Genomic DNA, 71,581 nt, shown 5'->3' with positions numbered 1-71,581 from the left:
TACATCACTGTCAGCATCATGTATTACAGGATGAGGAAGTTCAGAGATAACCTTTGGTCTGTGATGTCATGTATACAATCATATCCTCAGTAAGACTATGGTTACTATCGGTCAGTACTGGCGGTGACATTAGGATTGAATGAAGTGATTCTTTGCATATCATAGTCGAATCATATCTCTCCCTAATGGAGTTATGGAGAAAATAGTGGATGTGACTGCCCTTTAGTGGTGAAAGATGTGGATTGCAGAGGCCTCCTCGCCTGCACTGCAGAGGCCTCCTCTCCTTCAGCCCAGACACTTCAGCTGTCACCCCTGTCATATAAACATCTAACCCACTTCGACCAAACAAGCTTCTAAAACAAAATGACTCTGTGGAATATTTATGGTTGGCTTCCAAGTCATTTGAAATATAGTTCAAGCCCTAACAAAAGAAAAACTCTCAATGTTTTGAAACGCTTGCCTTTTGACATGCTGTCTTGCGTAAAATAGAATCTCATAAATGTATCATCTGGTTTCCATGTTAAAATTAACCTGATTCCATTGTTAGTAGTATAACACAATAACAGTCTGGTCAAGCTTGACCGATAGTGTATAAACACCCATATGTAACCATAGGAAACGCCTCCTGGAAAGTACACAATATGAAGTTGTCTCCTAAAGTAGAACAAGCACCTATCAGTTTAACAAACCAGGGCACACGTAGCAAAATGTTGTGCAACAGAAAACTAAAACAAGCGTTTCTTATTGGACAAGTTCATATAGTACCTCCCTGTTTTGGCCTGTTTTCTTCCATTTTGTGCCTAGTGAATACGACCCAGGTTCTAATGAGCAGAGTGGACACACAGGATAAGAGGCCCTGTTCTTGTGGGTCGTCTCCGTGTGGACAGAGGCCTATTGTCCAGCATGTCAGTGCTTGTAGGTGCCTTTCAACACGAAGCCCCAATGGAATCCAGTTTCACAGCGAAACCTGAGATTAATGGGACAAGGCGACTTCAACACCTCTGGCCCCAGTTTGAGAACAGACAGAGACACAAAGCCACGTCTTCAAGGTGATGGATCCACTTTATTAGCGATTCTCAGGGCTTCAGTGACCATCAGGAGGCATTAAAATACAGTACAGTTTCAGTACAATACAATATATAGTGCAATTTCACTTATAAACACCAGTGCTCATCATACAGTTGGATCATACCCAGGGCCATTTGTGGTGAAGTAGCGGCAGCAAACACGCTACCTACATCAGGTCAAAGTTATCCTGGTCCCAGATCAGTTTGTGCTATCCAGCCAACTCCTATGGTCATTGTAAATAACTATTGGCAAGACAACACAAACTGATTTAGGACCAGGCTAGGTGAAAGTGTCAATAGAACAATATTTATCAAATATCACAGTGTTCAGTTCTCAAAACAGGTACCAAAAGCCAGAACATCAACAACCTGTCAATCATGTTTGACCAAAAGGAGAAAAACATTACAGTACAATATTACTGTTACACCATGCCTTTAAAAACACTAGGCCTATTGGTTAGTTTTAAAATGCAGGAAGGAGAGTTAATCAGTGTAAGGTTATAAGGTTATCGCTAAGGAAACTGCCAAAAACAAAGCAGTTCATAGGTGAAAGGTCATAAATGCTGGAGAGAAAAGTGCAAATCGTAAGAAAGTGGGTGTGTTTGTAGGGATTGATGCTGCTGCACCAAGGTAACCTCTTGCAGGATATGTCAACGGGGCACAAATAGATGATTCACAATGCATTTCTATGCTATCCCAATCCTACTATCGTAGCACTATGCTGCCGTCTTGTGCTTCGCTAGGTTGCCTCTTCCACATGCCTTTCTACACTGTGACCTGGCACATCATAAGTCAATGTTTTTTTTATCACTGTTTATTTGGCCTTTAAAAAATAAAAAAAATGTAGGGGGTAGATCAGCTTAATATTGCAGATAGATTGTAACTTCCATCAATGTAATTGTCTGCACCACTTCCAATCCCCCATGTGTGTGTATATATATATATATATATATATATATATATATATATATATATATATATATATATATATATATATATATGTGTGTGTGTATATGTATATGTATATATATATATGTATATGTATATATATATATATATATATATATATCCTTTTTTAAAAATATATTCCCCTTTATTACTTTCCAACCCCACCACCCTTTCCCTAATTGGAGTAAACTAGTGAACAACAATGCTTAGGCCTCTACTTCCATCTTATACTTACTTACAAATGATCTAATGATTCTGTCTCTTCGCAGCAAAATCTGCAGAGCTGGGAAGATTGTATCCCCCATATGAATAACATTCTATTGGTAGCAGATTCTAAGTTTTGAATCCGGTGTCGTTTTCCGTATCAGTTCACTATGCCATGGGATCGGTACGTCAAAAATCTCTTTCAAACTATTTTGCAATCTATATGGGACGGCTGTCAATCCTTTGGTCCTTAAATGAAACTGGTATACTTTTATTTATCACAGTTTTCTTTAACCAATTATGTTCTTTAATGCAAGGCCGACAGACAAGTTCCTTACTTTCTCCCCCTTCCACTTTCCTCTTCAATTTTTGCGGTAAGGCTGCAATTATTTGGTTGTAATTTTGGGTAGAGCAGATATTTCCAGTCCTACCGATGATATCATTTACAAAGATTATACTTTTTGTATTTTTAAATTTGTCAAAACAAATAGTTTTTTTTGTCAATTAGTATATTTGAGTTTAACCACAATATTTGTTGCATTATTTGTTCTGTCGTTTCTGGAGGATTAAATTGAAATTGCAACTAACTTTCTATGGCTTGTTTTAGAAATAGTGATATTTGGGTGATGATTTCCTTATCAAATAACTGAAAGTGAGAGGTTGTAATCTGCATAAAGGTAAAAAAGGCCATTCTTGAACATTGGGTGAGACAATCTTACTAATTTGCTAGAGAACCAGTTCGGATTTAAGTATAACTTTTGTATTACTGAAGCTTTTAGTGATAAGTCTAATGTTTTAATATTTAATCATTTCTGTCCTCCGAATTCATATTCATACAGTGGGGAGAACAAGTATTTGATACACTGCCGATTTTGCAGGTTTTCCTACTTACAAAGCATGTAGAGGTCTGTAATTTTTATCATAGGTACACTTCAACTGTGAGAGACGGAATCTAAAACAAAAATCCAGAAAATCACATTGTATGATTTTTAAGTAATTAATTTGCATTTTATTGCATGACATAAGTATTTGATACATCAGAAAAGCAGAACTTAATATTTGGTACAGAAACCTTTGTTTGCAATTACAGAGATCATACGTTTCCTGTAAGTCTTGACCAGGTTTGCACACACTGCAGCAGGGATTTTGGCCCACTCCTCCATACAGACCTTCTCCAGATCCTTCAGGTTTCGGGGCTGTCGCTGGGCAATATGGACATTCAGCTCCCTCCAAAGATTTTCTATTGGGTTCAGGTCTGCAGACTGGCTAGGCCACTCCAGGACCTTGAGATGCTTCTTACGGAGCCACTCCTTAGTTGCCCTGGCTGTGTGTTTCAGGTCGTTGTCATGCTGGAAGACCCAGCCACAACCCATCTTCAATGCTCTTACTGAGGGAAGGAGGTTGTTAGCCAAGATCTCGCGATACATGGCCCCATCCATCCTCCCCTCAATACGGTGCAGTCGTCCTGTCCGCTTTGCAGAAAAGCATCACCAAAGAATGATGTTTCCACCTCCATGCTTCACGGTTGGGATGGTGTTCTTGGGGTTGTATTCATCCTTCTTCTTCCTCCAAACACGGCGAGTGGAGTTTAGACCAAAAACCTATATTTTTGTCTCATCAGACCACATTACCTTCTCCCATTCGTTCCTCTGGATCATCCAGATGGTCATTGGCAAACTTCAGACGGGCCTGGACATGCGCTGGCTTGTGCAGGGGGTCCTTGCGTGCGCTGCAGGATTTTAATCCATGACGGCGTAGTGTGTTACTAATGGTTTTCTTTGAGACTGTGGTCCCAGCTCTCTTCAGGTCATTGACCAGGTCCTGTCGTGTAGTTCTGGGCTGATCCCTCACCTTCCTCATGATCATTGATGCCCCACGAGGTGAGATCTTGCATGGAGCCCCAGACCGAGGGTGATTGACCGTCATCTTGAACTTCTTCCATTTTCTAATAATTGCGCCAACAGTTGTTGCCTTCTCACCAAGCTGCTTGCCTATTGTCCTGTAGCCCATCCCAGCCTTGTGCAGGTCTACAATTGTATCCCTGATGTCCTTACACAGCTCTCTGGTCTTGGCCATTGTGGAGAGATTGGAGTCTGTTTGATTGAGTGTGTGGACAGGTGTATTTTATACAGGTAACGAGTTCAAACAGGTGCAGTTAATACAGGTAATGAATGGAGAACAGGAGGGCTTCTTAAAGAAAAACTAACAGGTCTGTGAGAGCCGGAATTCTTACTGGTTGGTAGGTGATCAAATACTTGCAAATTAATTACTTAAAAATCATACAATGTGATTTTCTGGATTTTTGTTTTAGATTCCATCTCTCACAGTTGAAGTGTACCTATGAAAAAAATTACAGACCTCTCCATGCTTTGTAAGTAGCAAAAACTGCAAAATCGGCAGTGTATCAAATAATTGTTCTCCCCACTGTATATAAATAGGCCCGTTTAATTTTGTCTGGCTTGCCGTTCCAAATAAATGGATTTTTTCTTCTTCATATAATTTAAAAAACGGTTTGCTAGGCGTAGGCAAGACCATAAGAAAATAGGTAAACTGGGATAATACTAAAGAGTTAATCAGGGTGATTCTTCCACAACTTGACAGGTATTTACCTTTCCATGGTAGCAAGATCTTATCTATTTTTGCTAACTTTCTATTAAAATGTATTGGAGTGAGATCATTTATTTCCTTTGGGATATGTATTCCAAGTATATCCACATCACCATCAGACCATTTTATTGGTAAACTACATGGTAATGTAAATTCTTTATTTTTTAGTGATCGAATACGTAATATAGTACATTTGTCATAATATGGTTGTAATCCAGAGAGGTTAGAAAATGTATCTAGATCCTCTATGAGGCTGTGGAGGGATTTTAGTTGTGGATTTAAAAGAAAACATGAATCATCAGCGTACAATGACACCTTTGTTTTTAAGCCCTGGATTTCTAATCCCTTGATATTATTGTTGGATCTGATTTTAATAGCTAACATCTCGATGGCCATAATAAATAGATATGCCGATAGTGGACAACCTTGTTTCACCCCTCTTGACAGTTTTATGTGCTTTTATGATACCATTGCCATCTCTCTCCTCTATGTCTCTCACCTCAGCCCGATCCTTACAAACACACACACACTCTCTGGTTCATGGGTAATTCCCTGAACATCAACTATAACAACAGCAACCAACCAGTACGGTAAAAATCTGTTCAGAAACATTAGTATAGGAACCCATTAGTCTTTGGAACAGGAGATTGAAAATAGAAGTACACTTGGCTTTGGAGTGCAAGAGAGAGAGGGCCAGAGAAACCCTACATACACTACAGTACGCTGCACAAGTCATGTCATGTCACACAGCTACCATATGTGGTGGAAAACCAGTTTACAACCAGGAAATTACATCATCATTTTGCCTGCTGGGGATGGTAGTGATGGTGAGAGATGCAGGAATGTCACTGTGGATGATGTTACTGACTTTAATTAGGTTTCGGTAGCTCAGTAGGTCGGTGGAGCTAAGGCGTGCAGGAGGGTCAGGGGTCACCTCTTTCTGAGCATGCTCAGTTGAGGAGCGTATCGTCACTTCTCATGGGGTACCGGGCCAGAAGGACCCGCACATTCACTTACTCCAACACATACCTCATAACAACCTTATAACAACCTCTATGCCTTTGTTATATACATCACGTTTCAATCCCAAATGGATCTTGGTCAGGTTGCTGTTAACCTATACAAGCTACACTACAGTTCAAAAGTTTGGGGTCACTTAGAAATGTCCTTGTTTTTGAAAGAAAAGCAATTTTGTTGTCCATTAAAATAACATCAAATTGATCAGAAATACAGTGTAGACATTGTTAATGTTGTAAATGGCTATATTAGCTGGAAATGGCTGATCTTTAATGGAAAATCTACATAGGTGTACAGAGGCCCATTATCAGCAACCATCAGTCCTGTGTTCCAATGGCACGTTGTGTTTGCTAATCCAAGTTTATCATTTTAAAAGGCTAATTGATCATTAGAAAACGATTTTGCAATTATGTTAGCACAACTGAAAACTGTTGCGCTGATTAAAGAAGCAATAAAACTGGCCTTCTTGAGACTAGTTGAGTATCTGGAGCATCAAAATCTGGACCCCTACAAATCAGCTGGGCTAGACAATCTGGAACCTTTCTTTCTAAAATTAGCCGCCGAAATTGTAGCAACCCCTGTTACTAGCCTGTTCAACCTCTCTTTCGTATCATCTGAGATCCCCAGAGATTGGAAAGCTGCCGCGGTCATCCCCCTCTTCAAAGGGGGTGACACTCTAGATCCAAACTGTTACAGACCTATATCCATCCTGCCCTGCCTTTCGAAAGTATTTGAAAGCCAAGTTAACAAACAGATCACCGACCATTTCCAATCCCACCGTACCTTCTCCGCTATGCAATCTGGTTTCCGAGCTGGTCATGGGTGCACCTCAGCCACGCTCAAGGTCCTAAACGATATTATAACCGCAATCGATAAAAGACAGGACTGTGCAGCCGTCTTCATCGACCTGGCCAAGGCTTTCGACTCTGTCAATCACAGCATTCTTATTGGCAGACTAAATAGCCTTGGTTTTTCAAATGACTGCCTCGCCTGGTTTTTTTATTTTTTTATTTCACCTTTATTTAACCAGGTAAACCAGTTGAGAACAAGTTCTCATTTACAACTGCGACCTGGCCAAGATAAAGCAAAGCAGTGCGATAAAAACAACAACACAGAGTTACATATGGGGTAAAACAAAACAAAGTCAAAAATACAACATAAATACAATTAATATACAGTGTGCAAATTTAGCAAGTTATGGAGGTAAGGCAATAAAATAGGCTATAGTGCAAAATAATTACAATTTAGTATTAACACTGGAATGATGTGCAAGAGATGATGTGCAAATAGAGATACTGGGGTACAAATGAGCAAAATAAATAACAATATAGGGATGAGGTAGTTGGGCGGGCTAATTTCAGATGGGCTGTGTACAGGTGCAGTGATCGGTAAGGTGCTCTGACAACTGATGCTTAAAGTTAGTGAGGGAGATAAGTGTCTCCAGCTTCAGAGATTTTTGCAATTTGTTCCAGTCATTGGCAGCAGAGAACTGGAAGGAATTGCGGCCAAAGGAGGTGTTGGCTTTGGGGATGACCAGTGAGATATACCCGCTGGAGCGCAGACTACGGGTGGGTGTTGCTATGGTGACCAATGAGCTAAGATAAGGCGGGGATTTGCCTAGCAGTGATTTATAGATGGCCTGGAGCCAGTGGGTTTGGCGACGAATATGTAGTGAGGACCAGCCAACAAGAGCGTACAGGTCACAGTGGTGGGTATTATATGGGGCTTTGGAGACAAAACGGATGGCACTGTGATAGACAACATCCAATTTGCTGAGTAGAGTGTTGGAGGCTATTTTGTAAATGACATCGCCGAAGTCAAGGATCGGTAGGATAGTCAGTTTTACGAGGGCATGTTTGGCAGCATGAGTGAAGGAGGCTTTGTTGCTGTCACGATCGTCTGAAGGAGGAGACCAATGCGCAGCGTTGCGAGTGAACATGATGACTTTATTAACTTAAAGCAACCACGAAGAAAACAACAAATGACGATACGTGAAGTTCTAAACTGAAATACAACTAACAGCAACAAAGAAACAATAACCCACAAAACAAAGGAGAAAACACACAGAATATATATGGCTCCCAATCAGAGATAACGAGCCGACAGCTGACACTCGTTACCTCCGATTGGGAGTCATAGACCAATCACCACAACACAAACAAAATGAAACTCACCCATCCCCAACACCACCAAATGAAATACACCCAAACACATGAAAATGAACAACCCTGGCTCAATATTCAAAGTCCATAGAGCCAGAGTGTCACAGTTGCGAAATAGGAAACCGATTCTAGATTTAACTTTGGATTGGAGATTCTTAATGTGAGTCTGGAAGGAGAGTTTACAGTCTAACCAGACACCTAGATATTTGTAGTTGTCCACATACTCTAGGTCAGACCCGTCTAGAGTAGTGATTCTAGTCGGGTGGGCGGGTGCAAGCAGCGTTCGGTTGAAGAGCATGCATTTAGTTTTACTAGTGTTTAAGAGCAGTTGGAGGCTACTGAAGGAGTGTTGTATGGAATTGAAGCTCGTTTGGAGGTTTGTTAACACAGTGTCCAATGAAGGGCCAGATGTATACAAAATGGTGTCGTCTGCGTAGAGGTGGATCTGAGAGTCACCAGCAGCAAGAGCGACGTCATTGATATACACAGAGAAAAGAGTTGGCCCAAGAATTGAACCCTGTGGCACCCCCATAGAGACTGCCATAGGTCCAGACAACAGGCCCTCCGATTTGACACATTGAACTCTATCTGAGAAGTAGTTGGTGAACCAGGCGAGGCAGTCATTTGAGAAACCAAGGCTATTTAGTCTGCCAATAAGAATGCGGTGGTTGACAGAGTCGAAAGCCTTGGCCAGGTCAATGAAAACGGCTGCACAGTACTGTCTATTATCGATCGCGGTTATAATATCATTTAGGACCTTGAGCGTGGCTGAAGTGCACCCATGACCAGCTCGGAAACCGGATTGCATAGCGGAGAAGGTACGGTGGGATTCGAAATGGTCGGTGATCTGTTTGTTGACTTGGCTTTCAAAAACTTTTGAAAGGCAGGGCAGGATGGATATGGGTCTGTAACAGTTTGGATCTAGAGTGTCACCCCCTTTGAAGAGGGGGATGACCGCGGCAGCTTTCCAATCTCTGGGGATCTCAGACGTTACGAAAGAGAGGTTGAACAGGCTAGTAATAGGGGTTGCGACAATTTCGGCGGCTAGTTTTAGAAAGAAAGGGTCCAGATTGTCTAGCCCAGATGATTTGTAAGGGTCCAGATTTTGCAGCTCTTTTAGAACATCAGCTGTCTGGATTTGTGTGAAGGAGAAGCGGGGGGGCATGGGCAAGTTGCAGCGGAGGGTGCAGAGCTGGTGGCCGGGGTAGTGGTAGCCAGGTGGAAAGCATGGCCAGCCGTAGCAAAATGCTTGTTGAAATTCTCGATTATTGTAGATTTATCGGTGGTGATAGTGTTTCCTAGCCTCAGTGCAGTGGGCAGCTGGGAGGAAGTGCTCTTATTTTCCATGGACTTTACAGTGTCCCAAAACTTTTTGGAGTTAGTGCTACAGGATGCAAATTTCTGTTTGAAAAAGTTAGCCTTTGCTTTCCTAACTGCTTGTGTATATTGGTTCCTAACTTCCCTGAAAAGTTGCATATCACGGGGGCTATTTGATGCTAATGCAGTACGCCACAGGATGTTTTTGTGCTGGTCAAGGGCAGTCAAGTCTGAGGAGAACCAGGGGCTATATCTGTTCTTAGTTCTGTATTTTTTGAATGGGGCATGTCTATTTAAGATTGAGAGGAAATTACTGGTTCACCAACTACTTCTCAGATAGAGTTCAATGTGTCAAATCGGAGGGCCTGTTGTCTGGACCTCTGGCAGTCTCTATGGGGGTGCCACAGGGTTCAATTCTCGGGCCGACTCTATTCTCTGTGTATATCAATGATGTCGCTCTTGCTGCTGGTGACTCTCAGATCCACCTCTACGCAGACGACACCATTAGTATACATCTGGCCCTTCATTGGACACTGTGTTAACAAACCTCCAAACGCGCTTCAATGCCATACAACACTCCTTCCGTAGCCTCCAACTGCTCTTAAATGCTAGTAAAACTAAATGCATGCTCTTCAATCGAACGCTGCTTGCACCCGCCCGCCCGACTAGAATCACTACTCTCAGCGGGTCTGACTTAGAGTATGTGGACAACTACAAATACCTAGGTGCCTGGTTAGACCGTAAACTCTCCTTCCAGACTCACATTAAGCATCTCCAATCCAAAGTTAAATCTAGAATCGGCTTCCTATTTCGCAACAAAGCCTCCTTCACTCATGCTGCTAAACATGCCCTCGTAAAACTGACTATCCTACCGATCCTTGACTTCGGCGATGTCATTTACAAAATAGCTTCCAACTCTCTACTCAGCAAATTGGATGTAGTCTATCACAGTGCCATCCGTTTTGTCACCAAAGCCCATATACTACCCACCATTGTGACCTGTACGCTCTCGTTGGCTGGCCCTCACTACATATTCGTCGCCAATCCCACTAGCTCCAGGTCATCTATAAATCTCTGCTAGGCAAATCCCAGCCTTATCTTAGCTCATTGGTCACCATAGCAACACCCACCCGTAGTAATAATATAATAATAATAATATGCCATTTAGCAGACGCTTTTATCCAAAGCGACTTACAGTCATGTGTGCATACATTTTTGTGTATGGGTGGTCCCGGGGATCGAACCCACTACCCTGGCGTTACAAGCGCCGTGGTCTACCAGCTGAGCTACAGCAGGTATATCTCACTGGTCATCCCCAAAGCCAACACCTCCTTTGGCCGCCATTCCTTCCAGTTCTCTGCTGCTAATGACTGGAACGAACTGCAAAAATCTCTGAAGCTGGAGACTCTTATCTCCCTCACTAACTTTAAGCATCAGTTGTCAGAGCAGCTTACCGATCACTGTACCTGTACACAGCCCATCTGTAATTAGCCCACCCAACTACCTCATCCCCATATTGTTATTTATTTTGCTCATTTGCACCCCAGTATCTCTATTTGCACATAATCTTCTGCACATCTATCACTCCAGTGTTAATACTAAATTGTAATTATTTTGCACTATGGCCTATTTATTGGCTTACCTCCATAACTTACTATATTTGCACACACTGTATATAGATTTTCTATTGTGTTTTTGACTGTACGTTTTGTTTATCCCATGTGTAACTCTGTGTTGTTGTTGTTTTTATCGCACTGCTTTGCTTCATCTTGGCCAGGTCGCAGTTGTAAATGAGAACTTGTTCTCAACTGGCCTACCTGGTTAAATAAAGGTGAAAAAATTATAAAATAATCTGCAGTTGTGGGTTCGATTACAGGCTCAAAATGGCCAGAAACATATAACTTTCTTCTGAAACTTGTCAGTCTATTCTTGTTCTGAGAAATGAAGGCTATTCCATGCGAGACTCTGGGATGCTGACCTTCTAGACAGAGTTGCAAAGAAAAAGCCATATCTCAGACTGCCCATCTTAATCTTTTATTTTTATTGGCCAGTCTGAGATATTGCTTTTTCTTTGCAACTCTGCCTAGAAGGTCAGCATCCCGGAGTCGCCTCTTCACTGTTGACGTTGAGACTGGTGTTTTGTGGGTACTATTTAATGAAGCTGCCAGTTGAGGACCTGTGAGGCGTCTGTTTCTCAAACTAGACACTCTAATGTAGTTGTCCTCTTGCTCAGTTGTGCACCGGGGCCTCCCTCTCCTCTTTCTATTCTGGTTAGAGCCAGTTTGCGCTGTTCTGTGAAGGGAGTAGTACACAGCGTTGTACGAGATCTTCAGTTTCTTGGCAATTTCTCGCATGGAATAGCCTTCATTTCTCAGAACAAGAATAGACTGACGAGATTCAGAAGAAAGTTCTTTGTTTCTGGCCATTTTGAGCCTGTAATCGAACCCACAATTGCTGATGCTCCAGATACTCAACTAGTCTCAAGAAGGCCAGTTTTATTGTTTCTTTAATCAGCACAACAGTTTTCAGCTGTGCTAACATAATTGCAAAAGGGTTTTCTAATGATCAATTAGCCTTTTTAAAATGATAAACTTGGATTAGCAAACACAACGTGCCATTGGAACACAGGACTGATGGTTGCTGATAATGGGCCTCTGTACGCCTATGTAGATATTCCATTAAAAATCAGCTGTTTCCAGCTACAATAGCCATTTACAACATTAACAATGTCTACACTGTATTTCTGATCAATTTGATGTTATTTTAATTCGAAAACAAGGACATTTCTAAGTGACCCCAAACTTTTGAACGGTAGTGTATGTGTTGGAGTAACTGAGTGTGCAGGCCCTCTACTCCTCCATGTCTCAGATGAGCACCCTGAGCTCCTCGTCAGTCAGCTGGTTGACCTCCATGATCTTCTCCAGCTGTTCAGCGTAGCACGCCGTGTCCTGAAGGAAGTGAGGTATCCTCACGTGCTCCATCAGTGCCAGGCTTTTCAGCCGATCCAAGTCCTCATACGACACCTGGGCAGGCAGAGACCGGAACAATCAAGATTGAAATCATGCAAATGTATTTTAGAACAAGCAAACAAAAACTTCAGACAGACGGAAACAATCAAGATTGAATTTGTGTTAATGTAATAAAAGCAGGTTTCTATTCAGTTAGGAGTGGCCAACCCTCCTCCTGGCAGGCTTTTGTTCTAGCCTTACTCTAACACACCTGGAACTGCCCTGATGAGCAGCTCATTGATGTGTTCGAGCAGGGAAGGAACAAAACACTGCATACCAAGCAGCTCTCTAGGAGGGTTGGCCACCTGTGCTATACAGATAAGCCTAGGAGGACAGACCGCAGTAACACTAAGCCCATCTGTGTGAAACACATTGTGAGTCATGTGTTCCCTCTCTATGCCTGAAGTATTCTTCTTCTCAGGCAGAATAACATGCTCTGCTCTCGCATACAGCTGTAGTTACATAAGCTTATTCAGCCTGGCATCTCATTCAATTTCATGTGCAAATAAGCATTGTCGTTATGGTGAAGGAGAGAGGAAGAGAGGAGAGTAATACAAAAGCTGTGCAGTCAAACACATCAAACATATTGCCTTTGTGTCTCCTGTCTGCAGTGTAATGCAAACACTTTGAAAAATAATCATTCTGCACAAAAAGGCATAGGATGCAGACCATAGAATAAGAATTGGTTACCTTGTTAGGCAGCCTCCTGATAAACCTACTCTTGCTATGTCTACGGGTCCTAGTCTGACACATTAAACGACCCCATGTTACCGACCTTCCCCAGGGACATGAGCAGCTGGAAGTCAATCCTCTCTCTGTGTCTTAGGATCTTCAGGATGCCATCCAGGTACACCTGGTCCTTACTGAAACAACCTGAAATATACAACAAGCCCATCGAGATGACATCAGTACGTACTGAAATAGCCCAAGTTCATTACATCATAACTTAAAAACTGGTAGAAAATGCTGACACCAGTAGGAGAAAAGGCTAAAGTAAGAGATAGGTGTGTGCCTGCATGCAGGAATGCCTATGTATGGGCGTGTGAACAAACGTGTGTGTCTGTGTTAGTTACCTGGCTGTGCGGTGTCGGTCTGCCCCCTCTTGGCTCGTACACAGTAGTCCCAGCGTGTGTTGGGGTCCTGGACGAAGCGTCCCAGGCTGTGGAACAGCTGAGAGAAGGACATGCGGCTGGCCTGGTACACTGTGTAGTAGAGCAAGGCAGCCCTCCACAGGGTAGGGTCCTTACGGAACAGGACAGAGTGGATGCTGGCCAGCCCCTCCTCAGTAGGGTTGAAAGGTCGGAGGTTGTGCTTTTTCCTGCCGATTCCGCTGCTCCACGGCTGCTGAGCGTTGTTGATGCCCCGTAAGTAGTGTGTGCCTGGGGAGAGGGCACAAACACAGGAAATGATCACAGAGGCTATATTGTACCAACTGGGTGAAGATACCCATTGACAATGTACTTGGAGCTGACCTCATCCTAGAAAAAGAATAGTGCTGCTGAGTACAGCAGAGCAGACTAGTGGGCCGAGGAATTACTATGCAGCACACAGCAAGTTCAGTATTGAGTGGTCCAGGACCATGAGTAATGATTGTGTTAATTTAAATGTGCTGTGGTTGCGGATGTGCCTCTTATGAATCCAATCAAATCAAATTGTATTTGTCACATGCGCCAAATACAACAGGTGTAGATCTTACAGTGAAATGCTTACTTACAAGCCCTTAACCAACAATGCAGTTTTAAGAAAGAATACCTAAAAAAAAAGAAGAAATAAAAGTAACAAATAATTGAAGAGCAGCAGTAAAATAACAATAGTGAGGTTATATACAGGGGGTACTGGTACAGGGTCAATGTGCGGGGGCACAGGTTAGTCGAGGTAATTGAGGTAATATGTACATGTAGGTAGAGTTATTAATGTGACTATGCATAGATAATTGGTGCTAAACTGTGTGTTATTGGAAGCTAGCATGCTAGTTAGCTATGGCGTCATAGGATACGGTGCCCTGGGCGGTTTTCACAGAAGAATACTGTACCAAGTTAGCTAGCTGATTAAACTAAGTTAGAGTCTATTCCTAGAAACATTGAACCGCTGTAGTTTACAACAATTATCATTTCTAAAGTGGAGGTTGGGAGAGTTATATTTGAGTGCTTCATTGAAAGGTAAGTGAGGGAGGCCCTGCTCTCTCGCTTTCCCAGATGTTTAGTTAATTTCATTCTGATCTCCTTTGCATTATTGTAGCCTTTTCTGTAGCCTGTCAACTATGTGTCGGTCTATCCCTGTTCTCTCCTCTCTGCACAGGCCATACAAATGCTTCACACCGCGTGGCGAGTTCATCTCAGCCTATCCTACCCTCCAGTCCCTCGACTTCTTGGCGCTGACGGAAACATGGATTACCACTGAAAACATTGCTACTCCTACTGCTCTTTCCTCGTCTGATCATGTGTTCTCGCATACCCCGAGAGCATCTGGTCAGCGCGGCGGTGGCACAGGAATCCTCATCTCTCCCAAGTGGACATTCTCTCTTTTCCCCCTGACCCATCTGTCTATCTCCTCATTTGAATTCCATGCTGTCACAGTCCCTAGCCCATTCAAGCTTAACATCCTCATCCTCATTTATCGCCCTCCAGGTTCCCTTGGAGAGTTCATCAATGAGCTTGACAAGTTCCTTTCCTGAGGATGGCTCACCCCTCAAAGTTCTGGGTGACTTTAACCTCCCTACGTCTGCCTTTGACTAATTTCTCTCTGCCTCCTTCTTTCCACTCCTTTCCTCTTTTGACCCTCTCACCGTCCCCCCCTACTCACAAGGCTGGCAATACGCTTGACCTCATCTTTACTAGATGCTGTTCTTCTACTAATCTCACTGTAACTCCCCTCCAAGTCTCCGACCACTACTTTGTATCCTTTTCTCTCTCGCTCTCCTCCAACACTACTCACTCTGCCCCTACTCAGATGGTAATGTGCCATCGCAACCTTTGCTCTCTCTCTCCCGCTACTCTCTCCTCTTCCATCCTATCATCTCTTCTCTCTGCTAAATCCTTCTCCCTCCGATCTCCTGATTCGGCCTCTTCAACCCTCCTCTCCTCCCTTTCTGCATCTTTTGACTCTCTATGTCCCCTATCCTCCCGGCCGGCTCGGTCCTCCCCTCCTGCTCCGTGGCTTGACGACTCATTGCGAGCTCACAGAACAGGGCTCCCGGGCAGCCGAGCGGAAATGGAGGAAAACTAGACTCCCTGCGGACCTGTCATCCTTTCACTCCCTCCTCTCTACATTTTCTTCCTCTGTTTCTGCTGCTAAAGCCACTTTCTACCACTCTAAATTTCAAGCCTCTGCCTCTAACCCTAGGAAGCTCTTTCTCACCTTCTCCTCCCTGCTGAATCCTCCTCCTCCTCCCCGTCCCTCCTCCCTGTCTGTGGATGACTTCGTCAACCATTTTGAAAAGAAGGTTGACGACATCCGATCCTCATTTATTAAGTCAAATGACACCGCTGGTCCTGCTCTACCCTATGCTTTGACTTCTTTCTCCCCTCTCTCTCCAGATGAAATCTTGTGACTTGTGACGGCCGGCCGCCCAACAACCTGCCCGCTTGACCCTATCCCCTCCTCTCTTCTCCAGACCATTTCCGGAGACCTTCTCCCTTACTTCACCTCGCTCATCAACTCATCCTTGACCGCTGGCCATGTCCCTTCCGTCTTCAAGAGAGTGAGTTGCACCCCTCCTCAACAAACCTACACTCGATCCCTCCGATGTCAACAACTACAGACCAGTATCCCTTCTTTCTTTTCTCTCCAAAACTCTTGAGCGTGCCGTCTCTAGCCAACTCTCCTGCTATCTCTCTCAGAATTACCTTCTTGATCCAAACCAGTCAGGTTTCAAGACTGGTCATTCAACTGAGACTGCTCTTCTCTGTGTCACGGAGGCTCTCCGCAATGCTAAAGCTAACTCTCTCTCCTCTGCTCATCCTTCTAGACCTATCTGCTGCTTTTGATACTGTGAACCATCAGATCCTCCTCTCCACCCTCTCCGAGTTGGGCATCTCCGGCGCTGCTCACTCTTGGATTGCGTCCTACCTGACAGGTCGCTCCTACCAGGTGGCGTGGCGAGAATCTGTCTCCGCACCACGTGCTCTCACCACTGGTGTCCCCCAGGGCTCAGTTCTAGGCCCTCTCCTATTCTCTCTATACACCAAGTCATTTGCCTCTGTCATATCCTCACATGGTCTCTCCTATCATTGCTACGCAGACGACACACAATTAATTTTCTCCTTTCCCCCTTCTGATAACGATAGTTACCGGAGTTGTAACTCCAGTTCTATGAGTGGAGCGGAGCCCCATAGGGGAGCTCTGCTCCTATTGGTTTACCCCGCTGCCTAGGCAGTGAACAGCCTGAGACAAAATGATGCACACACCTGCAGCCAATAGAAGTACAGGTGTCCCTATAAGAGGGGATGCTTCCCCTCAATCAGCCTCCTGAGAAATTATCTTCAGCGAGACTGGAGGGTCGGCAGGGCCTTAAGTCCTATGGGGCTCCGCTATTGTTCTATATCGTGGAGCGCAACGCTCCAAAATGTAATCCCTGCCGAGCCCAACACTTCCCACCTAAATGAAAAGGTTGGGCCTAGCAATGGCTGCGACCAAGTCCCACAGTACTGTAACACACTGTGTCACAATATACTGTGTCCTCGGTACAAATCTGCCCCACCTAGTCCAATGGCATTGCCAATGTCTAGTGGGCAGATAACCAGAATATGAGTCATACTAATCTGAACCAGCAGATAGATGACGTCACAATTCCGTCAATATTTTATGACCGGTCCAATAGTAATGTAACAAAGTTACAAAAACTATTTCCCTCATAATTCCGCCCCAACCCAGTTGGGACGTAACACCGCTCTGCTCAAATCGCCATTAATGGCAAGACAGTCGGGTCTCGTCGAAAGAGCACACAAATCACTGACACGCTTAGCAGTAGTCAAAGCGAGCAACAGTGCCGTCTTCAAAGACAGCATCTTGAGGGGAATTTGATTCAATGGTTCGAACGGCGACTCACGGAGCGCTTAGAGTACCAGAGCCAAATCCCACTGAGGAACCGTGGCCCTAGGCGTTGGCCTAAGCCGCCGTATTCCTAAAAGGAAACGTTTCACCAGAGGGTGGCTGAAGACAGTGTCTCTGGCAAACCCCTCATGACAAGCCAAAATCGCCGCTGCAAACACCTTAATGGTGGCGGGCGATCGTTGCTTATCAAATAAAAACTGTAGGAACGAGAGAACACTCTCAACCTGACAGCACACGGGGTCCACATTCTCTGTGGCACACCACTGTGAAAACACGTTCCATTTGCTGGCATACACCCTGGAAATGGAACTGGCACGTGAACCCTGTATGGTCCTGATTACAGAATCAGATAACCCACGGCACTCTAGCCTGTCCCTCTCAGGAGCCAAGCCTTCAGTGGTTGGCCGATTATGGGCAATTGCCCTATCTCACCTCCCACCTGAGCCAACGCGTCCCGTTGATGTGGAATTGGCCAAGGTGGCGCAATCAACATCTGAATCATCTCCGTGAACCATGGAGCCCCTGGGCAATCGGGAGCCACCAATATGATTGACAGCCCGCCTGATCTCACCCTGGCTAACAGTGGGAGAATGCAGGACAGCGGTGGGAAAGCATACAGGAGAACTCTCGGCCATGGTCGGTGCGCAAATGCGTCCCTCCCCAGTGGCGGTTCGTCCTGAGCTCGAAGAGAGAACCAAAGAGGGCAATGCGCGTTCACGCGTGACACGAATAGATCCACCTCTCCCGAACTGTTCCCAAATCTGGAGAACGATGTTCGGGTGCAGACGCCACTCGTCATCTCGAGGAACCCCTCGAGACATGTCTGCCCCTACGTTCAAGTAGCCCGAAATGTGTGCTGCTCTCAATGAGCGAAGGTGCTCGTGAGCCCACAGCCACAATTCCTCCACCGCCCAGTGGAGTGCAGGAGACCTGACTCCTCCCTGGCGATTGATGTGGGCTACTGTGGTTCGGTTGTCTGATCAGACCAGCACATCGTGACCCCGAAGGGTAGACACGAAGTGGGTCAGAACCAGTAGAACCGTTTCCAACTCTAAGAGGTTGATGTGACGACTCGAAAGAGGCCACACACCTCCTATCGCTTGGGTCTGACATGTCCCTCCCCATCCAGTCAGAGAGGCATCTGTAAACACTTGAATGTAGGAGGACACTTTGCCTATTGGGACTCCGTGCGTGAGAACACGCGGGTCTCTCCAATAGTTCAGATCTGCACTGAGCGAGAGGGGAACCACCACCAACCGACGACGATGACGCACTGGGTCTAGTCGCAGTTGGGCGAACCATCGCTGTATCCTGCGCATGCGCAGGAGTCCCAGCGGAACCACGAAATGGGCCGACGACATGAGACCCAAGAGTGACATGACCGAAAGCGCCATTACCGTGTGATTAGGACGAAACCGTCGTAGGGCTAGCAACATAGCAACCCTTCGAGGGTCCGAAATTCGAGCCCTCATCGTCACAGTGTATATCTGTATCCCCAGTTAAACAATTTGATGACTGGGCCAGGGTGCGCTCTTTTTCCAATTCACAGTGAACCCCAGACGCGTGAGATGAATCACTGTCTGTGTCGTGTGAGTGAACGCCAGCTCTGCTGACGGGGCGAGAACGTCTAGGTAGGCAAGTAGCCTTATTCCCTGATGACGCAACGGTTCCAATGCCGCCTCCACACATTTGGAAGACGTGCGAGGTGCCAGGGCGTACCCGAATGGCATCCTCGTGAACTTGTACACCACCCCTTGAAAGGCGAACCGCAGAAACATCCTGTGATGTGGCTGCACCGGCACATGAAAGTACACGTCCTTTATGTCTATGTACAAAAGTCATACAAAAGTCTCCCTTCTGGACACATTCCAGTAGACGTTTTGTCGTTAGCATTCGAAAGGGCCGTTTGGGTACGCTCTCGTTGAGAATGCGTAAATCCAATATCGGCCTCATTCCCCCTGTCTTTTTCGGCACCAGGAAATAGGCCGAATATAGCCTTTTGTTCCTTTGCTCCCAGGGAACTACTGTGACCGCCTCCTTCGCCAAAAGTTCCGTAATCTCTGCAACGAGAGCGGCGACTTTTTAGGGTGTTTTCATCACCGTCTCCACCACCCCCCTGAATGGGGGAGGGATCCGATGGAATTGGATGGCATAACCCTTCTGCAACGTCTGGTCTAACCAGAGGGAGAGGGTACAGCTTTGTCGCCACTCCCAGCAATGCAGAGAAAGCGGAAGAGCGCGAAGCTGTGGTACATTCAGTAGGAAGGACCTGTATTCCTCTACGGCCCTCGCCGCCGCTGTTTTCCAACACTGAAGTGGTGGAACAGCCCAAGGCGGGCCTCCCAAGAAAGGGAGAGGAAACATTAGCGCGTTCTGAAAGAAACGGGGGCGCCGATACGTTGGTTAAACTCGTAACCTCGATAATCCGGCCTTCGGTGAACGCAGCACGGGTCTGAACTGCACTGACTGAGGCGTTAGCCTGAGACAGAGCGCCGTCGCCGAATAGCGATTGCGTCATTATTCCATTAGCTGGCTGTGACTGCAGTCTGCTATGTGAGACCTTCACTACAGCACTCCTAGAAGTCTGTAATGTGAGGTCTTTATGAGGTAAAGCAAGGCGGCGCCTTGTTACCTTTTTATCACCTGCCTCGTGTGTGTTCAACTACGCACCCTTGGTGGGCTGAGCTACACTCAGTGGTGAGAGAGAGAGAGTGAGAGAGTGAGAGAGTGAGAGAGTGAGAGAGAGAGAGAGAGAGAAGGAGTCTGAACGTTCTCGGATGTGTCATGGAAAAGGGGCTCTCTTGTGACAAAGTCAATTGGAGCCAACTCTTTATTCAAAATATCAACAACAACAGTTCCCTCCATACCCTCACAGTGCCATCCGTATTGTCACCAAAGCCCCATATGCTACCCACCATTGTGACCTGTACGCTCTTGTTGGCTGGCCCTCACTACATATTCGTCGCCAAACCCACTGGCTCCAGGTCATCTATAAATCACTGCTAGGCAAATCCCCGTCTTATCTTAGCTCACTGGTCACCATAACAACACCCACCCGTAGTCTGCGCTCCAGCAGGTATATCTCACTGGTCATCCCCAAAGCCAACACCTCCTTTTGCCGCCATTCCTTCCAGTTCTCTGCTGCCAATGACTGGAACGAACTGCAAAAATCTCTGAAGCTGGAGACTCTTATCTCCCTCACTAACTTTAGGCGTCAGTTGTTAGAGCAGATTACCGATCACTGCACCTGTACACAGCCCATCTGTATGGCGGTCCTATGGGTGGTCCTCTGTAGCTCAATTGGTAGAGCATGGCGCTTGTAACGCCAGGGTAGTGGGTTCGATCCCCGGGACCACCCATACGTAAAAATGTATGCACACATGACTGTAAGTCGCTTTGGATAAAAGCGTCTGCTAAATGGCTTATTATTATTATTGTTATTATTATTATTATTAATAATTAGCCCATCCAACTACCTCATCCTCATATTGTTATTTATTTTGCTAATTTGCACCCCAGTATCTCAATTTGCACATCATCTTTTGCACATCTATCATTCCAGTGTTAATACGAAATTGTAACTATTTTGCACTATGGCCTATTTATTGCCTTACCTCCATAATTTACTACATTCGCACACACTGTGCGCACACACAGTGGTCTAAGGCACTGCATCGCAGTGCTAGCTGTGCCACTAGAGATCCTGGTTCGAATCCAGGCTCTGTCGTAGCCGGCCGCGACCGGGAGACCCATGGGGCGGCGCACAATTGGCCCAGCGTCGTCCAGGGTAGGGGAGGGAATGGCCGGCAGGGGATGTAGCTCAGTTGGTAGAGCATGGCGTTTGCAACACCAGGGTTGTGGGTTCGATAAAAATAATGTATGCGCTAACTGTAAGTCGCTCTGGATAAGAGCGTCTGCTAAATGACTAAAATGTAAAATGTAAATGTAAATATTTTCTGTTGTATTTTTGACTTTATGTTTTGTTTACCCCATATGTAACTCTGTGTTGTTGTTTTTATCGCACTGCTTTGCTTTATCTTGGCCAGGTCGCAGTTGTAAATGAGAACTTGTTCTCAACTGGCTTACCTGGTTAAATAAAAAATAAAAATAAATACAATAAAAGGGTGGGGTGGAATTATGGGCACAGTGGGACCAGCCACTGCGCCGTCTCCCATTCTCGCCCCCTCGCCACGTCATTGGCGCCGTCTCTTCTGGCCACCCCTCGGGTGCTTCCAAGAAGACACTCTGACGACCTCTCTTGTCAACGGCACGGTCGGTACCTCTGGCTCCGCAGGAGGGGCGGGGCCCGCTTCTCTGCTGACGGAAGTCGCTGCATGGCGCCGGGCACAACGCCTCGCTGTAGACCCCTGTCTACTTGAGGCGGTGGAGCTTGACGGTCATTTCGGTGCAGGGCCGAGTCTTCCTGCCAGTGGCAGGTGTCTGGCCAGCTGCTTCCTCTCCTCGTCAAGCCTCATAAAACGCTCCGTCGCATCCTTGACGGCGACCCCAAACAGGCCGTCGTCAGAGATGGGGGCGTTCAGTAACGCGGCTCTGTCTGTCTCTTTCATGGCTGTCATAGACAGCCAAAGGTGTCGTTCCACCACCACCGAAGTGGCCATGGACGCCTCTTCCACTTCCTCCCCAGTGAGCTCAGACTTACCCGTTGTTAGGCGGGACAGAGAGGCTGCTAGTAGGGCAATATTATTTGCCGCTGCTACGGCCTGGGCTCCTAACACGAAGGACTTCTCAACCAGCTGTGCTGTGAGTCGGTCCTTCTGTGTGGGTAGAACGGCTTTCTTGGACGAGGGCCAGGGACTCGAACCCGGCACGAGATACGCAGCCAGGGCGATCTCGAGCCTGGGGATTCCCCTTGAAAAGCCCTGCTGTCTGCCTTCCACTCTGGTGAATGGGAGGGACGCCTTACCCGGCGAACGCGCCGCTATAGGTGCCTCCCATGAGCCCTCCACATACTTACCAAGCGAGGGCATGGTCGGTGCCATAGGCTCCGCCGCCCTCCTGGGCCTGGAATAAGGACCACCCTCCATCATATCCACTTACGGGTTGGAGGGAATGGGGGGCAGCTTAATCTGCAGGCGCTCGGCAGCCCTCTCGATGAGCCCTGGAAAGTCAGAGCGCAGAGAGGCTGTGGCGTATGATGTGGCTGCTGAATTCTCAGAGCCCGCATCATCATCGCCCAGGGATGAAAAAGACCTTGCCCTTTCCAATGGAAATGGGGTCTTAAAATCATGGGTCAAATGAATGGATTGTTCCGCTAGAATATCAATTTCTTCCCCAATATCCCTGTCAGCGCCCTTAGATGATGCCTCAGAAGCTGAGGCTAACACTGATAGCACATCCTCAAGAGGAATATCCTCCCTAAAAAATGCCCACTGCTGCTTCCTCTCTTTCAATGATAGTATAGTGGGTGATCTATGAGGCCGTCCCTGGCGTGCTGAGACCCAAGACACACAAAACATAAGTCGTGGGGGTCAGCAGTCGCCATAGAGGAACAGCAACATTGAGCTCTGAAAAGAGCTTTTGGTGGTGGGAAATCTCCTGGTGTGCTCATTTTAGGATGAGGTCGATGATCTGGAAAATCGACTGCGTTTTCTTCGTCCTGAGTCTTCGTCTTCTTATCGGCTTCTTCAGTCCAGTCCAGTCGCTGAAGATAATGGGAGGCTGATTGAGGGGAAGCGTCCCCTCTTATAGGGACACCCGTACTCCTATTGGCTGCAGGTGTGTGCATAATTTTGTCTCAGGCTGTTCGCTGCCTAGGCAGCGGGGTAAACCAATAGGAGCAGAGCTCCCCTATGGGGCGGAGCTCCACGATATAGAACCAGGTGGCGAATTGCATCTCTGCATGTCTAGCAGACATATCAGTGTGGATGTCGGATCACCACCTCAAGCTGAACCTCGGCAAGACGGAGCTGCTCTTCCTCCCGGGGAAGGACTGCCCGCTCCATGATCTCGCCATCACGTTTGACAACTCCATTGTGTCCTCCTCCCAGAATGCAAAGAACCTTGGCGTGACCCTGGACAACACCCTGTCGTTCTCCGCTAATATGAAAGCGGTGACCCGATCCTGCAGGTTCATGCTCTACAACATTCGCAGAGTACGACCCTACCTTACACAGAAAGCGGCACAGGTCCTAATCCAGGCACTTGTCTTCTCCTGTCTGGATTACTGCAACTCGATGTTGGCTGGGCTCCCTGCCTGTGCCATTAAACCCCTACAACTTATCCAGAACGCTGCAGCCCGTCTGGTGTTCAACCTTCCCAAGTTCTCTCATATCACCCCGCTCCTCCGCACACTCCACTGGCTTCCAGTTGAAGCTTGCATCTACTACAAAACCATGGTGCTTGCCTACGGAGCTGTGAGGGGAACGGCACCTCCTTACCTTCAGGCTCTGATCAGACCCTACACCCAAATGAGGGCACTACGTTCATCCACCTCTGGCCTGCTAGCCCCCCTACCTCTACGGAAGCACAGTTCCCACTCAGCCCAGTCAAAACTATTCGCTGCTCTGGCACCCCAATGGTGGAACAAGTAATCCTTCAACCCCTGGATGGCAGGAAGCCTGGCCCCAGTGATGAACTGGGCCGTACATACTACCCTCTGTAGTTCCTTGCGGTCGGAGGCCGAGCAGTTGCCATACCAGACAGTGATGCAACCAGTCAGGATGCCAAGACATGTTTTGCACTTAACACTCCTGACCCATTCTCCCTGATCCAGGAGTAACTGTGTGCATTGAAAGACCCTTGAAAGACATTACTGTGTTGCTGTAATACTCGAAAAAACACTGGGATTTGTGCACATCTTGACAAAACTAAGTACCCCTAGAGGTATAATGGAGTTATACTACCCACTGATCTCGTGTCGTAGCATGCCTTCCAGCCAGTGTTCCCGGGCTGTGGCAATGTTGATGGTCAGAGTGGGCCGGCTATTCACCACCGTCATGGACGCTCTGGAGAGGAGGTCGTCTGTCACGTTGACCACTATCTGACAACAGAGAGAGGGAGAGATGTTGAGACTCACTTTATATGGAGCACTATCTGGCAAAGACACCACAGAGAGATATGTGGTTAAGGAACGTCTACCTCAATAAGCGCTACAGTACCATAGCAGGATATGGGGTTACTATGTGGGGAGGGGACTGTGTGGCGGTCACGCCATATGAGGGAATTGTTGGGGTGTGCAGAATGTTAATTATAGTGATTTTAGGGGGTTTGATATTTTGGGAGATTTAGGAGGTACATGACGATCCAGCTCTGACAGCCTGGTATTTTATTCTGGCTGTTCCCTGTGTTCTCTATGACCATCATATCATGGCTCAGAACATGTCAGAAGTTATTATTAATCTATTCAGCAAAAACGACAGGGCCGACAGAGGGGTCAGGCAGATGTGCTCACGGAAACGGAAACCTTGTACAAGCTGCCTGTCACCGCGGGGTTGCCAGCCTTCTACTGTATCTGTGTGGCTGTTCTTTTATACCCATGGGTCCCTGGGAATTGCTCTCTGGCATAACCATTAGAGGATGGAAACATAGCTGACCCGGGATCTGTGGTAAGGGGTACCTTCTACCTTTCTCCAGGTAAAAGTTGCCCTTGACCACAGATCTAGGATCAGATTACTCAAGACGCTCTCTCACCTCCCCAATACAGCCCTCCTTTTCCATGTACTTCTTGACCAGGTACCAGATCCGGCCCTTGGTGAGCAGGTTGCCCCCTGTGGCCTGCTCAAACTTCTCGTAGTTCCCATACTTCTGGAGGGCCAACTCCATGATATGCACCGCCTGTAGCGGGAGAGAAACACAATGTCATGCCATCAACTAACAGACAACATTATGCTCAAATCTAATGATGGACTCCGGTATTATCTTGGTAAGGATACAGTTATAAAGGCTTGATTCCATTCTTGACTGCAACTTGTGTTCAGATGATATTGAGAGAAATAACAAGAACTTGTCTCATCCTTCAGTTGATTTGTTTGAAGGGATATACTGCATAGAAAACAGCTCCCTATAATTAGGCTATATCAGGGATGGGCAACTTTAATGGGGGTTGGGGCCGCAGAAAATCTGAACTCATCATGAGGGGCCACAGTTGCTCTCAAGTTTTAGAGTTAATTTCGTGCAATTCCACACATTTTGCCATAGGTAGAGAAAATGAGCAGTTCTACAGCTAATTTCCTACAATTCTACACAATGCCAATTCTACACAATGCCAAATTTAGATAGCAGTCTGCTAGACTAACTTAACAATCTACAAATGTTTTGCTGACATGGGCTAATTAAGTGACTGACATAACAACAGATAAACTGTTGATGCACAACCACATTTTGAATTTGCACCTTGTGTAGGGGCCCGCAGTTGCCCATCCCTGGGCTATATACAGTGAGGGAAAAAAGTATTTGATCCCCTGCTGATTTTGTACATTTGCCCTATGACAAATAAATGATCAGTCTATCATTTTTATGGTAGGTTTATTTGAACAGTGAGAGACAGAATAACAACAAAAAAATCTAGAACAACGCATGTCAAAAATGTTATGAATTGATTTGCATTTTAATGAGGGAAATAAGTATTTGACCCCTCTGCAAAACATGACTTAGTACTTGGTGGCAAAACCCTTGTTGGCAATCACAGAGGTCAGACGTTTCTTGTAGTTGGCCACCAGGTTTGCACACATCTCAGGAGGGATTTTGTCCCACTCCTCTTTGCAGATCTTCTCCAAGACATTAAGGTTTCGAGGCTGACGTTTGGCAACTCGAACCTTCAGCTCCCTCCACAGATTTTCTATGGGATTAAGGTCTGGAGACTGGCTAGGCCACTCCAGGACCTTAATGTTCTTCTTCTTGAGCCACTCCTTTGTTGCCTTGGCCGTGTGTTTTGGGTCATTGTCATGCTGGAATACCCATCCACGACCCATTCTCAATGCCCTGGCTGAGGGAAGGAGGTTCTCACACAAGATTTGACGGTACATGGCCCCGTCCATCGTCCCTTTGATGCGGTAAAGTTGTCCTGTCCCCTTAGCAGAAAAACACCCCCAAAGCATAATGTTTCCATCTCCATGTTTGACGGTGGGGATGGTGTTCTTGGGGTCATGGGCAGCATTCCTCCACCTCCAAACACAGGGAGTTGAGTTGATGCCAAAGAGCTCCATTTTGGTCTCATCTGACCACAACACTTTCACCCAGTTCTCTTCTGAATCATTCAGATGTTCATTGGCAAACTTCAGACGGGCATGTACAGTGGGGAAAAAAAGTATTTAGTCAGCCACCAATTGTGCAAGATCTCCCACTTAAAAAGATGAGGCCTGTAATTTTCATCATAGGTACACGTCAACTATGACAGACAAATTGAGATTTTTATTTCCAGAAAATCACATTGTAGGATTTTTTATGAATTTATTTGCAAATTATGGTGGAAAATAAGTATTTGGTCACCTACAAACAAGCAAGATTTCTGGCTCTCACAGACCTGTAACTTCTTCTTTAAGAGGCTCCTCTGTCCTCCACTCGTTACCTGTATTAATGGCACCTGTTTGAACTTGTTATCAGTATAAAAGACACCTGTCCACAACCTCAAACAGTCACACTCCAAACTCCACTATGGCCAAGACCAAAGAGCTGTCAAAGGACACCAGAAACAAAATTGTAGACCTGCACGAGGCTGGGAAGACTGAATCTGCAATAGGTAAGCAGCTTGGTTTGAAGAAATCAACTGTGGGAGCAATTATTAGGAAATGGAAGACATACAAGACCACTGATAATCTCCCTCGATCTGGGGCTCCACGCAAGATCTCACCCCGTGGGGTCAAAATGATCACAAGAACGGTGAGCAAAAATCCCAGAACCACACGGGGGGACCTAGTGAATGACCTGCAGAGAGCTGGGACCAAAGTAACAAAGCCTACCATCAGTAACACACTACGCCGCCAGGGACTCAAATACTGCAGTGCCAGACGTGTCCCCCTGCTTAAGCCAGTACATGTCCAGGCCCGTCTGAAGATTGCTAGAGTGCATTTGGATGATCCAGAAGAGGATTGGGAGAATGTCATATGGTCAGATGAAACCAAAATATAACTTTTTGGTAAAAACTCACCTCGTCGTGTTTGGAGGACAAAGAATGCTGAGTTGCATCCAAAGAACAGCATACCTACTGTGAAGCATGGGGGTGGAAACATCATGCTTTGGGGCTGTTTTTCTGCAAAGGGACCAGGACGACTGATCCGTGTAAAGGAAAGAATGAATGGGGCCATGTATCGTGAGATTTTGAGTGAAAACCTCCTTCCATCAGCAAGGGCATTCAAGATGAAACGTGGCTGGGTCTTTCAGCATGACAATGATCCCAAACACACCGCCCGGGCAACGAAGGAGTGGCTTCGTAAGAAGCATTTCAAGGTCCTGGAGTGGCCTAGCCAGTCTCCAGATCTCAACCCCATAGAAAATCTTTGGAGGGAGTTGAAAGTCCATGTTGCCCAGCGACAGCCCCAAAACATCACTGCTCTAGAGGAGAATTTCTCATTTTGTCTGTCATAGTTGACGTGTACCTATGATGAAAATTACAGGCCTCTCTCATCTTTTTAAGTGGGAGAACATGCACAATTGGTGGCTGACTAAATACTTTTTTTCCCCACTGTATATGTGCTTTCTTGAGCAGGGGGACCTTGCGGGCGCTGCAGGATTTCAGTCCTTCACGGCGTAGTGTGTTATCAATTGTTTTCTTGGTGACTAAGGTCCCAGTTGCCATGAGATCATTGACAAGATCCTCCCGTGTAGTTCTGGGCTGATTCCTCACCGTTCTCATGATCATTGCAACTCCACGAGGTGTGATCTTGCATGGAGCCCCAGGCCGAGGGAGATTGACAGTTCTTTTGTGTTTCTTCCATTTGCAAATAATCGCACCAACTGTTGTCACCTTCTCACCAAGCTGCTTGGCGATGGTCTTATAGCCCATTCCAGCCTTGTGTAGGTCTACAATCTTGTCCCTGACATCCTTGGAGAGCTCTTTGGTCTTGGCCATGGTAGAGAGTTTGGAATCTGATTGATTGATTGCTTCTGTGGACCGGTGTCTTTTATACAGGTAACAAGCTGAGATTAGGAGCACTCCCTTTAAGAGTGTGCTCCTAATCTCAGCTCGTTACCTGTATAAAAGACACCTGGGAGCCAGAAATCTTTCTGATTGAGAGGGGGTCAAATACTTATTTCCCTAATTAAAATGCAAATCAATTTATAACATTTTTGACATGCGTTTTTCTGGATTTTGTTGTTGTTATTCTGTCTCTCACTGTTCAAATAAACCTACCATTAAAATTATAGACTGATCATTTCTTTGTCAGTGGGCAAACGTACAAAATCAGCAGTTTGCCGACGACACAACAGTGGTAGGCCTGATCACCGACAACGATGAGACAGCCTATAGGGAGGTCGTCTGAGACCTGGCCGTGTGGTGCCAGGATAACAACCTCTCCCTCAACGTGACCAAGACAAAGGAGATGATTGTGGACTACAGAAAAAAAAGAGGACTGAGCACACCCCCATTCTCAGCGACGGGGCTGTAGTGGAACAGGTTGAGAGCTTCAAATTCCTTGGTGTCCACATCACCAACGAACTATCATGGTCCAAACACACCAAGACAGCCGTGAAGAGGGCACAACAAAGCGTATTCCCCCTCAGGAGACTGAAAAGATTTGGCATGGGTTCTCAGATCCTCAAATAATTCTACAGCTGCACATTGAGAGTATGCTGACTGGTTGCATCACCGCCTGGTATGGCAACTGCTTGGCCTCCGACCGCAAGGCACTACAGAGGGTAGTGCGTACGGCCCAGTACATCACTGAGGCCAAGCTTCCTGCCATCCAGGACCTCTATACCAGGCGGTGTCAGAGGAAGGCCCCCAAAATTGTCAAAGACTCCAGCCACCCTAGTCATAGACTGTTCTCTCTGCTACCGCACGGCAAGCGGTACCGGAGTGCCAAGTCTAGGTCCAAAAGACTTCTCAACAGCTTCTACCTCCAAGCCATAAGACTCCTGAACTGTTATACTTTTAACATGCTCAAATACTGATCCGTTGGTAGAGTAGCTTGTTGGATATCTGCCCAGAATTAATGTGGATGAATGGGTTAATGTGGATAGCCATTTGATACATACTAATGTGGATAGATAGTGCACAAAGTCATATTTTCTGCCTCAACCCTACAGCTCAGACATAGAGAGCACTGATGTCTCTTTCCACCCCCTGATTGGTGCGCTAAGCTGGAGTTTTAAAGCAAGTTTTCCCCAACTAATCCATCCAATCTTGTCTGACAGGATTTGTCTGCTACCTGGTTGCATGGCTTTCACTGAGTGGCCAGATTTACTTCAGCTCAGTCTATCTCTTGCCTTTGCTGAAAATAGTTGTATAAAACCGGTCTCCCGTTCCTGACCTTACACTTACCTGTGACAGTAATTGGCATGATAGTTCACTCCTCACCTCTCCACTGTGATAGCTGATGTGTAGGTAGATTTCTGGTTTAAAATGGCCGAAAAGTGCTATTTATTCATTGACATGGGTCTCACCTGTGTCAGGAAGCGGTCAGAGGCGTTGTTGTGGCGAGCCAGCACCAGCGGAGACACAGGGTTGCTGTACTCAAACTGAGGATTGTAGCTGAAGTCCGACTTGAAGAACTTCACCTTCTCCTTCTCTACGTTGGACGGCTTGATGGCGGTGAGGATGCAGAGCTTCTTGACCCCTGCGTTCTCCCCTTCCCGCATCAACCCTCCCCTGGGCAGCGAGGGAAGCTTGGTACGGGGTGAGCTGGACAAGCAGGACTTGCGGGGCTGAGAGACAGGGCGATGGGACAGGTACATGGTGCTACCCAGGACCTTGATGCTGTGGGCTGGCTTGGGTCTGCTGGGGAAGCCCCCTGAGGCGGAAGAGAAGACATGGTGGTAGGAGGAGTGCCTGGTGTCCCTGGTGTCTCCGCTGCCCTGCTGGCCCAGCAGTAACAGAGGAGTTACAGACGGACGGCGGTGGTTGTCGTGTGACCTGCTGGTTGTAGAGGCACATCTCACAGTCTTCTTGGGCCTGCGGTACGGGGAGTGCTTGGGGCTCTGTCTCTCCTCCTCCTCGGCCTGCAGGAACACATTGTAGCTGCTTGTTCCCGTGGTGAAGAGGTCCTTGAGGATGCTGGATGACAGCTTCTCCAGGCACACCTGAGTGGGGCTCACAGGCCGCTTGTCTGGCACTGTGGGGCTTGAGTACTTCTTAAAGATCTCCATCTCTACCGGCACCATCGAGCTCAGGAGGTACTTCTTAGACTGCTCCATCTCTGGCCAATGGAGCCTTTCTGAAACAACAAGTGATGATGACTGACCAAGGGATGAGTCAGTAATGCTGACGCAGCAGCTTACTTATTTTAGATTATCTCACTCACTTGTTGAACAGTAGATAGACTAATCCTCTTACAGAACGAGACACAGAGGAGCTTCTTCAGGCTGCAGCCAGTTCAGCTCTAAAGCTAGAGTTCTGTGAATTCTGTCATGTGTGCGTGCGTTGTTCAGAGAACCCGAACAGAGGTTTATTCAATAGCTCAGAGGGTGATATCATTGGTTTGGGTTTACAGTGCAACACTGACTCACTCAGCCCCAGGCAATAAAGGTGTCTACTATCCTCCTCCCTTTCATACAATCACAGTGCATAGACCTCAAATGGACATATCCGACAACCTCTGCAGTTACATCTTTATAGCAATTGTATCAGCAGTTCATTGATTTCTCTATGCACAAAGCACTGTCAGTTATGATTTAGGCCTAGTCACCTAATTATTCCCATCATGTCTCCAGAGTCTGACAGGGTAGCTGCTCTAGTGCAGAGCCTTGTGTCCTGAGCTCCAGTGAGATGGACTGGATGACCAGGAGCATCATCACACTGTGTATAACCTCTCTGTTCAGACAGGAGCACTGATGTGGAAGCTATGCAACCACTGCACTAACAACACAACCACTTCCGGGCTTCAGCAGATCACATGGCAACAACAAATTTGAAAACAAACCATTACAGATAACATTACCAAGCTGAATCATTCCAAAAGATAAGGGAGTCAGTAGCTGGTCATGGAACAAATACATTAAGAATGGATAAATATCCCTTTTGAACATGTCAATGTTTTGTGCTTTATTACAGCAACAGGAGTATTTTGCAGTTCCACATGTTAGCTACAAAATCATTTTCCTGCTGCACTGAAGAATAGCTTCATTTAGATTTTTGAGGAAGTACAGTACTGACAAGTAATGCTGGACAGTAGCTACTGACAGTTATAATGCATTTTTAGACTTGTTATAACAATTTTGGTGTACTTTTATATAGTTAAATATTTTAATGTGTGATTTTATTTATTTTTATCCTGCTGCGGATTATCTTTTGTATGTAGCTAAAGTGACTTTGGATGTCTTGAAAAGCGCTTAAAATATGTATTATTATTATTATTATTATTATTAAGCATGTAACTACTTTATGACAGCGTTATAATTATCTCTAAAAACAGCCCATTAATGATAACTTAGTGTCAAAACATTTGCAGAATGATTGGAAAATGGAGCATATATGCAGCACAACTGTTATAAGCCTAATAATGAAGACACTTTAAAATGTTCATAAAGTATGCTTAGCTACATAACAGTAACTAATAAAGCATTTTATATGTTTGAAGTTCAGTGTGTTTCTGTTGTTGGTGGCTTTTTGACCAGGTTGGAAATATTCAAGCAAATTCAAGGCACAACGTTCCACAGATAAAGTGCATACATACCAGTGACTTTTATTGATTCGAGCATCCTCTGAGTCTTTGTTCTGTTGATAACCTCTTAACGTCTTCCAAGCAAAAAAACTAGTAGCTAGCTTGCTAGCTAGCTAACTATTAACGTTAGCTAGCTAACCAGCTTGCCAACTGTCACTAACCTAACCTAGCTCGCTAGTTAGCTAGATCAAACTGAACAAGACTAGCTAGCTATGGTCAACTAACGATAACCGCAGCTAACCAGAATGTCCTATTTTGAGCACTCCGGCATCAGTCGTGTTGCTGTAGCTCTCGAGCTGTTGTTGAGACTGACGAACGAAATTACACAAACTAAGAGCTGTTTCCATGGTGCCCGGGCAACGTCACACAGAAACAATTGTGCTTCTGTGAGATTAAGTTATTTTCAGTAAAAATAAGAGATTAAAGTTTTTGCCACTAATATTATTTCAAAGTGTCATTATAGTTTATACATATTTGTGTTATGTTTTTCACTTTTCTCACCAACTTGTTTAATAAATGTGACTTCATTCAATATCTGTTTACCTGCTTCCATGTATCCTTCCTGCATGTTTTGTGAGTCAGACTCAATGGCATAAAGGAAAGGATATGCTTCATTTAACCAGGCAGGTCAAATTCCATCCTCCTTCTGTCTCGCTGAAGGTTGGGCCTTGAATGTCCAGTCTACAACATTGGCTGTGTGTGGGTGAGAGAAAGTACAAAAGACAGACAGACTATTCTGTTCTATTCTATTCTATTCTATATATATATATATATATATACTCACTAACTGTAAGTCGCTCTGGATAAGAGCGTCTGCTAAATGACTAAAATGTAAATATAAAAAAATTCACAACTTGGTTATTATTATTCAGCTGATCACAATCAGAGATATTTTTCTACATGTGACATTGGCTCTAAATTGTCTCTCTGTACTGTGTGTAATGTTTACTGTTAATTTCTGATTGTTTATTTCACTTTTGTTTTATCTATTTCACTTTGGCAACTTAAACATATGTTTCCCATGCCAATAAAGCCCATTGAATTGAATTGAATTGAATTGAGAGAGAGTGAAACTTGAATCTGATTGGCTAGACTTCGTCTGTCTACGCCCATTGTGTTTCTCATTGGTTGTCCCGTGATTCCTGCGTGAGTTCAACCGTCGGAGTCTGCGCAGTGAACACAGCGCTGAAATTCAAATATTGAACAAATGTTTGTTAAAAAAAAAAACAGGAACGGAGGCGTCTGGTCTGGTGAAACGAGCTATCCGCGTTTGCTGAATTAGCATAGATAAACTATACTTATTTAATATAGCTAAGTCAGTAGATTTTAATATAGCTAAGTCAGTAGATTTTAACAAAGATAAACTATTCTCGGAATGGATCCGTTTACCGAGGTGAGTGCACAGTTAATTTATTTTATCTAGCTAGTAAGTTCTGGGTAACATTTGCTAGCTAGCTAACTTAGCTACCATGGCCAGCTAACGTTAGCTATCAAAAACAATTTGTTTGTTGCATTGCATGAAGATGTTAAACTTGTTTGATAACCAAAATACTCAGTGACTGTCATTAAACTCGATATTTGTAACACTGAAATAATGTTGTAAAACCTGCATGCAAACAAACGTTAATCACGTTGGTTTGCATGCTAACTAGCGTTAGCTAGCTGGTAACTACCTCGTTAATTTGTTCTTCAACAAATGGGAATTTAAATATTTTGTAAACTAGCTAACTTTGGCTGATTTCAAATGTATAACCTTAACTGAAAGTTGTTGAAAACGTTGCTCGTTAGATAGCCAAGTCAACTGTTATAGAAGTGACATCTAAATGACATCTAAACCCTGACATCTCCTGTTAAAGGTATTTTCCTCTTCATAATTATAATACTGTACATTACATGCCTGCATAAAGCAGTCTGATAATTGTCTTGTCAACAACCCCAGCCCCTCCCTTAACGTGTGAGCAGGGAGAGAGAAATCTACAATGCCCTTATTGGGAATGAATGGATACCAGTTGGAGCTTGGAATAGTTCCAACCTTTGACTGCATTAGTCAAAACTACAGTATGACAAAGTGAAGAATTTGAATATGAATACAGGAGTGAACGTTAGTGTTTTCAGTTACACTGGGTGTTTCCCCCCTTCATTTCCATACAGCAGCTGTCTGTCAATTTCCCTTTTAAATTACACTATCAATTTTTTAAACCAAATGTGCCATGAGGACTAGCTAGATTTAATTTAAAAAATCACTCTGGTATGGATCTGGTTCTGTTCCATGACAACTCGTGTGTGTATATATAGAGAAAGCAGCGGCCATCGGCAGTATACGAAATCACTCAAATTTCCACTCCAACCAATAGAAATGCCTCGGGAGATTTCAAATCCAGTATAATAATAATAATATAATATAATATGCCATTTAGCAGACGCTTTTATCCAAAGCGACTTACAGTCGTGCGTGCATACATTTTTGTGTATGGGTGGTCCCGGGGATCGAACCCACTACCTTGGCGTTACAAGCGCCGTGCTCTACCTGCTGAGCTACAGAGTAGCCACAACACGTCAGGAGTGGCTCATTCCGAGTGGCTCATTCCTAAGGAATGACACCCACTTTAACAAGTTTTCCACACAGCCTGGCTGGGTGAGAGAGCTGCTCAGGCAACTCTGAAACAGGCAAGAATGTGTTGAGTATTGCACTGTTGCAGCCAGAGCTCTGGCCCAGGGCAATAAATCATGCCTCAGGACTGTTTGCCTTGGACTGGGAGGCCAGCTAGGGTTTTAGTGTACAGATGAGAAGAACAGACAGGAGAGTAGGAGGCCAGGGAGAAGTAGTGTAGAGGCAATGGCAGCCTTTTATCTCCCCCAGACTCAGTAGTTTTTGTTGACCCTGTGATGTGGACTAAAACTTTTTCACTATTTGAAAGCCATAGACCCCCTCCATCCACTGCTCACTATGGGTGCAATAAAATAGAACAGAAAGGAAAACATACTAAAATGGCACCACTTCAACCTCATATTCATTATCTCCAGCACCAAACCAGTGTCTACATCTGTGGTTAAAAAGATGAGAAGAAAGGTCCTAAAAAATGCTTCTATGTGACATCACAGTGTAGAATTTAAATGTAAGAAAGTGAGTTTCAAAACCTGCAATGAGTTTCTAGGCAGAGGGAGTGTATTTTCCTGCCCACCATGTCACCGCAATCTGTGTTTGGAAATCACTGTCATTGGGTATACCTTTTTTAATGTGATATTTCTCAAGAAATGCGCCGCTTTCACATATGTAGACGGGCGACGTGGCCTAAAAATCATCTAGATTTTAAGCCTTACACAACCATAAAACCTACAAATAATTTAATTATCAAAATTGTTTTACCTGCTTTTTTGCAATAATCACTGATCTGACTTTCAAGTACCCTTTTGTTTACAAATTTAACCAGAACCATGCATAATGCACGTTCACTAATAATGACACATTTCTTGTAGCAGGCATTATAGAAAATGAACACAGGTCTCATTTTACATTTACAATTTAGTCATTTAGCAGACGCTCTTATCCAGAGCGACTTACAGTTAGTGAATACATATATATATATTTTTTATACTGGCCCCCCATGGGAATCGAACCCACAACCCTGGCGTCGCAAACGCCATGCTCTATCAACTGAGCTACATCCCTGCCGGCCATTCCCTCCCCTACCCTGGACGACGCTGGGCCAATTGTGCGCCGCCCATGAGTCTCCCGGTCGCGGCCGGCGGCGACAGAGCCTGGATTCGAACCAGGATCTCTAGTGGCACAGTTAGCACTGCGATGCAGTGCCTTAGACCACTGCGCCACTCAGGAGTACATAAACAATCTCTCAAGCACAAGCCCACATGCTAGTGAGTAGCAAACTAATCTTTATATTTAAAGTATAGCTAACTTGGATCTATTTGCTAGCTAACAATATAGAACAGTTGAATTGTTATGAACACACCCTTCTGTCCATCTCCAACTGTTTGAACAGCATGCTAGCCTGTCCACTTTGTTCAGATGTTGAAATCAAGTGGCCTACCTTATTTCTCAGAATGAGAACGAGTTGCCAATTCCTTATGTTTTTTTATGCTTATTGCACAATTATAAAACACAGACTACACCGCTAGTATAACAGTATGTGGCTAAAATGCTTGTAGCGGAATGTGGTACTGAACAACAGAAATTGAGCATACATTTTTCAGAATCAATGTTCAGGGATACTCCCATTTTAATAGGGTCTGCTCAGGAGGAGTTGCAATTTGATGAGTTGAAACATAAAAAGGCTATCGTTAGAAAGGTTATGTTCTCCTCTATGACAGTAAAATAATTGTTCAATGTGTTTCTGTGTCCGTATGACCGTTTCTGTTGGACCAAATGCAAATGGCGAGTTGAAAATGCTTGTCAGATCGGAAGAAGTGATCTTTCATCTTTGTTACTGTGAGTGGCAGGGGGAGGGGCTTGGTGTGTGGTGGAGGGACTTGGTGTGCATGTATAAATGAAAAGGTGCACAGTCGCAGCAGATGGGGGCGAAGGAGACGATACCAAAAAGACATGAGAACAAGCGAACATAAACGCTCATAAAATTATACAAAATAAACTTGATTCTTGTGATACAGGCATTTGGAATATCGTGCAGAAACATTCAAATTAATTTGATATATCGGCCAGCCCTATGTAGACACTGGTTGGAGATAATGAATATGAGGTTGAAAAGTGGCGCAGTTGCAATTTAAGTTTACAATGGTGTGGAATGTCCCTCAGGATGTCACTTTTATATGTGCTAGTCAATGCTGTCTGGACGGTACGGCGGGCTACTACTCCTAGGTCCTGTTCTCATTAGATTCAATCAAATTAGAAAAAAAGAGTGCACACAGTGCTCTAAATGGAAATGTTATATTTCATAATAAAGTATTGTTTTTTTCCCTGTTCAGAAACTCCTGGAGAGGACCCGTGCTCGCAGGGAGAACCTGCAGAAGAAGATGGCAGAGAGGCCCACTGCTTCTAACAGACAGATGGCCAAGAGGGCAAGGGAGCCTCTGGCTGAGACCTGCAACAGCCTGGTCACAGAGCCTGTCATCGACAAAGGTAAGGAAGGCCTTCCTACAAAAAGATCATACACTTTTATTCTCAAAGTGATACAATATAAAATACATCAATTATTTGCGAGCACAGTGCTCCCTCTGGTTGCGATAGTGAATATGGCATAGATTAGTTTTGTTTTATTTGAAACCCCAGATGGTTCCATTAGCCTTCAGGAAGTGGTTGAACTTCTTGCCCTGCATGTGCACAGCTTTCCATACAGGAAGCTTGACCGTTGAAACTGCTCAAAGAGAATGATCTGATCAAATCAGTGGGATGGGTCTAGGGCTGTAGCTTTCCCTATGCTGTGTACAAATATAGACAAAATGGTGACATTTCAGATCATATGTATATCAAGTCAAATACTTATGTTAATTTTGTGGATTGGAAATCTCCCAGTGTGTAAACTTAACTCATGGTGTTTCTTACTTGACCCCCCAGCCCCCCACCAGTCCACCAAGCCCTCTCCCTCCAAGCGGAGTCGTTCAGGTGAACTTGACAAGCCCACCGTTATTGGTGAGGAGAACAGGGCCCCTGCGATGCCTCCTCGCACCCTGACCCCTACTCTGTCAGATCCCCAGACTGACCGGAAGCCCCCAACGGGCCCAGCCAGCATCCGCTCTGCCTCTTCTCTGGAAAGGGTGGATGTCTGCCCTGGTGCTCCCGTTCCTGAACCAGAGCCCATGGTGGCAGCACAGCTTGTCCCAGAGCAGGTCAGGGCCAGGGAGGTAGCACGCCCTGCCCCAGAACCAGAGAAGGTGGCTGTGAGTGCTGCTTCACAGCCAGAGAGGACCAGGAATGTGGAGGAGGTGCCTACTAGCCCAGTTCTTCAGAGGAACAGAGAAGAGCAGAGGGAGGCTCCCACCTCCTCAACCCCTGCTGCCATGAAGTCTCGCCTGGCCAGACTGGCTGAACAGAGGCAGTACTGGGACTCTGAAGGTAAGGAGCATGGCCTGTTGACTAGCTCGATCATTTCATTTGTACATGTATTACCTGCTTAACCATTATAGAACACCTGACGACAAACAATTTTTTTACACCTTCTAATATCAGTTTAGAAATATACTACAACAATCATATTAAACACATATTAGTGTTTTGGCCTGACAAATTTGAATGCGTATGTTTTTCTCCTCCAAGGTACCTCTGACGAGGTTCCAGACATCCCAGCAGCTCTGTCCCCAGTGAAGAGCCAGACCCAGCTGAGGCAGGCTGTAGCCTCGGTCCCCACACCCGGCCCTGCTGCTGCGTCCTCAGAGGCCCCTGTGGGCAGGAAGGGTCGGCTGGCCAGCCTCGCTGCCACCATTGGGTCCTGGGAGGACGACCTCAGCCACGCGGCCCCTCGCAGCAGAGACAATCCACAAGGGAAGCCTGGTAGTGTCAGTACCGCCACCCCTGCTTGGAGGAGAGAGGCTGGTGCTGGAGCCAAACCCACCTCTGCTGCTGCAGACCGGCCACAAATGAGTCAGTCATCAAACAGCAAGCCTGCTCTGGACTCCAACCAGGTGAGTCATAATGCGACAGTTGACTTTGTTACTAATCACGATGTACATAACTGTTGTGTGATTAATATGTCAATGCATGGGACAAACTGATTCTATAGAGCCATTTTGAATGTGAAAAAGATTCAGAAGTAGAAATTAAGATATTAATTGGTGATGCTTTGCAAGAAGGCGGTGTGCAGTAACAACTAATTATAAATTATGTTTCGACGCACATGCAGAAGACTTTGAGATTTTCTGAACAGTTTGGTTAATAATTTCGCTCTTGCATTTCTTCAGCAGCCTGTCCACTCCCCAGTCAAGTCCACCAGAGTGGTTCCCCCCAGCCCCCAGAAGACTGAAGTACCTGAAGCCAGACCAGCTCTACGGACAGGCAGAGGTCTCCCCTCTCCTGTATCTAGTCCCCAGAGGAGTTACCAGGGGAGAGCCTCAGCCTTCACCCCCAGCCCCCAGAAAGGCGCTCCCTCCTCAGCCTCACCTGTGCCTCAGAGCCCCCTGAAGAACCAGGCCCTGTCCCGAGCCCTGGAGGTCAACGCTAGCCCCAAGAAGCCCTCCACCACTGGACCCTCTGTCCTGCAGACCAGGGAGAGGTTCACCAAGGAGACCACCCCAGCCACTCCCCTGCAGCAGAGAGGCACCACTGGAGCAACTGGAACTCCAGGTGTGCGAGAATTAGCTCTCAACTTAGCTTTGTTGTTTTTCTTAAGCTAAAGTCGACAGCTTATTAGGATGTTCTGAAATATCAGATGTTTTAATACATAGTCTCTGCTCATTTGACCATTGCTGTGTTTCAATGTCTATATCCACTTCCATTGTCCTCCAAGAGTTACTGAATATTTTTCTCTTCTGTTTCTAACAGGTGTCAAGTCGTTCATGGAGCGTTTTGGGGAGAGGCGCCAGGAGCGTTCTGACCTGAGTTCCCCTGCCACCAGCCATGGAGCTGCCGCTCGTACCCCGACCGTAGTGAACCCGTCTGGGGCAGGCCTGACTGGTCGTACCCCTGTGGTGAGCCAGTCTGTGACCCCCAACACCAGGCTGGTGCAGGAGAGGCTGAGAGCTGCCCAGGCTGCCAACACCGCCACCGCTGACCTCGCACAGAAACAGAAACTGGTACTACAGTTCACTTTATTTACCCAGACCTTCTACCGTGATGTCTTTAGTTTTGCCTTTGTACGGCACTTTGGCATTTATTTTTGTAATGAATAGCTCTTTTTAAAATTAAAGTATTACATGTATTATGACATTTGTTTTGTGACCAGACTGATGGAAAGTTGTCATTTTCTTGTTTTTTATTGCAGGAGCGTGAGTCGGAACTGGCTCAGATTCGTAACCGCTTCCAGAAAGGGAACAACATTTGGAAGAACAAGGAGGCGGCAGCAGACACAAAGAAAAACACACAGGCCAAGGTTGGTGGTGAAGTATATTTATTTCGACCAAAACTTCATATGTGCAGACTGGTGTATGATGGGCAACTGCAAAGCAGTTATGAAGAAAATGTTAAATGAGCCTGTAATTATTTTTCTCAGGATCTGATTGAGCAGCCTGAGGAGAGACGGCCTGTTGTCTCCCAGCCTGATGATGAGCCAACAGCTTACCCTCTGGATAGCCTGAATGCTGCACCCAAGAAACCCAATGTACCTGCTGCCACCACCCCAACCTCCAGCCCTGTGAAGAGTGTAGAATTCTCAGTGGAGAAGCCTTCTGAGGAAGAAACACAGGAGGAGGAATCAGGTACTGTACTTACTATCTTAGTACACTATACTTGATCATATCATTGGCTTTCTTGAGATTACACTGATCCTAAAAATGTTTATTTGGATGCTTTAATCGGATGCAAGTTCCAGATTTTTTTTATGTCCTAAGCTTTCGGTCAACAACGATTTTAATCAGAGCAGTCCTCTATATAATCTAAGTTTACACTGATGGCGTCACTATAACATCCCACTCACTATTGTCTCAATGCAGATGAAGAAGAGAGTCATGAGATGAACGTGGACCAGTCCAACAACTCTGATGTGATCAACAACAACTTTGACGGGTTCCATGACCAGAGTGGTGAGGATGAGGAGGGTGCAGGAGACGAGGAGGAAGATAAACTGAACATCTCCTCTATGTCCATCCTGGCCCCCTTCTCTGAGACTGTGGCTGCCGTGGTCAAGAGCCCAGTGAGGAAAATGATGGTGAGTTTACAGTACAAAGCTGGAAACAAAATGGAAAAAATGCTAAGCATACAAAGTAGAAAAGTCTTTCAGCTATTTAATGTCTTGGACTGCTTTTTAATGCAAGCTTGTCATATTTTGTTTGCGCCCATGGACTAGATAGACTTATGGCCAAATATGTAATTTTTGGGCCAACCTAATACTTTTTCATGTATATCCCTGACAAGATGTTGACCCCAGCCAGTTCATTCAACGCTAAGAGCCAGACTCCTGACAGTTTGTCCAGACCCAGTAAGTTCCAGAGGGCTCGCATGCTCCGGGCCGGGTCATCAGACAGCCTAGAGACAGACAAACATGAGGACCACAACCTGCCCTACAGGTAACCAACCACTCTCTAACCAGTTAAAGGCATATACCCAAACTGGTGCCTTACTGAATTCATGGTATCTCTAATGTAACTGGCTGAGCTTCACCCCTTCAGCTGATACATCAACAACTGTTCTATTTATGTCATTTAGTTTCACTGAGTTCAAGATACGAACCATAACTATTTTCTCTTAGGTCATTCAGACCCTTGTATCCAGTTAACACCCTTTTGATACTTTTATGGGGTATTTTTCACTGAAGCAAAGCAGCCTTCCTTGTTCACTCTTTCCATATGTTTTCCTTTCTCTTCCAGTATTGATGCGTACAGGTCGACCAGGATCAAGGAGAGTACGGAGAGGCCCTGTGTGAAGCAGGTCATTGTGAGGAAGGAGGACATGTCTCGGAGAGCAGCAGAGGAACCCAGGAGCCAAGGACACACCAGCATCAAACAGAAGATGAAGGTAAAGGCACGGACAGACCGGTAGGATTGTTGAGCATCTGCTGGCCGAGAGTACTTAACACCTCTGAACAGAGTGCCGCTGTAATTTTCTAACTGATTCCACATGTAGAAATGGACGGAAATTACGTCTGTTAAATTGCCAATGGCGGTGGTCTCTATAACACACCGCACCGACAGCGGTCTGGTGCGTTTTCTCCATAAGTGAGATGGAAGCTGACTCTGTGACACAATGCCAGAGCAAGAACAACTTACTTCAGAGGTGGCCCTGTCATACTGTTATTAATAGTAAGGGATCTAGTAGTAGAGTACAGAATCAAGTGTAAGTGCTCTGAGTGCAAAATATACATCTCTTGGGATATTTTCCCCTTCCTTCCATGTAGGTTCTTCTGACCGCTGATGTTGATTTCCTCGTTCCATGTGACCAATGAGATGTCGTCTTTATGATTCCTTGTAGGTTCTGACCAATGAGATGAACCTGCAGCAGACCGTGATCAGCCAGGCCAGCCAAGCTCTGAACTGCTGTACGGATGAGGAGCATGGGAAAGGCTCGCAGGTGGAGGCAGAGGCTGAGAGGCTGCTGCTCGTAGCCAGTGAGTTCCCCTTCTACCCCTACAACATGGGTGCACACACTGACAGCCAATCCCAATTTGCACCATACCCCTTGGGGATCAGCTGTTATATTTTTAAGATTATCGACATGCATTTCGCTTAAACTTTCTTACACGTCTTTTTCTTGTCTCCCTCCAGCGGAGAAGCGGGGGGCTCTGAAGGCTGAGTTGGACCGTCTGAATGGAGAGGGTCCTAGCGGTCAGAGGAGGGGGCAGGGTGGGGACATGGGGGTCTCAGCCTCCAAGGGATCCATCTCTCTCCTGGAGCTACGACTGCCCCTCAAAGCTGACTTTGTCTGCTCCTCTGCTAACAAGCCAGGTAGAGACCCAACACACAACAATTGTGTTACTTGATTATCTCTTCTAACCACCTTTTTTATTTGTATTCTTTTGGTGAATGACGTATGTCTTTTGTAGTGTTTGTAATGAGCCTGCAACCAAATTGCCTTTGGGGACAATACAGTTCTATTGATCTCCTGTTTTCCACATCGTACTGTCAAAAACAAGATAAAAATGTACATTGTTCAATCCAATTGTAATATACTTAAAGTATTATGTGTTAGACTGAACTCATTACATTTTCCACTTTATATCTGTGTTTATTCCAGAGTCGTCCAGCCATTACTTCTTCATCATGATCCGTGCTGGAGCTGAGAATACAGTTGCTACTCCCCTGGCCAGCACACGTAGCGCTATCAGTGGAGACGCAATCACCTTCTCTACCAAGTTCACCATGTCAGTTAAACTGCACAGATTCCCTCTCTGAAATTCTGTAGAGTAGTACCACTGTCATGCATGTCATGTCCTCTCTGTCATACATGTTCTAATGCCTTCCTCTCTCTCTCTTCCATTTTAGGCCTGATGTCTCTAACGACTTTGCAATTGATGTTGAGGTTTACTGCCTGGTGAGTTCTTGCTGCTTTTTGTAAATGCAAATGTTATTGTTTAAGGAGGACTCTGACTTCTTTGAGCTGAGATATTACTCACTTTAACCCTGTTTATTTCCTTCAGGTGCAGAAGCGTGAGTTGGACCCTGTCAAGAGGAAGAAGCCCAGCAAGTCAAAGGTAGTGTGATTTAATCAAATATGCCTTAACAAACTGTACAATTCAGTTTATTTAATATTTGACCTGGGAATAGTCTTGTATCTTTCCTTCTAGTTTCTGCTTGAATACAGTGCAATTGCTATGTATCAGAATATGCATTTAGAGCATTGCATTTAGAGCTATTTTCAAAAAACATCCTGTCTCTAAGATGAGATGGTGTGGAGCCATGTTCGATTTGTGCTTGTCGGTATGGACTGATTTTAAAACCCCACTCACCTTTTGGTGTGGGTGTACTGTAATGTTACTACTCGGTAGTAGAACACAACTAACACAAGGCTTACCAGGCCCTGGGCCTACTGCTGCCCAACACACACATTAGGCCTTCAGGCTCCTTCTTTCCATTCCAACACACAGTGAAGGGTCTCTTTGAAAGGCTTTGTTCACAGCTCACAATAGCAGGGTTGGCTTAGTCAGTGTTTTGAATTACCCATTCATTCCCTTGTCTATGTCCTGACGTAACCTCTTCTGAAACTCAATCACCTTTTCTCTTTCTAGGCCATCACTCCCAAGAGGTTCCTCGCCATCTCTGTAAGCTTTCATTCTTATCATCCTTCTCTAATACACTGCCTTGTGGTTACATACAGAATGTTTGTTTGAACACTTATCGGATCTGTTCAGGGGGATTGGTAGGAATGATCGCCACATGGGAAATGTAGAATTGCATCAATGAATGCGTTATACTATTATTCTGTTACTGTTGTCATATATGATGTATGCAGTACATACAGTCAGCCATCTTGAAAATCATTCTAAACATGCCTCTCCTCTTCATAACATCTCTCTCTTTGCCCCTGTAGAAGAGCAGTCTGACTCCAGGTAAGGATACTTTTTAAGTAACTGCTGCTAGTGGATATTTTTTATGAAGGTTTTACTTGCAGTAATTGTGATGTGTGGTTCAGTCTCACCTACTTCAGTTGAACAGACTTATTGATTTTGCAAGTCTCTGTGGATGATAATGTCTGCTAAAACAAATAATGTGTAGCTTAAACAACAAATCCTCCTTTCTCTCTTTGCAGTGGTGGCCAGTCCTGGGGGCCCAAATACAGTCCGCACCAGTAACTTTGTCCTGGTCGGGTCTCACAAGCTAACTCTAGCCTCAATTGGGAAAAACAAGTTCCCATTGGAGAAGGTAAAATCCGAAGACTTTTGTAACATTTTTTAAAACTTTATTGAAATGTTGTTCTGACTCCACTTCCATTTATATCCTGAATTCGCCCTCTATTTCCACTTTAGCTGACCTCTGCTGTGTCTCTGCACACAATACCAGCTAATGTCCAGGGTAATCGTAGGGGAGGGTCTAACATCTGTAGAGTTTAGAACTGACAGTTGTCCTGAGAGAGGCCGGAGCAGGGAGACGGGCCTACAAATCTGAAAAACAGTCTTTGTTCTCCCACCTGCACTGTCTGTGTGCTGCCTGCCCGCCTCTGACACTCATTCACTCACATACACTCCTCGTTTCTCTCTTTTAGATCAGATATGAAGGCATTGAGAGAGCGCTTCTCAGAGACATGTTTCACAGCAAGGTTGCTACTCGATCCATGACCACTTTAATATTTTGGGATTTGTGTGTGTGGTGGTTTGTGACAACAAAATAATCTGGTTCTGTTGTGACACTAACATTTCTAACCTCAAACTACAAGTTGCTTGGTATTGTCGTAAGGACTGTAAGTTGTGCTGGATGTCTTTTGTATGTTTTGGGGGTGTTTCAGGCACGGTATGCAGTTAAGTTGTCACCATCCAGCCAATTTACTCTTATTAGAAGACAACAGGCTTACATTTCTGCCTAAAAGCTAATTAACCCAATCTGTCCTGTCACCCGGCCGTCTTAATCGATGGAAGCATTTTGTGGATGTGTTGGTGGTCTTTCAGCTGAGGCCTGTGTTACATGTCCTGTGTAATCTGTTCCAGGTGCCTTTCCTGTGCCCCCTGGAGGGCCACATCTACCTGAAGATGCAGTGTGAGGTGGGCTCCCTGGTGGAGGAGAGAGGCTTCCTGGTGAGTACACGCATGCATCAGATGCAGTGTAGACATGGAGCCTAAACATAGATTTACAGATCTACATCCCACATGCCCTCAGGTAGTCAGACTAACATTTTGTTATTTCAAGGGGAGACGTTTGAGATTTCACCTTGGACAGGCTTAATCTTAATCTGTATTTTTTTTTGTTTTACAGACAATGTTTGAGGATGTGAGTGGGTTCGGAGCATGGCACAGGAGATGGTGTGTCCTGTCAGGATACTGTATCTCCTACTGGACCTACCCTGATGACGAGAAACGCAAGGTAGGAGGATGTTGAAGCCAACCTGCCGTCGAGCACTATTGGAGCCTTTAGTTTTTAATGATAAGCCCAGTGAGCCTATTTTTTCAATACTATAGGACCAGTGGAAATAAGCATTCAGGTTTTATTGTGGTTATTCTTGGTTGTAATGTACCAGTATGTCAATTCATGTTGCTAACAATTATAGTAGCTTTATCTATTTTAATTGTCATAAAATTTATTTGGACGGGTGCATGTCTTTCTAGAACCCAATAGGTCGCATCAACTTGGCCAACTGCACCAGTCGTAAGGTGGAGCCAGCCAACAGGGAGTTCTGTGCCCGGCCCAACACCTTCGAGCTGATCACCGTCCGGCCTCAGAGAGAGGACGACAGAGAGACGCTCGTCAGCCAGTGTAAAAACACCATGTGTGTCACCAAGTAAGTCACTGGTCGAAGTTGCTATAGTACGCTGTGTTGTTTTGTAGGCAAGTACCTTGTGTGGAGCAATTATTTGAAGATTGGCTGATTTTATGACATTTGGCACACTGAAGCCCAAGTTTTCTATTTTCTGCACTCTTCTCCCTGAAGTGAGCACTTGTTCACTCCCCCTCAAATATTTAAAAACAATACTTCAGGGAAGTGAACGAGTGCACGCTTCAGGGAGAAGGGAGGTAAACTGACTTGGGTCTCCGGTCCAGTATACTGAAACTCATAACATGACTCTTTACGTGTACCTGCAGGAACTGGCTGTGTGCCGACACCAAGGACGAGAGGAACCTGTGGATGCAGAAGCTCAACCAGATCCTGGTGGACCTGCGCATGTGGCAGCCAGACTCCTGCTACAGGCCTGTGTGAAAGCACAGCTCCCCCGCCCAGACTAGATGGCTAACAACACCCTGCATGGTTCTGGGTCTCGCATATGGACTGTCACGATCAGTGACACTTACGATGACTAAGTGCAATACAATATGAATGTTATTAAATAGGATTTACAGGTGGATTATATTTTTAGAGGCGCTTTTGTGGACAGTCAAGACAGTTTAAGTCAGGGATGGGCAACTGGGGGCCCCATTTTGTAGCCCCCCATTCTCCAACTCAGTCTGGGTCTCAACCAGGGTTTTTGTTAGGAAAATGTGGCGCTGGACATTTGACCAGCAACATTTTAGTTTACCGGACATTTGAGAAATCTGCCGGACCCATATGTATTGGGTACGTAACCTGATTAAGGCGTCCACCCACAGTGCTCAGAATGACACATCACATTTTAGATTATGGTAATTCATATTAACAGAACATGCAAGTCAGATGCAAGGATGTGTGGTCCTGATTCTGATGTTCACTTTGGAGATGTTAGAATAACTGTCTACATTTACCTTTCCTCAGCCAACAAGACAAGTAACGAACAGCAAAACCACTAGCCTATGTCAATCTACTATCCCCCATAGTAGAAAAGTTTACCTATTCTATTGGCAGAGAAATAGCCTATTCCAAAAAGACTCTGGGACAGTTATGGGAAGATAGAGCCCAATGAATCTGATGCAACCGATCCAAACCTTTAGCTTAATGTTGATAAACTATGATCCCGTGTGGCTCAGTTGGTAGAGCATGGCGCTTGCAACGCCAGGGTTTGGGTTCGAATGGGTTCCCACGGGGGACCAGTACGAAAATGTATGCACTCACTACTGTAAGTTGCTCTGAATAACAGCGTCTGCTAAACGACAAAAATGTAAATGTATTCACATTATAAGCTCAGCAATGCGCACATGGCAGTAGGCTATGCACAAATGTTTGTTCCATAATGCAATTAGCGGGAAAACACCTGTTGTCAAAAGGGCACCGCACATGCAAGCAGTTTAATGTGACAGATGAAAATATTTGTTAGAAATTTTGAAAGAGAGGAGATCTAATAGGCTACTTTGAAGCAAGGTAAGACATGCCTCATATGTATTAAAATGTTCAGGTTTCAAACAATTATGTTTTCAAAATGCGTAGCCTACTGCCTCTAGCTCATTGGTGTGACGTGCTGATGAAGCCTGCCTTCTGTTGCCGTTTGAGATGCTGCAGCAGCTCTCTCGCTGTCTGACATATTTTCCGCTCAAAGGCTCTATCTGTATGCTGTAGGGGTGTGATAAATAAGATAACGAATATACTGTAGCCTACGCATGCGCCAATTTAGTTCCACTAAATTATGCAAGTTAACCTATAGACCGATAAGCATGACCAGTCAAATGTATTTACATCGACTGGTATTTCCATCAATGAATAGGCTAAAAAGCATTATATCACAATGGGATTTTTTTCTTCTCCTGGACAATTGTCCGGCGCCACTTTTATTTATCGGCTTTTCAAAAAAAAAAAAATATAGGCCAAAAGCCGGCTATTACCAGCTAACGGAAACCCTGGTCTCAACTTACTGTCGAGAGGTAGAATTTCAAAATTTGGTTGTGAATCAGCAGTTTCTGTTATGTCGGTCAGTCAATTAGCCCATGTCAGCAAAAAAAAAGTGGTTGGTCATGGTCGAATTACAGACCGGGGCCCCATTTGATTTTGTTAGTCACTCACTCAGATATTATATTAAAAACTGCAAACACTCCTCTCTGCCCCATGGCAAAATATGTAGAATTGCAGAAAATGTACTCCCAAACTTAATTTTCTTCTCTCCACTGTCAAGATGGGGGCTGTTAAAATGTTTTTCTCGTAAGGTCGATGCATGTGTGGTTATAGATGTGGGTACTCAGACCCACAAGCCACTGTGCCCCTCATGATGAGTTAAGATTTTGTGGCCCCCACCCTTATCAACGTTGCCCATCCCTGGTTTAAGTTATGCGTGTGAGAGAAATATCAATAAAGCCATACTTGTGTAGACATTTCAGTATTGACAAGGGCTGCTGGTGCTTTTACACAGTCCACACTGACCCTGTATTTTATATGCATGTCCAAAGTGTTGGGAGGCCGTACCCTCAAATATTTGAGAGAATTTTGAGAAAGTAGTATTTTGGTTTTCTATGCTTATACTCCCACGATGCATCCTGCTGACGAGATGTGGCTTTATATGTTGAATTTTTGTTTTCTCTGATTAACATTTTGAATCAATATTTAAGATGTCAAAACCAATTCTAGAATTATCTGCGTCAGTGCCAAGGTTATGCACCAGAATTATATGTATGTATAAATATGAACGCTCCACTTTTTCATAGTATTGGGAGAATGGCATGATTTGAAAGCACTGTTGAACAACCGTAACACTGATGTTTTTAGATTTAGCCACAATTCTCCACTTCAATACCCTTTTCCTTTTTTTGCTATTCGCTTTTTTTCTCCCTTTGCAATCTTAGCTATAGCTAATCTTTTATATTTATGTTGCGCAGTGGGGGTAGAAACTTCTAGGCTGTCAACACTACCGAACAAGAAAAGCCTTTAATATTGTTTGTTTTTATATTTTTGTGTCCAGGTTTTAAATGTTTTTTAAATGGTTACAGTTAAACTGGGTGTGTGGATCTGCAGATATACGTATATTTTATTTCTATTGTAATGGAAAGCTTTGACAGTTGAGATGATTGCAAATCCTTTTTTGTGTGGGCAGATTTCTATTCTCATTTTAGTATAGCTAGCTATACACTCATTTAAGTGCAAAGCTTATTCTCGGTTCAAGTTTTAAGCATGTGCTTAGAGGACTGAAGATGCTATATTCACTCTTTTGTGCTTTTACAGTGACATTTTGGGGGGATAGTATGCCTTATCTACCCATTAATGAGTGCGTGAAATGTTAATTATTCTCCAAATGTTGGCAGTTCTATTATATCCCCTGATCTGTCCTGTCTAAATGCCAGTCTTTCATTGGAATAACAAGCACTCCAAAGATTCCTTGGATGTACTGGTATTTCTGAAATGAGACTTAAATGCCAGCTTTAACCAAAATAGTTGGATTTCTTTCAAGCTGATCAGAGTTGCAGTTTCATGTTCTTTAGGGTACTTTTTGTTTTTAGACCATATGAAGAAGAGCATGGCAGTATAAAATAGGCTATTAACGGTGAGAAACTGAACAGATATTACAGCGTTTACTTGCCTGGAACCATTAAAATGTAACTAAATATAATGGCTAAATTTAAACTGCTTGTCCTTGATAGAATAAAGCCGAAACCACACAGACTCTCGACATTTGCGTGCGAAAGTGGAGAGCGTCAATTCACATACACTGCTTAGCTAATGCCAACTTAATTTTCATGAGAATCCATGAAACTGTTGTATTTGTTATGTTCGCTATGTAGCCCTTGTGAATGATTGTTGTGTTCTTTTTGACATTTCCTTATACACTATATATATATATACACAAACGTATGTGGACCCCCTTTTAAATGTATGGATTCGGCTGTTTCAGCCACACCGATTGCTGACAGGTGTATAAAATCGAGCACACAGCCATGCAATCTCCATAGACAAACATTGACAGTAGAATGGCCTTACTGAAGAGTTCAGTGACTTTCAACGTGGCACCGTCAAAGGATGCCACCTTTCCAACAAGTCAATATGCCAAATTTCTGCCCTGCTAGAGCTGCCCCGGTCAACTGTAAGTGCTGTTATTGTGAAGTGGAAACGTCTAGGAGCAACAACGGCTCAGCCGCGAAGTGGTAGGCCACACAAGCTCACAAAACGGGACCGCCGAGTGCTGAAGCGTGTACCGCCTAAAAATCGTCTGTCCTCGGTTGCAACACTTACTACAGAGTTCCAAAATGCCTCTGGAAGCAACGTCACACAAGAACTGTTCGTCCGGCGCTTCATGAACTGAGTTTCATGTTTCTGAGCAGACGCACACAAACCTAAAATCACCATGAGCAATGCCAAGCATCTGCTGGAGTGGTGTAAATCTCGCCTCCATTGGACTCTGGGGCAGCAGAAATGCGTTCTCTGGAGTGATGAATCATGCTTCACCATCTGGCAGTCCAATGGACAAATCTGGGTTTGGCGGACACCAGGAGAACACTGCCTGCCCCAATTTTTGTATTTTACCTTTATTTAACTAGGCAAGTCAGTTAAGAACAAATTCTTATTTACAATGGCGACCTACACCGGCCAAACCCGGACGACGCTGGGCCAATTGTGCGCCGCCCTATGGGACTCCCAATCACGGCTGGTTGTGATACAGCCTGGAATCGAACCAGGGGATCTGTAGTGATGCCTCAAGCACTGAGATGCAGTGCCTTAGACCGCTGCGCCACTCGGGAGCCCAATGCCAACTGTGAAGTTTGTTGAAAGGCCCCTTAGTTCCAGTGAAGGGAAATCTTAACGCTACAGCATACAATGACATTCTAGACGATTCTGTGCTTCCAACTTTGTGGCAACAGTTTGGGGAAAGCCCTTTCCTGTTTCAGTATGACAATGCTCCTGTGCACAAAGTGAGGTCCATACAGAAATGGTTTGTCGAGATCGGTGTGGAAGAATTTGACTGGCCTGTACAGAGTCCTGACGTCAACCACATCGAACACCTTTGGGATGAATTGGAACGCCGACTGCGAGTCAGGCCTAATCGCCCAACATCAGTGCCCGACCTCACTAATGCTCTTTTGGCTGAATGGAAGCAATTCCCCGCAGCAATGTTCCAACATCTAGTGGAAAGCCTTCCCAGAAGAGTGGAGGCTGTTATAGCAGCAGAGGGGGGACCAACTCCATATTAATGCCCATGATTTTGGAATGAGATGTTTGACAAGCAGGTGTCCACATACTTTTGGTCATGTAGTGTTTTTGTCCTACAGGAGCCACCATACCTGCCTCCTGTTATGTTGGCTCACTGAACGTGAGGAGAGTTGTAGCTAATACACCCTAGCAGTTAAAGAATTTAGCAAGTCTCCTACTTTCTACATAACAGTATTCTCGCTTGTAACTGAGTTTCTCGAGTGTCCCAGCCATAGCCTGCCTATATGCCTTTGCTCGAAATCATCAAAGGTAGGCATAAAGTTGTTGTTTTCAAATATGTATTATTGGCACTGGCAGCTAAACTTATCAACAATAAGTATTACACTTTAACTATACATATCACAATTCCAGACGTTCACTAGCACGCGGTGCCGCGCGGTGAAACACCGCTTCCCATTCATTTTCAATGGAAGGAAAGCGGAGAGGGCGGGGACCGTTGGGCGGTGAAAAAGTTTAACATTTCCCAACTTTATGCAAATCACCAGCGGCGACCGCTGGGCGATGACAAATCATATCGAGTGGTTTGACGCTATGCGACCCAAGGCTGGAGACTTTCTTCAGCAAAGATGGGATACTAGGATGGAAGCAAATCTAAGTAATTATAACGTCATAACGAATTATGGAAACATTTTACAGTTGAGAGGAATATGTTAGTTAATGTAGAGACAAACGTTTATGCATATTTTGTTTATCATAAAGTTAATTTACGAAAATCGCTATTTAGCAAGCTAGCTGACTAGCTTTATGGGCGTTGTGACTTGAGTATGACATTGTAATTGTGGTTGTTGAATGTTTAAGGGACTCCTGAAACAAGCAGCAAACCAGGCTGTCGTCTTGTGAAACAGTGGATGTAAAGAATCTAGCTAGATAAAGCATTTACTGCAAATTGAATGTACAATTTTGTAAACTTGCCTTGCTGATATTTGCCATGCAATGCAGCTGAAGTAACCTAGCTAGCTAACTATTTTCTTGCTTATTGTGCAGTGGAGGATAAAAAATACCTGTATGCCTATGGATGTGTAGCTAGCTATGTAGCCGATCTGTGTATGGACCCTAAAACGTTTGGTATACGAATTAGTTCAGAACCTAGCTATGAACTTCAGCAATCATAGCCGGTTGTATCAACTTCAAAACAGTCTGAATGACATTAATGAAGCCTATGGATTGAGTAGAATATAAAATAACTTTGTGCCAAGGATGCAAGTCGTATATACATGTAGTTATTACCATGCATGAGATCCCCACATTGTAGCCTGTACATGTTGGACCCCGTGTAGCTCAGTTGGTAGAGCATGGCGCTTGCAACGTCAGGGTTGTGGGTTCGATTCCCACAGGGGCCAGTATGAAAATGTATGCACTCACTAACTGTAAGTCACTCTGGATAAGAGCATCTGCTAAATGACTAAAATGTTAAATGTTAATATATTAACTGATCATGTAGTCTACCTTGGCAAATAAAGGTGCAGTTCAGGTATGAATGTCTGAGATTCCAATACCAGGAGTATCAAATTCCAGTATTTGAATGATGCTCTGTCTGCAGGTATGTATTACAATCATACACTTCAACAGTGTTTACTGGTCCTGGGACATCAATGGTTACACATTGTAACTATGCAATAGACTAGAAACATGATTTTACTAGTTAAAGGCTGATTTGTAATTCATATATACAGAAACAGAATTTAAAAAACGGTATGCTACACTTCCTATGCATCATGTAAATACTCTAAAACCGGTTCATCTCAATATCTAATTTCCTTCATCTGCATTGATCTGAGGACATCAAATGAGAGACTTTATTTCAACCAGTAGAGAATGTGAAAGGCTTTATTGAAAGAAGTTCATTATCCAAGGGTTATAAATACATAATACATGCATTATAAATATTATAATTGTAATATATTATAAATACAAGTTCAGTCTGTACTTCAATGCACATCTGGTGTGCATTATATAAAAAACAGGAAGAAAGAGGTGGGTAGAGAGGTGTGAGAGAGTGTAAAAGACTAAGGGAAAGAGGTAAGAACAGAGGAGCAGGGAAGGCAGCATATGATTAATGAATTACAGTGCTACCCTAATATTCTCTCAGTTTATCACAATTACATAATAGTGTCTCTAGCTGTGTCTCCTAACAGTCTTGGGCCCCCAGTTGGCCCGAAGGTTATCTTAAGAGCGGGTGAGATGGCGATGACGGGACTGGGGGTTGGCATCCTCTCTCACATCAAAACATACCTGCACACGACAGACAGATGGAGAGAGAGAGAGCATGATTAAGCCTTGTTTTTTTTATTCTAACACTGTCAGTCATCATAATCATCAGGAGGTGAAATGCAAAACTGACCTTGGATCATTAACTCTGGGACTACTACATCTATCTGTATTTCAATGTAAAGCATCTCTTTAATAATACTTCCTGTTGACCCGACCAAGTGACCTCTCACCTCTGATCATGCTGTGCCCTTTATGTGTCAGCCAGTTCAGATGCGGGAGGGGTTCACCGACACAGCTGATATAACCGAGATGATTTAGGGAGAAGTGGGGAGAGGGATGAAGTGAAGGAGAGAGACTGTTATTGAGAAAACAGTACCCTTTTCGAAGAAGTAGGAGGTGAAGATCTCCTGCACATGGATTGCCTCCTATGCTGCGTTGTTGGCCCCCATCCTTGAAACATCCTGCAGAGCAGCAGACCTCTCTGGCACACGGCGGCGAGCTGCAGATCCCCTCCTGGTCCTCGTGTCCATCCTTATGAAGTTATACAGGACACAGGTAGCCATCACATGCCTGAATTCCCCTAGGAGGCAGTCCCAGATGGCCCTGGTCACCCAACCTTGCAGTGCCCTACATGGTAACTGTAGGCAGTCGTTTTTAAGGAATCTCCAGTTACAAGGTATCTGTAGGAATATGGAAGATAATGTCATTATTAGACTTTTACATCACCAGGTCATTGTGGATTACTAAAGTATAATATCCCTTAAAACATCATGATAACATTGGATAAATAGATGCATGTGCACACGCATGTGTAGCATGTGACAATAGCAGGATCATATTAAGGATAGCATCACAAATTAATACATAAATATCACTTAAAGCTTGATGATGAGTTGATCATTTCAAATCAGCTGTGTAGTGCTAAGGCAAAAACAAAAATGTGCACCCCTTTGAGTCCCCAGGATCAGGACTGACAACCACTGCTCTTCATTGGGACCTCTTCATCTGCAGACAGGCTTTCACAGCTCTCTGTATCCGAGGACAGAAAACATCGCAAAAAAAATAAATACTTCATTATACTCAAATTAGACCGCACTGAATATTATGTTACTATTATCTCTGTCCTCACTTCTAGGGACTGGAACTACACAAAAGTACCTGCCCTATCCAGAATAGCCTACTCTCACTTTGAGTTGGGGCTACTATCCTTTCACCCTCCTCCATGGCTGTTAGCTAGCTACCTACAAATGTATTTGGAGTTTGTTTTTTACAGTGATAAATACATCAAGATAGCTAGCTAATATGAGGTTAGGTAGCTGGTGATATTTAATTCACTTAGCTATCTATATATCTATCTATACAGTATGTAAAGTTGGCTAGATAGCTAGCTAGCTACGTTAGCAGCTCATTTGAGTTAAGCATGCTGACCACAGCGCTCGCGTTGCAAAATAAATGTACACATACATGTCATTCAATCATTGCACCCACACTGCTCGCGCACATCAACGAGCGTCTGCGTAGCCAGGCGCTAAAACAGAATTTGGTCTATTTCTTACTCTTGGCGCGCTGCAAGTCCTGCCTGTCCCATCTCCTCATTGGTTTTTAGGAGCATATACCCACGTATTAACTGAGGTCCACACTCCAGTCGTTAGTGTTAATGCGCCTTAAAGTTGGTTGCCAACCGCCATATAAAATCCGAAGAAGAAGCCTGACGGAGGAGAGATTACTAGAAACGAAGTCGGTGTACCCATTTATCTGTGGATTAGTTTTCGGGAGTAGAGGTAAAATAACAACCCAATGTTTATATCCCAGGACAAATTAGCTAGCAACAGCAAACTAGTTAGCTAAATTGCCATAAATGTTTAATGCTTTTCGACCTGTCCCCAAATTTAAATATAGTTGGTTCAGAGTTCGTTTTGACATTTCAACCTGCATTGCCTCATCGCGTCTGGTGTGGGTGTACAATCAACATGCGCGTCCGGTCTAGTCAGCATGTTGGCCTACACTGTAGCTAGTTATTTAATAATCGTTTTTGTTTTACATTTTCGAAATGCATTTACATAACGTTACTTGAATAGGTTCTCCCAGCCATGTGGACGATTGGAAACAGGGCAGCAAAGGTTGTTTGTAAGAGGAGCATTTTAGAGCATATTACTATTTACCTGTGAATAAATTCATGAAATGGAGAATGGATTAAACTATTTACCCATTTAATAACCAGACCATCATACAAACTTGCTATGCTGAATTGTTGACGCACAATCGAAAGTGCGAGCCACTCTGGGCGGCCTAATCGGCACGTGGCAATTTACCTTACACGAGCCGTATTCACGCTTGTTCACGCGTATAAAAAAAATAGCTTTTCCTTTGAGTTGGGTTTAAGGCTGCGTTAACACAGGCAGCCCAATTCTTATATTTTTTCACTAATTGGTGTTTTGGCTAATAAGATATGTGAAAAGATCTGATGAGATTGGTCAAAATACCAATTAGTGGACAAAATATAATAATTTGGCTGCCTGTGTGAACTCAGCCAAATGAGTCTATACACCTTGTTTATTATGTTGACCTCCTTTTGCCATGTTGAAATATAATACCAGTCACATGCTATATGCATCTATGTTTATATATTAACATATGTCAGGGATGTAGCTCAATTGGTAGAGCATGGCGTTTGCAACGCCAGGGTTGTGGGTTCGATTGCCAAGGGGGGCCAGTATGAAAAATAAACTAACTGTAAGTCGCTCTGGATAAGAGCGTCTGCTAAAAATGTAAATGTAATGTAATGTCTATTGTCACCTTTTGGCTGGAAAACTAACGAGAATGTATGTGAAATCTGATCATCTCAAATTTAAGCATAAACTGATGCAACCCGAACTTGATGTTGCAAGTCACGCCCCTCTTTCAGTTCAGGGAAGTACATCGTCAGTACGCTAGTTTTGACGTGCCTGCATCAGTGAAGTGCTCGCGTTGCATCATTCCGCCGCTGAGGAGAATACTACTGCTTCACCCTTTTGTGTCCGCGAAAAAAAGGTATGTCTTTCAGTAAACTATCTGCATGCCTTTTAATCGAATATGTGTGTTTGAATTCTCATATGGAGATAACCGTTACTCGTTCTTTCTATTGCCGGGTATTTTGTGCGACATGACAAAGCCACATGGAATATACCTTTACGTTACCGTGTGTCGAGCAGAGCTACACAGTATTTGTTTGAATAAATGTGATGGGGACTCACATTATGAAACGGTTTCTGTTTTTCTTTTATAATGGGTAATGATCTGGATCTAACTGTGTTTTGCTGCCACGAATTGATAAATTATACTTCGTAACACGATGATACATTGTAGCGTGGGGCTTGCCCAATTCTGTCATCAGCTTTCCTGAATGTGATTCAGCACTCAAGCAGCTGTCAATGTAACAGCGTACTTCCGTCCCTCTCTTCGCCGCTACCTGGCCTTGAACGAGGGACCCTCTGCACACATCGATTACGGACACTCTCCGAAGCATCGTTGCACGTCGCTCCACAAAAGCCGCGGTCCTAGCAGAGCAAGGGAAACAACTACTTCAAGGTCTCAGAGCGAGTGACGTCACCGATTGAAACGCTACTAACGCGCACCGCTAACTAGCTAGCCATTTCACACCGGTTACATCAATCTGCCAATGCTGTAGTACACATTTTGGAAAGCTATGTTTTAAAATCTCACTTACTGCTAAATTATATGAAATCCACGGCCCAATACACACCGCTTAATACGTTTTTGACATCAATAGTTTTGTAAAAAGTATGATAGTGTGGTGTCTTATAGTTTCCTATCTGATTTGCAAAGGTACAATATGTCCAATAGTCCGTTGTATAACCCTTTTTCTTCCTTCTCAGTTGAAAGGTTGTAAAGAACAGTTGCTGAAGGGGCACTAGTCTCTAGACCATCTGCTCTGCCTCTTGTTACATGTATTTATTACCCCCTCTCTCTCTTTCTCCCTTCCCCCTATCTCTCTCTCTATCTCCTTTCTCTCCCCCTCACCTCTCCAGCCCCAGGATGTGTGGTATATGGGCCTTGTTTGGCAGTGATGAGTGCCTGTCGGTTCAGTGCACCAGCGCTATGAAGATCGCCCACCGGGGCCCAGACGCTTTTCGCTTTGAGAATGTCAACGGCTTCACTAACTGTTGCTTTGGCTTCCATCGCCTGGCTATCGTAGACCAGCTGTATGGCATGCAACCCATCCGCATCAAGAAGTTCCCCTACCTCTGGCTCGTCTACAATGGAGAGATCTACAACTACCACAAGGTATGTCTAGCCTGGAATCTACATTGTTTCAGTTTCACCAATCACAGGCTCAATAAGTCTACAAACGCCACAGTTGTTATGGCCCATATACACATAAGGTATAGCCTGGAATCCACATTTTTTCACATCACAAATCCCAGGCTATGGTAGGAGATCTACAAACCACACAGTAGTTATGGCCCATAGACACATAAGGTATAGCCTGGAATCCAAACTTCTGGACCCCAGGCAACTGTAGGTATGGAAATGGGACCAGGCCTTTGGGAAATGGCCAAGTTTTGGTGTGGAACATATTCAGTTTCTACTTGCTAGTCACGAAGCAGGGACATAATAATGTTAGTGTGGTAATGGCTTTAGGCCAGGCAACTCCTCCTTTCTTAAAAAGGCACTATCTCTATGCCAAAGGGACTTCAAATTGTATTGGTCACATACACATGTTTAGCAGATGTTATTACGGGTGTAGCGAAATGCTTGTGTTTCTAGCTCCACCAGTGCAGTAATATCTTAACAATTCTTAACGATACACACAATCTAAAAGTGAAATAATGGAATTAAGAAATATATAAATATTAGGATGAGCAATGTCGGAGTGGCATAGACGGAAATGCAGTAGAATAGAATACAGTATATACATATGAGTAAAGCAAAAATATGTAAACATTATTAAAGTGACTAGTGTTCTATTATTAAAGTGGCCAGTGATTTCAAGTCTATTTATATAGGGCAGCAGCCTCGAAGGTGCAGGGTTACGTAACCGGGTGGAAGCCGCCTAGTGATGGCTATTTAACAGTCTAATGGCCTTGAGATAGAAGCTGTTTTTCAGTCTCTTGGTCCCAGCTTTGATGCACCTGTACTGACCTCGCCTTCTGGATGATAGCGGGGTGAACAGGCAGTGGCTCGGGTGGTTGTTGTCCTTTATCTTTTTGGCCTTCCTGTGACATCGGGTGCTGTAGATGTCCTGGAGGGCAGGTAGTTTGCCCCCGGTGATACGTTGGGCAGACCGCACCACCCTCTGGAAAGCCCTGCGGTTGCGGGCTGTGCAGTTGCCGTACCAGGCGGTGATACAGCCCGATAGGATGCTTTCAATTGTGCATCTGTAAAGGTTTGTGAGGGTTTTAGGTGCCAAGCCAAATTTCTTATGTGTCCAAACTTTTGTTCATGTGAGTTTGAGAAAACCGTGAGCGAAGAAAGTAGGAAGATCATATTGATAATGGTATTCTCAGTCTTAAAATACAATGCATTAACTTATTATATCACACATCTTATGTACCCTGCACCTTAGGAAATTGTTGGATGCGATTGTGCGTAACCTACTTACAATCCATTGTGATTATAAGCATGTAATTTATGTAATGAGCACGTACACTCCCCTATGTATTTATTTGGACAGTGAAGCTAAAACTTTTCATTTGGCTCTATACTCCAGCATTTTGTGATTTGAGATCAAATGTTTTATATGTGGCGATAGTACAGAATGTCACCTTTTATTTGAGGGTATTTTCATACATATCTGTTTTACCGTTTAGATAATGACGAGTGACTGCAATTACATTTTATAATACCTTGCAACCTTTCCTATCTTTTGTAGAAGACATGGACCCAGTTAATTTCACAACTCCATAAACCAACCCAAATGACAATTTATATCATTATTTTTTAAAACTTTTTGTTTGATTTATATTTTTGTTTCTTTTTGTTATTTTATTATATTACTCAAATTCTATATCATGCCTGCTTTAAGTCTGATATGGGGATGGGGCTCTGTTGGAGCATGGGGGGTTGGGGTGGGTTTGATTTGGTAGGGGATCCGTGTGTGTTTTGCCCTCTACCTGTGCTGTGTGTGTTATCTGTATAATCATTCAAAATGCCAAATAAAAAAAACTTGAGAGAGAACTAAATGACAAGTGAGAAAGTAACAGATGCATAAATATCATTCCCCCCCTAAAAATGCTAACCTGTTATATGTAATAGTGAGAGGGTGGCATGTTCTGGGGGCATGATCTTTGTGCATCTGTAATTCATCATTATTCACGATTCAATCATGATCATCTGTAATCATGGTAGAATCCACATTAATTTAGAAGTGTTCCGAAACATATTCTATTGTTATTTGCAATAAAAGTGATTCCAAAATGACACAATACATTATTTACTATTCATTTCTTTTGGGCACAACATAATCCGAAACACAATCAAACAAACTGCAAATGCATTCAACAAGTTTGTAGGAATATGGGACCAAATACTAAACTTTTGACTAAATGTAATAAACTATATGTGAATTTGTCCAAATACTTATGACACCTTCAAATGGGGGGACTAGATACATAAAGCACATTCATTTCTAAACGGTAAAACCGATATGTATGAAAATACCCTCAAATAAAAGGTGACGTTCTGCCGCCTCATAGAAAACACTTGATCTCAAATCCAAAATGCTGGAGTATAGAGCCAAAGGTTTTTGCTTCACTGTACAAATAAATATGTAGGGGAGTGTATGTCATGAGCATGTATGACCACTTGTAATGTCTTATATCTCATAATAATCCTGATACTTTTTTCCATCCTTCTTTAGCTGAAGGAGCAGTTTGAGTTTACTGACTACCAGACCAAAGTAGACGGTGAGATCCTGCTTCACCTGTACGAGCGCTTCGGCATTCAGAAGATGGCGTCCCTATTGGACGGAGTGTTCGCCTTCGTCCTCCTGGACACAGCCAATAGGAAGGTGTTCCTGGGGAGGGATACGTATGGCGTGCGGCCCATGTTCAAACTACTGACCGACAACGGCTTCCTGGCTGTGTGCTCTGAGGCTAAAGGTGAGAGGGGACTACTTACTTAATATCTCCTTTGGGGTTGAGCGGTTTTGGTTGCTACACAAGTGGATTAAAGAACAATCCCTATTCAGGATCGGATTGGATTAACTTTATTGTTTGAGTAAAATAAAAAAAAGAATATTGTGTAATTACAAAAACTGCTCAACTCTATTGCTATGCAACTGAAATTCAATTAGTAAAGTACAATGTAACATGTTAATAAGATGTTACTAGTGTATAATGATAGTGTTACTATACATGTATGATAACAACAACGTAATGTAAAGTGTTACCATGGTAGTTCTTATACATGTTATTTGTGTTTGTTCCCAGGTCTGACTGATATTACCCACTCCATGTCCTCTCCTCCTAAGATCACTCCGTTCCTCCCGGGGCACTTTGAGGTGTTTGACCTGAAGCCCACTGGGAAGGTAGAGTCTATTCAGATGGACCGCTTCCACTGCTGCACCCAGGAGCCCAACCACGCTGCCTATGACACAGTAGAAAGGCTACCCTCCGGTACACACACACACACACAAACACACATATCCATAGTATTTCCATAACATCACTATCTTGATTGACAGCGGCCAAAATGTGGGTCAAGGTTACTGATTATTTAACAGTGCCACTACCTGTAGCTAGCTATCAGTGAAAGGTGACAAATGTTGTTTGACACCTAAGATGAAGGGAGGAATGGCTCACTGATTATTGTTTCAGGATGCACCTTTTTGGTATTGAGGGCATTGCCACGAATGAAGCCTCTTGTATAACTGAAATCATTGTAGTCACTGACAATAGGAGTTGGATGTGTAGTATGTTAGAGTTGATTTGCTGGTCTTTAACCATTCAGTTGACTGGTCCCTGTGTGATGACAGTAAGATCTCTTGCTGTCCCCTGTAGGTTTTGTCCCAGAGACAGTGAAGAGCAACATCCGGTCTTTGTTTGAGAACGCTGTCCGGAAACGCCTCATGGCCCACAGGAGGATTGGATGTCTTCTCTCAGGTACAAATAATGGCTATTACGGAGTATCTTTGTGTAGTGTCACACATGAAAGCTTGTGGTTTGAGTAAGTAATGTTTGAGATCTGTTACTTGTCGTTTTCACTTATGCTTGTCTGCAAATAAATGAGAATACATGCTTATTATCATTACACCATAGGTCAAATTACACGTTTGATAAGCTAGTAAATCATGTTTATGACTGATACTATATATTTCTGCCAGGTGGTCTGGACTCCAGTCTGGTGGCAGCTACGCTGGTCAAACTAGCCAAAGAAGAGAAGTTGAAGTACCCCATCCAGACCTTCGCTATCGGGGCTGAAGATAGCCCAGACATCCTGGCTGCTCGCAAGGTGAGTGAGGCTCTCTCCAGCCTCCATAGAGAGACTCTGCATTATAGTAAAGAGGATATTGTTATGGAACAGGTTGGGTAGGTTAGGTCTTAGGAGCATGATTAAACACTTCCACACTCATCCCCCAGGGGGCAGCAGCAACCGGGTCTAGGTGCTCTGTCAAGCCTTGATGAAGTGCACAGGTGCAGGCAATCAGGTGCAAGCAATCAGGTTGAGCGGGGATCCTTCAGAGGTGGCCATAGAGCAGGGTTCTTCAATTTCGGTCCTGGAGGGCCGAAACACCTCTGTTTTTCATCCTCTCCTTCTAATCAGGGGCTAATTCAGACCTGGGACACCAGGTGAGTGCAATTAACTACCAGGTAGAAATAAAAAACAGAAGTGTTTTGGCCTTCCAGGACCGGAATTGAAGAACCCTGCCATAGAGCCTCTCGGCCTGCCGGTCTTTGTTTTTTGTTAACCTCTTTAGTTTTGGACCGGCCTTTTGAAGTTAATTTTTGTAAATATGTATGTTGGTCACCCTTTTCAACAACGAACAATAATCCACTTGGGCTAGCCAACCCATAGGAGTCAGGACGGAGCTGGGCCTGGATCCTGGTAAGTTTGCTGTCTCCTAGGCACATGTACATACAACACGGTCCTCATACGCTGATTTCTCACATAGATGCACCTTAAATCAGGTTACAGACCAGTTAACTAGGCCTAAGACTCCTAGACTAAGCGAGTGCAACAATATTAGCAGCTAATCAATCGGTTTCATAACAGTATAACTTCATAATCAGTAATAATCAAACTATTTTTGTAGCATCTTTTACCCAATACATTACAGCTCACAGGGCATAATATGTTGACGGCAATAAATTGATAATACGTGAATGAATGTCTTGTATTGTTCCAGGTGGCGTCCTACATCGGCAGTGAGCACCACGAGGTGGACTTCACCCCTGAGGAGGGTGTCAAAGCCTTGGAGGAGGTCATCTTTCACCTGGAGACCTATGACATCACCACCATACGCGCCTCTGTTGGTGAGGGAGTACACTGTCCCGTCTTAGATCAGCCTAGATCTCCAAACACCAAGCAGAAGTGGTATCCCACTTAAGCTGAATTAATAGGCTATGAGGGTGACGCATTTGTGAAATACGTAGACACTAGACAGTTTTGTTGTACCTTCTCAATGTGCCCACTGACCTGGACAAAAGGAGTCTGGTCAGGCTGCATTCCTTTTCCTACTGATTGGCTGGTTTGAATTCTAGTGGAATTCTGGGAGATTAGTGAGTGTGGCCTGTCAATAGAGAGGAGCTATCAGCCAGACCTGGGCCAAATATGTGGATCAAATACGTGATTCAGTTTGCCTGGTACAATGGAACCAATGGAATAGTCCCAAAAGTGCAAACTTGAAGTAAAGACCAAAGTTCATGTGATGATCAGTTTACTTTCATTTACTTATTTTCAGCCAAATACAGATGGTTTTATTTGCCCCTAGATGGCGCAAGAACCTTTCATAAGAAATGAATATTTGGCAAGGTTTATGTTATACTGCAAGGGACTACTTCAATTCAATTCTCATTCTGCAGGCATGTACCTAGTGTCAAAGTACATCCGTGAGAAGACTGACAGCGTGGTGATCTTCTCTGGGGAGGGCTCTGACGAGCTTACACAAGGATACATCTATTTCCACAAGGTAAGTCTGTTCCACATCAGATGTCATTCTCTCCCACTCACCAATTTTCATGTACTAGACAGGGCTGTGGTGAGTGGAGTAGTTAATTCAGGAAGTGCATGAATTTTCATTGTCATAGAAATCAATTGGAAATTCCTGGTTTGACTTAATTGAAATGGAATTGAACCCAACCCTGGAACCAGTTGTTATGTCTGGGAATATGAACTGAGTTGTTGTGTTTCCTGCTCCAGGCTCCCACGCCCAAGGCAGCAGCGGAGGACAGTGTTCGTCTGATGAAGGAGCTCTACCTGTTTGACGTCCTGAGAGCCGACCGCACAACCGCTGCACATGGGCAAGGGCATCAAACTATTTTTCACTAAATTCATTACTTTTTACATCCATTCCTCAAACTCGTCAGACCACTATCTGCTTTCTTTCTTTCTTTCTTTCTTTCTTTCTTTCTTTCTTTCTTTCTTTCTTTCTTTCTTTCTTTCTTTCTTTCTTTCTTTCTTTCTTTCTTTCTTTCTTTCTTTCTTTCTTTTGAGAAGCTATAGGTTCATTACAGAAGATCTAAGATTTAAAGATGGCACCTAACTGACTTCCTCTTCTCTCCTCTACAGTCTGGAGCTGAGAGTGCCTTTCCTGGACCACAGATTCACAGCGTACTACCTCTCCCTGCCTGAGGAGATGAGGCAGCCAAAGGTCAGTCTCCTCAGCCCTAATCACCATATCCTCACTATCCCAATCTCCCTATCCTGTAGATTTGGCTCTGATGAGATAATGGAGTATGAAATCGGAAGTAATGTATTATTGCAAAAGTGTCTCGAGGGATTGTTGTCAGTGTTGTGTATCCAAATCAGAGTCCTTGAAGCAAAAATCAGTCTCCAAACATGTAAAGGATTCCGGTGCTATAATTCCAAACAGTTCAGTTTCACTGAGGGATGTATGTGTGTGTATAACCAGGATGGAGTGGAGAAGCACCTCCTCAGAGACTCATTTAAAGGTCTGAACCTGATCCCAGACGAGATCCTATGGAGACGTAAAGAGGCCTTCAGCGATGGAATGACGTCTGTCAAGAAGTCCTGGTACAACAGCCTGCAGGATCAAATGGAGTCTGAGGTACACATTCACATAGTCAGACACACAGCAGGCACGCACATACTCACACAGGCACGCTGGCACACATGACATATGCAGACACACGTGCACACACACACATTCTGACTCCTTCTTTCTCTCCTCCAAGGTGAACGACTACCAGCTGGAGAAAGCTCCTAAGACGTTCCCGTTCCTCCCTCCCAGAACCAAAGAGGCGTACTTCTACCGCCAGGTGTTTGAGAAGCAGTACCCGGGCCAGGCTGAGTGGCTCAGCCACTACTGGATGCCTCGCTGGATCAATGCTACAGACCCCTCAGCCAGAACCCTCTCCATCTACAAGCCTGACAAGGACCAGTGATACAGCAAGAACAGTGGCTCTCTTCCAATATCCTCACTAGCGTAGCACTTAGAATGAAGCAGTCTATTGAGCATGTATGCATTCTAAGTGGTATGCTAGTATGGATATTGGAACGTAGACCGTGTCAGCTATCAATCACTTCTGTCACCATTACTACACCTCCCCTTCACAACATACCTGTCTGATGCTAGAGTTGTGACGATTATGGCATTTTTGGGTAACGATTAATTGTCATGCAAATAGCCATGGTTATTGTCGTTTTTATTAAAATGTTTTGACCTTGTAATGCATCATAATTCATCTTCAGCTACGACATACCTAATTAGTTACGACATACCTAACGAATACAGCACCGCTTTCGTGACACCCCTGTATCAAAAACGAGCTTCTCCTTCCGACTGTGCCGCTCGCAAAATGATTACCATCTTTACCCACTTCATGAAAAACTGCTATTGGGTATACTATGTCTACTTGAATATAAAGTTGAATCCCCTCTTCTCCTAAAATGAATGTATTAAGACTATTATTGACCATTTTCTTTGTTCACGGTTATTGTCCATAATTGTCGGTTAGACGATTATATGATAATTGTTCCAGCCCTATGCAGGAATCATCTAGTTCTTGGGATCAGTGTGAATTACAGTTACAGGGTCAGTTCTGATTTGGGGAACTGTTTCAGTAGGAATAGTTGATCATGTTAAAATACTGGAATGATGCTGTAGTCCATCTAACTGGAATTCAGTAGCAATACTACTGTAATGCTTTCATAAATTATAGTACCATACCTAGATATGATTTCATAATACATATATGTAAATTCCTAATGAGTTCTGTCGGCAGAATCTTCCTTTTCCTCTCATTCACATTATTGTGACGTTAGATGCAAATAACAGTTAATGTAAAGATGTAGTGTTTTTAACATAGCGTCTTACCCAGAAGTTAGATATAACCTTTACTTCAAGAGTCTAATATTTGCATCTTACCCAGACAGGAAGCAGGCAGCCTGTAAAATAAAGGACACTTTGTTCCTGCTTGGTGGGAGGAGCTATAGGAGGATGGGCTCATTGTAATGGCTGGAATGGAAAAAATGGAATGGAGTCAAACATGTGGTTGCTATGTGTTTGATACTGTTCCATTTATGCCATTCCAGCCATTACAATGAGCCCGTCCTCCTAGAGCTCCTCCCACCAGCCTCCTCTGGTTCAGTGCAAGACAAGAACTTGGTAATATGTCACAGGAGACAATAGACAAGATAGATATACAGTACCAGGCAAAGGTTTGGACACACTTACTTCCATGTTTTTTCTTTATTTTTACTATTTTCTACATTGTAGAATAATAGTGAAGACATCAAAACTATGAAATAACACATATGGAATCATGTAGTAACCAAATAAATATTTTATATTTGAGATTCTTCAAAGTAGCCAACCTTTGCCTTGATGACAGCTTTACAACATTCACTCACAATTAAAAACCAATTTTATTGAATCAACTATTAAAAGATTGATTATTTGTCCTTCATCTATGTCCTTCATCAGAATATGAATTTGAACATTTCTTACTCTTTCTTTTTACTTTTTGTCTCCCCCCTGTTTTTGTTTTAACTTGTCATCGTACTAATGTAATGTGAAAAAGACTAATGCCTCTGATATTACTTAGCCATTCTGTACTCGAATAGTACAGTTGAAGTCGGAAGTTTACATACACTTAAGTTGGAGTCATTAAAACTCATTTTTCAACTACTCCACAAATTTCTTGTTAACAAACTATAGTTTTGGCAAGTCGATTAGGACATTACTTTGTGCATGACACAAGTAATTTTTCCAACAATTGTTTACAGACAGATTATTGAATTTATAATTCACTGTATCGCAATTGTATGCCTTTAAACAGCTTGGAAAATTCCAGAAAATGATGTCATGGCTTTAGAAGCTTCTGATAGGCTAATTGACATCATTTGAGTCAATTGGAGGTGTACCTGTGGATGTATTTCAAGGCCTACCTTCAAACTCAGTGCCTCTTTGCTTGACATCAATGGAAAATCAAAAGAAATCAGCCAAGACCTCAGAAAAAAAGTTGTAGACCTCCACAAGTCTGGTTCATCCTTGGGAGTAATTTCCAAACGCCTGAAGGTACCACGTTCATCTGTACAAAGTGAAAATCAATCCCAGAACAACAGCAAAGGACCTTGTGAAGATGCTGGAGGAAACAGGTACAAAGTATCTATATCCACAGTAAAACGAGTCCTATATCGACATAACCTGACAGGCCACTCAGCAAGGAAGAAGCCACTGCTCCAAAACCGCCATAAAAAGACAGACTACAGTTTGCAACTGCACATGGGGACAAAGATCGTACTTTTTGGAGAAATGTCCTCTGGTCTGATGAAACAAAAATAGACCTGTTTGGCCATAATGACCATCGTTATGTTTGGAGGAAAAAGGGGGTACCTTGCAAGCCGAAGAACACCATCCCAACCGTGAAACACAGGGGTGGCAGCATCATGCTGTGGGGGTGCTTTGCTGCAGGAGGGCCTGGTGCACTTCACAAAATAGATGGCATCATGAGGAAGGAAAATGATGTGGATATATTGAAAATATCTCAAGACATCAGTCAGGAAGTTAAAGCTTGGTTGCAAATGGGTCTTCCAAATGGACAACGACCCCAAGCATACTTCCAAAGTTGTGGCAAAATGGCTTAAGGACAACAAAGTCAAGGTATTGGAGCGGCCATCACAAAGCCCTGACCTCAATCCTATAGAAAATTTGTGGGCAGAACTGAAAAAGCGTGTGCGAGCAAGGAGGCCTACAAACCTGACTCAGTTACACCAGCTCTGTCAGGAGGAATGGGCCAAAATTCACCCAACTTATTGTGGGAAGCTTGTGGAAGGCTACCCGAAACGTTTGACCCAAGTTAAACAATTTAAAGGCAATGCTACCAAATACTAATTGAGTGTATGTAAACTTCTGACCCACTGGGAATGTAATGAAATAAATAAAAGCTTAAATAAATCATTCTCTCTACTATTATTATGACATTTCACATTCTTAAAATAAAGTGGTGATCCTAACTGACCTAAGACAGGGAATTTTTACTAGGATTAAATGTCAGGAATTGTGAAAAACTGAGTTTAAATGTATTTGGCTAAGGTGTATGTAAACTTCCGACTTCAACTGTAAGTGGCCACACAAACTGATCAGACAGATAATGTGTCTGGAATAGCGATAACAAAGGGACGAGGTGTTTGTTGCCTGTTACATACTGTCCTTTACTGGAGTGTGTTGTGTTTACCTACCAATGTAAAGAGAGCAAGACCATAACATGGTGTAATAATGGTCTATAAACCATCATTCTCACTAGCGTTTACATAAAGTGTGTGTGCAGGGTGTGTTCTTGTGTGAGTGTGTCGTTGAGATAATAGAATGTGTAACAGATTGAACATCACGCTGGGAACAACATGAATCGATTGAAGATGAAACATACTTGAGAGAGGCTGGTATAATGGGTTACATAAGGAAACTACTGAAACCAAAACAGACCCACTGCAGGTTGGATGCTAACCATGGTGCATTGATTGCACTTTGTTTTCTCAACTACAATCCATCTAGAGTCTAGACTCATGGAAATGTATGAAACTATAGCATTACATGTCTAAAGTGATGTACACTGTGTCTGTCTACTGTATTTAAACTGCTGCTGAAATAAAATGTGCTCCACACCCTTGACAATATCTATCTCACATGTTATTGTTTAGTTTTTTGGGTGGTCATTATCTTCATCATGAGTCTGCATTACAATATCCACACTAGCATATCACTTAAGTACAAAGCTATATATTGGGCATGCATTCTAAGTGGTATAGGTATTGGATCATATCGACTTGTGGGGTGTGAGAGGGAGGGGTTGGCCAATTTTACAACTGTGTGCTACTTTCTTTGTCCGACAGAGGGTGCATCACTCCACAAGGGGTGCACCACTCCACAATATCAACACCCTCTACACATGCTCTACACCAGGGATCAGGAGCCAATTTTTTTTCTTGAGTGGATGGTCGGGGGGCCTGAACATAATTACAAATTATTTGTAGACTGCAAATTGACTAAAACATAATCATTTCAAACCTTGCTTACATTTGTATACGATCATGTCGTGTCTCTCTATTAATAATAATAATATGCCATTTAGCAGATGCTTTTATCCAAAGCGACTTACAGTCATGCGTGCATAAATTTTTGTGTATGGGTGGTCCCGGGGATCGAACCCACTACCTTGGCGTTACAAGCGCCGTGCTCTACCAGCTGAGCTACAGAGGACCACCCACGTGGGAATACTTGGGAACAGATTTCTTAAATTATAATCACTTGGAGATTATTTCCTGGTGTCTTTTATGTCCAACAATGAAAATCACACACAAAAAAAAAACAGTATTTTTTTGCTCAGAAAAATTGGTGGGCCAAATAAAACCACCAGCGGTCCAAATTCCGTACGCGGGCCACCAGTTGGGGAACCCTGCTCTACGCAGCATATTCCTACCAGTGAAAATAAGAAGAGAAAGTTCCACCAATAAAGAAAATAGTTTTAATATATCAAGCCGCAATTACATACAAGTATTCTGTCATACCATAGGTCTTGGTGTTATAAACATGACAGTTTGACAGTTTAATTTACAGTCAATTTAAATGAGAACGTGCCCTGACAGAGCAGCATGTCTGTTGTGTACCAGCGTGTGTAGTTTATTTACAGCACAATCGGTTGTGATTAAAACAGTTATGAGGCACTAGACAGTGTGATTGGCAGTGCAATTTTCTACATACCCTGGGGTAGAGCTTTGCTTTGATGGTCCACGACAACAGTATTCTCTGGAACATATGATATGCTGATGGTACTAATACTTTGACATACATTAAATAACATAATGTTTCTGTAAGGTACGGTAGGAGTATCAGTTCACACCAAGGGTGACAAACAGTCCACTAACTTTCCCAAATTTCCCAGGTTTTCCCAGAAATCCTGGTTGGAGGATTCTGGAAATGTCCTTCTAATAATTTCCTTTCTAATTCCAATCTTCCAACCGGAATTTTTGGAAAACCTGGGAATTTTGGGAAAAACAACCGGAATATTGAAACCCTATTCAGATCACACTCCTGCCCTCCTTTTCAACCCCTTCTTCCTGGACAAATCAAATTTGGTACAGTCAGGTACAGTACAGCTACATCACCATGATGTGAAAACAGACATTTTATTACAATAAGTTTGACTATACATATTTTGGAGGAAACAAAACTCGGCATCAGACACCCCTTCCACTCTTCTGTAGGAATGACTGGATGAGAAGCGGACCAATAGCAGAGGACTGAGTACAGACCAACCGGTTAGCGGCGCTTGTCGTAGTTCTGCTGTGTGTTCCACTCATATGAATCTATAGTTGGAGAAAGCTTGTAAATCACACAGCACAGTTTCTTTTCAGATTGTCATTTTTAGCAGGGTTCCAGCAATTATTGTGGGTTCGTAACCAGGCCAGCTAAGAACAGCTTGGTTCAGCTCGGTTCGACTCAGTGGGTTAAAAAGCTCATATGAGGCCCTTACCTGGTTCGTCTTGGCTCCTCTTGCCCATCAGTCCAACAAAGGAGTTAATTTTATGCCCTGAAAGAGAAGAGAGCCAATACCATTGACACTACAATTATAGACAGTGAGTGATAGAGTGACTAGTGTGTAGAACAAAAAGGTGTGAGTTCTTCCAGTTACTGCCAATATTATTTACACCCTAACCTTAAACTTAACCTTAGCCCTAACCTTAACCCTTACCCTTATTCTAACCCTAACTGTAACCTTACCAAGCAGTTGCTTATCAACAGATAACAGTATGGCGTTGACAGTATGACCATCTGTAGATCATCTATCTGGACCATCCAAATAAAGTGTGACCAATCATTTTAGTCAGTGATGCAATGCCTAGTGTATAACCTCAATGGTGAGAGGAGAGTGTGTAGAACAATATCTACACTCCTTCTACTCTGGCAGATCTCTAGTCTTGTGCAAATTGATGGATTGACTCCGTCCCCTTGCCCTAGTGACTGAGGGATATAGCGGCGCCCACCCACACGTTTTGGAAGGAAGGGTAGTGGTTGGAGATTGTTTTTCCTAGGAGGGCGGGGATAGGATGCATGTCCTGAGGGGACACACGCGTCACAGACTGACGGGCGTCTCTGTCAACCTCTGTGGATCACCCTAATGGAATATAATATAAGGGTGGAGGGAATGGAGGAGACGGGGGAGGATGTGGGGGAGAAGGGGGAGTGGTGGGGTTATAAAACTCTGCGTGAGACCCCTGGGATACCCTATCTGTCAACATACCCTATCTGTCAACACATTAGAGATATGGGAATGATGATGATCGTAACGGGGTGATG

General features: G+C 44.1%; 4 protein-coding genes across 6 annotated transcripts in view; 2 read left to right on the top strand and 2 right to left on the bottom strand.

The window, feature by feature from the left end:
* Window positions 1–12,186: 12,186 nt before the first annotated feature.
* LOC311119915 (putative tyrosine carboxypeptidase MATCAP2) lies at window positions 12,187–30,256 on the bottom strand (the record flags this gene model as incomplete). The annotated part of the gene is made up of 6 exons (XM_084157794.1): window positions 29,944–30,256; window positions 25,033–25,176; window positions 24,250–24,382; window positions 13,404–13,709; window positions 13,106–13,203; window positions 12,187–12,345 (listed from the first exon to the last, which is right to left on the bottom strand). The coding sequence occupies exons 1-6, from the start codon at window positions 30,232–30,234 to the stop codon at window positions 12,187–12,189; spliced, it is 1,131 nt and encodes a 376-aa protein (XP_084013920.1). The 5' UTR covers window positions 30,235–30,256.
* Window positions 30,257–33,534: 3,278 nt separating this feature from the next.
* On the top strand, window positions 33,535–49,846 carry LOC311115055 (anillin-like; the record flags this gene model as incomplete). Its single annotated transcript, XM_084157266.1, has 23 exons — window positions 33,535–33,552; window positions 37,098–37,251; window positions 37,687–38,184; window positions 38,386–38,750; window positions 39,027–39,408; window positions 39,607–39,857; window positions 40,046–40,153; window positions 40,274–40,478; window positions 40,713–40,927; window positions 41,134–41,285; window positions 41,586–41,733; window positions 42,187–42,322; window positions 42,480–42,659; window positions 42,949–43,075; window positions 43,197–43,245; window positions 43,352–43,405; window positions 43,940–43,972; window positions 44,242–44,260; window positions 44,461–44,573; window positions 45,353–45,439; window positions 45,618–45,725; window positions 45,968–46,140; window positions 46,443–49,846. 23 exons carry the CDS (start codon window positions 33,535–33,537, stop codon window positions 46,555–46,557), a joined length of 3,690 nt encoding a protein of 1,229 aa, XP_084013392.1. The 3' UTR covers window positions 46,558–49,846.
* A 5,244-nt stretch (window positions 49,847–55,090) lies between these two features.
* On the top strand, window positions 55,091–66,692 carry LOC311124099 (asparagine synthetase [glutamine-hydrolyzing]-like). Of its 3 annotated transcripts, none has more exons than XM_084158256.1 (13): window positions 55,091–55,385; window positions 56,510–56,634; window positions 57,633–57,888; window positions 60,464–60,704; window positions 61,035–61,220; window positions 61,605–61,706; window positions 61,928–62,055; window positions 62,951–63,077; window positions 63,627–63,733; window positions 63,964–64,064; window positions 64,333–64,414; window positions 64,676–64,831; window positions 64,959–66,692. In XM_084158256.1, exons 3-13 carry the CDS (start codon window positions 57,640–57,642, stop codon window positions 65,166–65,168), a joined length of 1,689 nt encoding a protein of 562 aa, XP_084014382.1. In that variant the 5' UTR covers window positions 55,091–55,385; window positions 56,510–56,634; window positions 57,633–57,639; the 3' UTR covers window positions 65,169–66,692. The 3 variants fall into 3 exon arrangements, with proteins under 3 accessions (XP_084014382.1, XP_084014381.1, XP_084014383.1); XM_084158255.1 differs by having other exon boundaries at window positions 55,093–55,385; window positions 56,458–56,634; XM_084158257.1 differs by lacking the exon at window positions 56,510–56,634 and having other exon boundaries at window positions 55,102–55,385.
* Window positions 66,693–69,768: 3,076 nt separating this feature from the next.
* The window catches only part of LOC311110530 (protachykinin-like), a 7,401-nt gene continuing 5,588 nt past the window's right edge, over window positions 69,769–71,581 (bottom strand). The window contains exons 4-5 of the mRNA XM_084153040.1: window positions 70,758–70,814; window positions 69,769–70,590 (exon numbers count right to left, since the gene is read on the bottom strand). Of these exons, the coding sequence (XP_084009166.1) occupies window positions 70,544–70,590; window positions 70,758–70,814 (104 nt within the window). The 3' untranslated portion in view covers window positions 69,769–70,543. The remainder of the gene's footprint in view (window positions 70,591–70,757; window positions 70,815–71,581) is intronic.

This window comes from Coregonus lavaretus (assembly GCF_964263955.1).
Source record: "Coregonus lavaretus genome assembly, chromosome: 3".
Lineage (NCBI taxonomy): Eukaryota > Metazoa > Chordata > Actinopteri > Salmoniformes > Salmonidae > Coregonus > Coregonus lavaretus.
Note: the sequence above shows the minus strand (reverse complement) of the source record. Positions and strands in the feature narration are given on the sequence as shown.

Excerpts from the sequence above, each read along its gene's own strand:
- LOC311124099 (XM_084158255.1), top strand. The coding sequence starts at position 56,483 with ATGTTGCAAGTCACGCCCCTCTTTCAGTTCAGGGAAGTACATCGTCAG. Across the intron at positions 60,705-61,034 it reads TGTGTGCTCTGAGGCTAAAG|GTCTGACTGATATTACCCAC; the intron begins GTGAGAGGGGAC and ends GTTTGTTCCCAG. Across the intron at positions 62,056-62,950 it reads ACATCCTGGCTGCTCGCAAG|GTGGCGTCCTACATCGGCAG; the intron begins GTGAGTGAGGCT and ends GTATTGTTCCAG.